At 29.3% G+C, this 72,089-nt stretch overlaps 4 protein-coding genes and 1 non-coding gene across 5 annotated transcripts; 1 reads left to right on the top strand and 4 right to left on the bottom strand.

Moving 5' to 3' along the window:
- Window positions 1–11,912: 11,912 nt before the first annotated feature.
- Window positions 11,913–13,193, bottom strand: LOC113847523 (protein EXORDIUM-like). Its single transcript, XM_027476687.1, has one exon. The coding sequence runs from the start codon at window positions 13,157–13,159 to the stop codon at window positions 12,212–12,214; it is 948 nt and encodes a 315-aa protein (XP_027332488.1). The 5' UTR covers window positions 13,160–13,193; the 3' UTR covers window positions 11,913–12,211.
- Window positions 13,194–20,645: 7,452 nt separating this feature from the next.
- On the bottom strand, window positions 20,646–21,834 carry LOC113847673 (protein EXORDIUM-like). The gene has a single exon (XM_027476912.1). It carries the CDS (start codon window positions 21,789–21,791, stop codon window positions 20,835–20,837), a length of 957 nt encoding a protein of 318 aa, XP_027332713.1. The 5' UTR covers window positions 21,792–21,834; the 3' UTR covers window positions 20,646–20,834.
- A 17,837-nt stretch (window positions 21,835–39,671) lies between these two features.
- LOC113847580 (7-deoxyloganetin glucosyltransferase-like) lies at window positions 39,672–42,093 on the top strand. The gene is made up of 2 exons (XM_027476773.1): window positions 39,672–40,292; window positions 40,884–42,093. The coding sequence occupies exons 1-2, from the start codon at window positions 39,779–39,781 to the stop codon at window positions 41,804–41,806; spliced, it is 1,437 nt and encodes a 478-aa protein (XP_027332574.1). The 5' UTR covers window positions 39,672–39,778; the 3' UTR covers window positions 41,807–42,093.
- A 9,389-nt stretch (window positions 42,094–51,482) lies between these two features.
- LOC113874363 lies at window positions 51,483–57,857 on the bottom strand. Its single transcript, XM_027512587.1, has 6 exons — window positions 57,608–57,857; window positions 57,341–57,553; window positions 53,102–53,954; window positions 52,497–53,031; window positions 51,866–52,205; window positions 51,483–51,673 (listed from the first exon to the last, which is right to left on the bottom strand). Exons 1-6 carry the CDS (start codon window positions 57,855–57,857, stop codon window positions 51,483–51,485), a joined length of 2,382 nt encoding a protein of 793 aa, XP_027368388.1.
- A 3,631-nt stretch (window positions 57,858–61,488) lies between these two features.
- On the bottom strand, window positions 61,489–61,595 carry LOC113848605. Its single transcript, XR_003501869.1, has one exon. It is a non-coding gene; the product is annotated as a small nucleolar RNA R71 (small nucleolar RNA).
- Between the last annotated feature and the right edge of the window lie 10,494 nt (window positions 61,596–72,089).

The raw sequence follows: 72,089 nt of genomic DNA, 5'->3' as shown, positions 1-72,089 counted from the left end.
TTGGACAAATTTATTATAATATTGTAAATTAAAAAATAATTTATTATTTTATAGTAAATCTGAAATAATTTTTTAATTTAGAGTTTTTTTACCACGTAGATTAATTTTTCGTCATAACAGCTGGCGAAAGTAATTAATTTTTGAATTTTTTAATATTTATTTTGCTACAAAAAGTATTAGTAGTAATTTTAGAGAGCGGTTCTGGCAGGACCGCTCTCTAATATGTACTTCTAAGAGCGGTTCATAAGGAACCACTCTCTAAAATAGAGTTATGAGAGCGGTTTTAAAATAATCGCTCTAAGAAGTCATATTTCGTATTTTTTGTAGCGAAATAGATATTAAAAAATTCAAAAATTAATTACTTTCGCCAGTCATTATAGCAAAAAATTGATCCACGTAAAAAAAACTATATTAAAAAATTATTTCAAATTTACTATAAAATAATAAATTATTTTTTAATTTACAATATTATAATAAATTTGCCGTCATATTTGGTGTTGTACTCCAAATCCACCGTTCAAGTACTCCGCTCCACACATCCATCTATCGCCCTTGCCTTTGCGTCAGGGAATGCGGGCTCCATGCACAACCCACCCCGTTTAATTTTTATCGCGAACATTTGTATCTATCTTTTTTCACCCAAAATAACCTACCAACTCCTTATCTTTCTATCTGTCTGTTAATTATTCATCTAAGAATAAAAATAAATAAAGTTTTTATTCAAAATATAATTAATTTTTTTCGTAATTTTCTATATAGTTGAATATATTCTCTTAAAAGATTTTACTTTTAAATAGTTAACTAATAATGTTAACAAAATTGGTGTTTATAAAGGAAGAAAAAAGGAAATGATGTAAAAATATTGGGTAGGGTTGACCTATTATATTCTTACCGAAGATATTTGTAACAATATAAAAGGGGTCAAAGATAAAATTTGTTTCCAAATTTTAAATTATCTTATTATACCTTTATTTCTATACATTTATGAGATCTATTATAAATATTGTTTGTTTAAATAAAATTTTGCTCTTCTACAAATTTTTAATTTTTTAATTTGATTTTTTTTAAATCCTCTAAAATTCATTTTTCTTTTCTATATTATTTTTTATATTATCTAATATTCAATTTGATACTTTATGATAAATATAAAGTTATATACTTTTATTTTTTATTTTTTATTTTAAACATTAATTCATAAATTATAATTTTATAAATGAAAATTTCATTTAAAAATATAAATTTATGATGTTATTAAGTATATATATTTTATTTATGTTAAGTTTCAATGAAATTATATGAGTCTATTCGAATGTTATTGAACAAATAATAAATTAATTTAAAAAATAATAATAGAGATATAAAATGAAAATAAAATACTAATACCAGAGGCCAAATAAAAAAAATTCATAATTTTTAAAATACCAAACTTTTATTTAAACTATGAAGTTTGTACAAATATAATGCCATTTTAATACGATAAAATATTATACACATACATAATATTTTCTTCATTCTAGAATATGTATTATCTTAAACCATTAAAATTAAATAAAATTTTAAATAAAAAAGTAAATTAAATTACTCTTCTTAAAGCATATATTATTATTTATTAATAATATCTTTAATATTGGATTAATAATTAAATTGGTGAAGATATTGGTTTAATTTTTCAATTAACAATGGTTCAACTAATATTAGATCGATGATAATTAAATAATATTTTAAATATTATATAATAAATCAAATAAAAAACTAATTAAAATTGTAAAAATTAGTAAATATTTGAATTAATAAAACCGAACCATATTACATGTTTTATAAAATAATTTGTTTATAAGTAGTTAAATGATAAGAATTCATATATAATATCATATGTTTGGTTTTATTTATTTAAAAAATATTTTAGCATTAAAATTTTAAGAAATATAAATCTTAAAAAATGTTTAGACTAGTTTTATTAGTTACTATTTATATTTAATTTTGATAAATTCTTGACTAATCTAACTGTTTTTTAAATGTTATATATAGATAGAGATGACAATGAGTAAAGTACCCGATGAGCACCCGTAAGATTTACCCACAATGAGTAGGGTATTTACCCACTATTGAGTACGGGTATGAGTTTGGGTAAAAATCTACAAATTTTAATGGGAATGAGTACGGGTATGGGTATCTAAGTACCCACTCCACCCCATACTCGCATATATATATATATGTTTGAACTTTATTCTACAACTATGTATTAAATTTTTATATTATTATATTACTTATGTGAAGTTATATAAGATTAATATAAAAATATATTTAATAACAAAGTAAACCAAAAAATTATTTTTATTTATATTTTTAATAGAAAATTTTATTTACTATTTTATATTATTTAATTAGGCTAATACAATTTAATTATTACATAGTTGATATAAGATTGACTTTTTTTTAAATATTATTTATATACGACACACATAAAATATTTTTCACACAAATATTTTTGTTAATAAAATTATATTGATATTTAAATTATAAAGTGAATGATAAATAATAAACATATTGCAAATATTTTATAAATTTTACAATCATTTATCACTATCGTAAACTTATTATTTATTGATATATTTAAATTTTATTTTTTATTTTTTAATTTAAAATAATATTTTTCTATGCAACATATATATTACAAGCACAACTATAATCTATTGAATATAAATAATATTATTCTTACTATTTATTTATATTCAAATAAGTTTTTAAAAAGATATAAAATATAAAAATTATTGTTAATTTTTATTTGTTAATTTTCTCTTCAGATAAAAATATAATTTTTTTATATACACATATATTTCTTTATTATAAAATTTTATTGTGACCATTTATGTTCTATTCAAATTCTTTCTTTTAAAATTGATATATATTATAAATATTTAATTTATTAAAATAATTTTTTTTAATTTTATATTTTTGACAAAATATTTTCGTATAGTATATGAGTTAAAAATATTAGTATTAATATATATATATATATATATATATATTAATTATATTATATTATTTTAATTAAATCTATTATTTTTCTTACAATTTCAAATTCAAAAGTTTAAAAAAATATTTTATGTATCCACTTTTTGTTGTTAGTACTTGAACTTCTCTATCCTAATTCTATTCTCATTCTCAATGTCTGACTCATTAAAAATTAACACTTATGAAAGGTTATTCATTAGAGTTAGTTGTCAATGCCACCACAAGAGGTCACCAAGTGATCCCACACGAAGGGCTCCCATGTGCAGATCTATTTCGTTGTCGCTCTGACATTGTCGATTGATCGAATCTCACACAAGATAGAGTTATTACCGACAAATAATTTGTGTGTTTAGTTTTGCTTATTATTTCTAAGAATTTTAGTTTAGACAATTATTATATTAAGATACATTTAACACTTGTGATATTTGAATATTTATTTATTTTTATCTATGTTTGTACCTTATTCGGCAACTACATATTGAATTTTTGTATTATTATGCTACTTATGTGAAATTATATAAACATATATTTTTTTTATAAATAATTTTTTTCTCAAACAAGCACAGGTAATGGGTACAAGATAGGTATGCGGGTACCACTACTAAAAAGTTTGTATATACAGACGGATTTACGAACGGATTTTTAAACTATTATAGACAGTTTTTGAAATTACAGACCGATTTAGAGACAGACATAAACCGTCTGTGATATTGTCGTTGGTAAGAAATTACAAATGGATTTCACAATTCGTCTATAAATTACAGATGAAAATCTGTCTGTAAGTTATTTTACTATTATTAGTATTTTTTGTTTATATAGATAGTTATTTCTGACTGTTCTTGATTATCACAATTTATAAACATAATAACAACTATAAATTGGGCATCTAAACATTTAAAAATGATTTATAAAATTAAAAATTTAAATGTTATTACAAAGGAAGACAAAAGTATCCAAATAAATACATTTAAAAATAAAATATAAGTCTTCATCATGAATAATCTGTATGATCATCATTCGAAGGAGCATCACCATCAATAGACGAGGAGTCGGAGGATGAATGACGCATGGAGGTGAAAATCAGTGGTGCTGGAGCTGGTGGAGAAGGAGGAAGAGGTGTGGAGCTACTTGGTCTCATGAGCTCAAAATAAGCATGCATCTGCTGCATCTGCATATGTTGTTGCTTCATCTGCTACTGGACCTCATTTTGTATTCTCGAGGCCACCTTCTTCTTTATCTTCTTCTCCATTTTCTTTGCCCACTTCTTCTTCCATGCACTTTCTTTGCTCTTCCAAATCTCCTCATTCTACTTCTAGAGTTCTTCATTGAGGGCATAGACTTGAGTGCGGACCATGTCCTCAACTTCCTCAGGTGCAAAAGAAGGGGCATCTCCAGTGAAAAATGTAGGGGATATGGAGTCTGCAAAGCGGCCCCCATGCCATAAATGCGACCTTTATAAAGGCCACCCACTATCTGTTACCACATAGCATCCTCATCTACTGACTCTGGATCCTGAGAAGATGTCTCTTTAAGCCTTTGAACATAATCATCCTACAATTCAGTTCAGATAATTAGATATTAGTTTTGAGAACTATTTAATAAATCACTAATAATAACATATAATATCAATATATTAATGACTTACATATGTGGCCTGAGATCGTGTATCAACCCATAGGTTTTTGTCCTGCCTGCGAGTGTGTGTCTCCTTAAACAACTCTCCAGTCGTAGGTGGCCTCTTCAACGAATTCTCCTGCAATTCAAAATAAATCACAATCTCAAATATGAAATTATAGATAGAGTAAACTGAATTTTAAAATCACATACCAAGTTCGCCTTAGTGTCAGCCAAAGTCGTAGACCCACCAGTATGTAGTGACCCCCCTTATTAGATGCACTGTTTGTCTTGTTCTTTACGGAGAGATTTTTGAACTCATCCGTACCCCAATACTCCTGCAAGGCATGAAGAAAGTTGGGTGTTATCCAATCAGCAGTAGAAGGGTCCTGACGAGCCTTAGTGTACATCTCTTAGTCGCTTTGCAGTGCGACTCTTCCAGGCCTTGAAAATTATTTTCTCGTCCTGGGAGGAATGGAGAAGTTGCTCTACAAAAACACAATTTCATTAGAGAATGTACAGACAGTCATATGTAATTACACTTAGTTAAATTTAATACACTATTATTACCTTCCAATCTTTGAACCAGTCCATCTTTGTATCCTTCGGTACCTTTGCAAAACTTGTGTAAGGCGAATCAAACATCTTCTTAATCGTATCTGTGACCTGGTGGAGACCTTTCTGTGGTGGTATCCAACTGATAACACAATAAAATAAAACATCAGGACTAACATTCACATAAAATAACCAATGTTTGGCATATTTTGAAGGAAACTTACCAAGTGGGCCCATCCCATATCAAAGTTTGTAACGATCTCGATGATGTCTGGGTCTGTGATGACTACTGTCCACTTCCAGCTGGGACAACAGTGGATCCCTCTCCTGTCCCCTGTGTAGTAAGTGACTGTGTGGTCTGTGCAGTCGATGGTGCAAAGTGTGAAACTCGCTGTACTGGAGGGGGAGGAGTAATATACCCTGGATTGGGCACCATGATAATTTCCCCATGTCCCCTAACCTGGAAAGTCTGCACTATAGCTGGTGTGGAGGTCGAAGTGGGAGCCTTGGGTGAAGAAGTGTTGCAAAGATCAGGACGATGAGTAACACCCTTCTTACCTTTACCTACCATATCTGAATCAAATACAATATATGTTTAGTGACAAATACTATAATCGCTAGAAAATATAATTAATTTTCGTGATGACTCAATATAAATAATCATGGAAACATAGTAAATTGACAAACCTACTTAATTTACCTCAGTCACTCTGATAGTTCAAGACTACCTTCATCATCAGTCGATGAATTTTCATCCATAAATCATTCCTCCTTATCTTCGGTCATGTCATCCAATTCATTATTTCTCAAAACTTGGGTAGGAGGGTCATATTTCAATTTTATTCAAATAAGAAGATAAATTTGGAGGGACAACAGTGTCTATTACTACACGTGAAGAAATTGAGTCATTAATTTGATATGCATCTTCATTATCTACTTCATCACTTTTAATTTGACCCCTTGGTTTAGTTTTTATTACAATCTTCCAACTTTTATTACATTTTCCAGGGTAAGATAAGAAATATACTTGTCTTGCATTTTGTGCAATGATGAAGGGGTCAAAGCCTCTAAATCTTTTGGTATGATTGATCTCAATTATATTGTAATGGTTATGTTTACGTGTACCTGTTGGGCGTGTTGGATCAAACCATTTATACTTAAATAAGACAATCTTTTTTATGGTTTCACCAGCATATTCAAGTTTAACTATTTCATAAAGTTTTCCATACCAATCATAGTCACCATCACTTGAATTTTCTCTCACACTAACTCTACTATTATCTGTTTTTCTCCCTTTACATGATTCAATAGTTTGAAATTTATACTCATTAACAAAGTAAATTGGCCAATAATATGCTTTGTTTTTTGGACCTCTGGACAAGTTATATAGGTCAAGATCTGTGATACCATTACTAGGATCACGCACCTACACATACCATTAAATATGTCAATTGATTGAATACAGAATAATATTCAAAAGTCGATAAACTAAAATGTTAGGAAAATTTCATGACGTACATAACTTTTGAACCATGATGGAAATTGATTAAGGGATTCGTGACCATATAATTGTTCAAAATATCTGTAAACATTGCCACATCATTAATTAGATTTGAATCACCATGATCGAAAAAAGTCATTAAAGCAATCATAACTCACTTACGTTCTGAATGGTTGAACTTCATCATAATTTAATAGGATGTGCAAGTGTGCGGCTTCTAATTTATCACCTAAGATCCATCGTTCTTCGCATTTCCCAGATACACGACCTGCTTGGTTGAATATAGATAGAGTTGGCTCATTACTACTTTCATTTATCGTCCACATCAGTGCTGCCTTCATGATAAAATTTTGCTTCCTTGATAGGTCATAAGTTATTACACCCTCACACCATAACTCTTTCAACTCATCAATCAAAGGTTGAAGGTATACATCAATTTTAGCCTTTGGATTTTTTGTACCAAGAATTATACAAGTCAAGAATAAATATGGATTTTTCATCCTCATTTCAGGAAAAAGATTAAAAGGTATAACCACAATAGGCCAACAAAAATATGGTTTATTAAATTGATTGTTTGGAGCGAACCCATCAACACATAACCCTAACCTTACATTTCTAGGATTGGATGCAAACTTAGGATACACTTGATCAAAATGTTGCTAAGTCTCACCATGAGATGGATGAGTCATTATCCCATCACTCCTTTTATTTTCAGCATGCCACGTTATGTAAGGAGCTGAACTCATAGACGCATACAACCTTTTTAGCCTAAGAATCAAAGGCAAATAATGCATTCTAGTTTGCGGTATATCTTTATGTTTACCACTTCTACCACCTCTTCTTGGTTTAAACCTAGACTCTCCACAGAATTTGCAATTGGTCAAAACAATATCATATTTGTAATACAGCATGTAGCCTTTCAAACAACAATCAATTTTGACTTCTTTTAATCCAAGTTTAGAAACTAATTTTTTTGCTTGGTAAAAGTCCTTTGGGATGGAGTCAGGTTGGGGACTAAGCTCACTAATTAATGTAGCTCATTGATCAAATGAACTTTGACTTTGATTGCCTTCTGACTTTATGCTTAACATTCTTACTGCTAAAGATAACTCTGAATGCACACACCTATCCCATAAAGGCTTGTTTGCTGCTTCTAAAATATTATAAAACTTTGCAGCCTCTCCATTAGGTTCTTGTTCAGCTTCAAAATCATGAAATATTCCAAATTGAAGACCAACAATATCATAAACCATTTCTTGATAACGACTATTGCTTTCTTCTGAACTTACATTACCTACATCCTCACCTGATTGCAATATATTTGAATTACCTACTTGATTTTCCAAATTAACTACTTCCCCATGCTCAGTCCATATCCAATAATCATGTTTAAATCCAAACTTATACAAATCATATCTAATTGAATCAATATCCAAAAATTTTCTACATTTGCACTTAGAACATGAACAACTAACTTTTTGGTTGGTGATTAATTGCTGCGAATTACAACAGACATGTATGAATTCTTGTACACCCTCAAAGAATTCAGGTTTTATTCTCCCCTAACTTGGGTGCAACCTATCATACATCCACTGACGATTTCTGAGAAATATCTTCCTCAAGAACTATATAAACTTAATACAAATATACAATATGGTATCAACTTTCTATTATACATTACACAAATTTTTAATATAAATTTTGGCAGAATCTCCCCTAATACATGTCAATTTCCTTACATTTGTTTACCACTTTTTACAAAAATTAAAATTTCACCACACATAACTAATATATTATATAACAATATATTAATCGATACATCAAACACAAACACATCACAATCCTAAACCGTTCTAGAGCACATCCCCTTGTAACTCCACAATATGCATATTCTACAAACTCCACAAACACAAACAATCCCACAACACACAATAATCAGGTTCAGAGAAGGACCTCTACGCCCTTCCCCCCAGTCATACAATCTTCAATCCTACAACTCTATCTTAGAAATTTGAAGTATCTAGAAAACATAAAAAATTAAAAAACTAAACCGATTAAAAGTTAGAGTATCATACCAGGAATACAATGATGTAAAATATCTTTCAAATGGATACTCCAATCACTAGCAAAGGCCAAAACACTGAGCTCCTAGAGAGAGTGAAAGAGAGAGGGGCGAGAGAGAGGGTTATGAAAAAATGAGGAAGGGGGAGGGCGAGGCGGTGTTTTATGGGTTTCTATCATTACAGCGAAAAAATTCATCTGTAAGGGTTTAATAAAATGATGCGCTTCAGATTGCAAATTACAGACAAATTTTTCTATCTGTAAATTTGTTAAGTCCATTTACAGACAGAAAAATCTGTCTGTAATTTGCCACCTGAAAGGTCGGTTAAAAACGGCCATATTTACAGACGGATAAATCTGTCTGTAACTTCCGCTATAAAATTTCCTCCTATTTTCAAATTACAGATGGAAAAATTCGTCTGTAATTCTTGTCTATATGATTTCACGCCAAATGGCAGACAAACTATAAACATATTTTATAGACGGATTTTTCAAAAAAAAAATTAAAAAAAATTCACAAATCCGTTTATAATACAGACGGATTTTGATCCATCTGAAAAATCTGTCTGTATATACCGCTTTTCTAGTAGTGTACCCAAAGAGTACAGATACGGGGATTAATGTTCATACCCACGCGGTATAGGGATAGGTACTATAGTACCCTACTCATACCCTACCTATTGTCATTCCTACATATAGATGACATGACAGTTTTTCGGTTCAACTAATGAAATCGGCTAGTCCAATTTTAAAACCTTCATTATTAACATTAATTTCTTAGAAAAGAGTAACTACTAAACATTAGTTTACAAACATATGGAGAAAGTTAGTAAAATTAATTATAATTTTGTTAAAATGACACATATTTAAAAATAAGAGTAAATTATAAAATTGTTAAAACTTTAATATCATTATTTTTTTTTATAAAAATTATAAGTCCATACTTTTTCATATTTTAAATTAATCAAACTCAATTTTAAGCCTTATTTGAAGTCTTTTTTTTTTTTGGGGGGGGGGGTTGTTTTAGCTTAGAATCTAATTTCATTAAGGACCAATGCCTTAGAAATTTAGTAAAGAAATTAAAAATATTATTAATGCACTTTTAATATGATTTTTAATGTCTTTTTTTTAGTAAAAAATTTAGAAAGCAATTGAGTGATAAAAATAATGATATTATTTTGAAAATATTCGTCGAACGATTGGAAAGGGATTTTCTTTGTGTCTTTGGTATAATTCTGGGATGTATGCATATATAAAATAAATAAATAAAAGCAATTGAGTGATAAAAATAATTATATAGGTATCGCATATGGTGTTAACATTTTGTATTTCAAATAAATAAACTATTTTGAATAAATCTTTACTAGTTTACATGACGTTGTTTGGTTCAAATAAAGTGGAAAGGGATAGAGGGCATAAACGTTAGGCAAAATTTAATATAGATTATTTTGATTTAAATTAAGTGAAAAGAGATAGAAAAGATGAAAGTTAGGCAAAATTTTACATAGTTTATTTTTTATTTAAATAAAGTGAAAATAGATAGAAAGGATAAAAGTTAAGGAAAAAAAACACATAACTCCACTTCTTTGACACATGAAAAATGAGAAGGGAGAAGAGATTCTCCTATACAATGTAGGTCCCTAGAAAATTTTCATCATTTATTTTCTTAAAAACCCTAATTTTATCATAGAAATATATTAATTAGTGTTCTTAGGGTATTATTAAGGAATTAAATATATAAAAAATTAATTAAAAAAATGTAATAACACACACTCTTGTGATTTTAATTTGACTATTGATTCTTTAACCCATGTTTTGGGAGAATTTCGCTAGCAAGACTCATTAATAATGTGCTGCCATATGTTCTCCTTTTTTATTGGCTCTTCTACTTTTTAAATAAATATATAACTTTTTTTTCCTATTTTTTATCTAACTAAATAATATGTTATCACTACTTTTTTTTCCCCAATTCTATTTATTTGTTTTTTAATCTATTTTGCTTTCTCTTTGTTCCTTTTATTGGCTACACAATAAATTAGATTACATGTTTTATTAAAGATAAAACATGCTAATTCAAATATTTTATTTTTAAAAAATATTAATTTCAACTCTTGATACTAAGGCTAAGAAACTAAAAAAAATTAGAAAAAAATATTTATTATATTAGAAATATGAAAATGTAAACAATACCTTTTCTTTCAATAAAAATTTACTATTATTAATTACTTACATGCAAACTCATAAATTTTTAATTTTTTTAACTAGAAATTAATATTATTAATTCCTTACGTTTAAAGTCATCCATGAAGACTGTAAATAGTAAAATTGTTTATTTTAAACTCTTAGGATATGTTTGTTTCCAATTTTTAAGAGTTTTCTTCTTTTAAAAACTAAAAATACATGTATATATATACTTATGTATCCATATAGAAGTTTAAAACGATGTTAATTTTTTTTCCTACTAATAAATATTCTTTTATCCATATACTATTTAAAAAATCTAAAAGTCAAAAGAGATCCATTAATAAGGGTTAAATTAAAAATTTAGACATCAACTTTAATAAAATGAAGAGGAAAGAGAACCATAATTTTGTTATAAAATTTCGTATAATTTTTAATCTAATAAAAATTTTATAATTTATCATGTTAATTCAAATTTAAATTTAAAGACAAAATTAATTATATTATAAAGTTATTGACTATATAGCATTTATATAATCCAAACATAATACTTAATGGGAAGGAGATAGGTACCTAATAGGCAAAATAGGTTGAATGGAAATACATATGAAGAATTTGAAAGACTTCACCAAAAATAAAGTTAAATTGTATGCCAAAAAATAAAGAAAAGCATTAACGTCACACTATTTTAGATAAAATGTTTTAAACATTTATGTGATTGATCCATTCTATTAAATGTTAAAATATTTTTAGAATATGATAAATTTACAAAATATGTGTTTAGTTCTTTTAAATAATGAATTAATTACAGAGATTGTATTAAAGATATTTAAAAAAATGTGTTGATAATAATTCTAAAAAACGAATCTTTTTGTGGAGAATATTTCGATAGGTGGAGTGTGTACAATGTACTACAGGTTTCTAAACTTTAAGGTAATTTTACAGCATGAAATCACCAATATTATCTGACTCTTTTGTGACCAAACTCGAACATTTTATTGATAAATTCGTTGACATATGTAGCTGGCAACAACAAATAAATTCGTTCATCAACGTCATTCTGGTATGTGATGTGCGTGGATGGATGAGGCGAAGTGGTTAAGATATATATTTTTAAAGTGAGAAAGGAAAAAGAACATGAACTCAAATTTAATATTATAATAATTTTATTGAAGGTCTAACAAAACAAATGAACAAATTAAAGAATTTATCGTATTGCCTAGCAGCTAAACATATAGTAATTGTAAACTATGTCTTGTGGATGCACGAACGCGTGATCGACGTTTATAGGAGCGTAGAACAAGATGAAGTTTTAGGGTCAAAGAGAGCTGGCACCAAATATTTCCTGCCATTGACGCCGTTAGCGTTGTAGCTTGAACCAGTTGTGGGGTCGACTAAAAGATCCCCAGCATAACCAGGGTAAGCCCCTTTACCATAGACCCCAGTGCAAGCCGAAGCAGCTTCTAGAGGAGCCTCTTTGGGTCCTTGGTAATACCCATTCCCAAAAGGGTTGGTTACGGTGCCAGCCAAGAGACTAGCCACGTTGATGACCATGCCGTCAAGACCCACATCACTGTTGGGTGCAACCAGTGGTGGGTTCTGAGGACCGTAAATGGGTTGGTGGAAAGGCCACGCGCATTGACCAGGACACTGGGTCTCAGAGTTACCCACCCATATGTACGCGAACTTGTACCTCTTTCCGTTCACGCGCGCCCCCAGGGAGGAGCCGTGAGTCCCACACCTACTGGAACAGAAACCCTCGACTGCCACGTCAGCAGATGTGAGAACCACGTTGATGGCGTTTCTCTGGGGACCCTTGGATGCGAGTCTTAGGATTTGGTTTGTTGTGAGTGATTTGCCTAATGAGTAGTTTTCATCCAGGATTTGGGACCCTAGGGAGAGGGCGAGTTTGGGTGATGATGTCTTTTTGTTGACAAGGTTGTAGTATTTTTCTGTTGCCTTCCACCACGTGGCAACAGATGGTTGGGCAGTTGTGGGTCTGGGAGAGGAGAGGGAGGTGACGAAATCTGCGATTATGGCTCTTTGTGATGGCTTGAATTTTCCGTACCAAATGAGGTTAACGGAGATTTTGCCTGTGAGGAGAGGGCCTTTGTGGTATTGGAATTGCAACGGTTGCTCTGACTCAGCTAGTTTTCTGGCTGAGCTAAAATGAAGAAGGGAGAGAGTAATAAAAAGGCTTAGGAGAACACTTGAGGATGTAAAAGAGGCCATATTTGTGTTTTGGATGCTGGAATTTGTAAAGAGAGGTGATGGGAAAGAGAAATGGGGGTGGTGGGTATATATAGTAAGAGGTTATTGGGGATAGATGGTAGGAAGGTGGAGGGAGAGTGCGTGGTGGTGAAGTCAAATTATGGGGGATGGTGAATTGAGTGAGGTGCCAGCTTGATAACGCGTTGTTGTTTTGCTATTCCATTAGCCAAATTCAATAAGATTGTGCGGCAAGCTTTTTAGTTTGGAGTGTATTGGTAATTAATTTAGTGTGGTCATAGGCTCATAACTCGTGAGGGTGTGCGGGGACAGGGCATGGCCAGCTAAGGTGAATATAATAACAGCACTGAAACTTTACAAGAAGACAAAGCCGTGTAGCGTTTGTAGAAGGGCAGGATCCAATTTCTTTGGTACATGGGGAGGCATGGCTTTTATTCCTCTAGGAATATGTGCTGGATCCTTCTTGCCCATTTTCCACTTTCCATTTTCTATAATTCCACAACAATTTTATTTCACCATATTCATTGTTTTAATGCTTATTGAGGAAACAAAATCTGTTAATTTGGATGTGCTTTCCTTAATTAAAATATAATAATTCTGTGTGCAAATACTTTTGTTATACTTGTTGAATAATTTGGATAGTATTTTTTTTTTAAATATTGAAGCAATAAAAAGCATACACTGCTCTAAAATATTTTAACCAAATTAAAATAATATTTTCGTTTAAAATTCGTAAAAAAAAGGTCGTAATTTTATATTTAAGTATTTTGATTATGTTCATTTTAAAGGTAAAAGGTAATTTCATTCTAATCTATTGATTATATTCATAAAAATAAAAATTCAGAGTTATTCATTTTTAAATTATGAATTCGAACTCTCGTTTCATAACGAGGGTGTTTTTAAAAACTATTTTTCTGTGACTTTTTTTTTAGCATTAAAATTTTAATTTATATTTTTGTTATAAATTTTATTTTTTTAAAATTTTATTTTTGAAATTTAGCTTAGTTTAAATTTTAATAATAGTCTAATATTAATCAATTTTTATTTTAAATTTTGATACACCATTGAAGAAATTATGTATATTAATTTTTACTTAATTTTTAGATGTTTTATTTTTTTTAAAATTTTAAAATTATCTATGTACTACACAATAACATACTAGTTGTGTCATTTATCTATTGAAATTTTCATAATCTTATTACTGTTTTGGTCATTATCTTAACTCAGTGTATTTTTTATTTATTTATTATTTGGTAATTTTAGAGGAATAATATGTTCTGTTATAAAAGAGAAATGGCATATCATATTTTGATTTTTATTAATTAATATAAGAAATATTATTATTTTTATTTTAATTAAATTAATTCTCAAACTCACATCCTTTCAAGAGATATTATAAAATTTATTATCTTTTAAATATTATTAAAATTAAGTTAATTCTCAAACTCATTATATATAAAAGAGAGTACATGTTACAAGTTATAGTACAATGATTTTGGAAAAGTAATGAATTTTATTATAAAAAATAAAAATTGATTTCTCTGGACAAAATATTTATTATCATATGTAAAATTTATCTCATATTTTACATGTCATGTAAATTTTAGTTTTAAATAATTTACATATTTTATAATTTGTTTTTTAATTTTTATTAAAAAATAAATTTCTAGTAAATTTAAATTTTAAAAGAAATGCTTTCCGAAAGGGATTATCAGATTTGTGTTTTAAAAGAATGTAAAAAAATTACAATAACGAAAATTTTGGAGTCACACTTTCGGGCATACAACTTGGGTCCCAAGAAATAATTAACATGATTTTTCCCATCGAAAGTACTGTAGTAATTAATTTTGAAACAGAAAGGAAGGACTAAAACAAGAGCCGACTCTAATTAGGGCGGGCCCCAACCCAAAGCCAGGAGGTGACAGCTTGCATGATACCTTGTTTTTAAATCCATTTGTTCCGGACAGATTCCTTTCAACTCTTTCGCCAACTTAAATATAACATATGACTCTTTATTAATTACATTTAAATTACTTACGATAATATTAAGTATAAATATTTTATTAAAGTCAAATTTTTATTTCAATTGATAAACAACACATTATTTATATAATAGTATTTATTTTAATATTATAATTGATCAAAGAGCCAAATTACTATTTCAAAAATCAAATAAACACTCTAGATGAGGAAAGGAAAAAAAAAAAAAACTATCTATAATAAACTATGTTTCAAGCTTACTAAGCTACAATTGACAAGTATGAGCAAATCCAAGTGATTTGTTTTATAAAAAAATTACGCATACTTCGTTGAATTTTGACATTTATGAATAGGAGTGATTTTCTTTTTCAGCATGGAGAAACAATTTGAAGGGTAAAATGAACCATTTAACGAAAATGATCTGATAAATAAATTGTAATATCATCACTTAAATGTACAAAATAAAGTTTTATTATAGGCTTAATGATTTTTTAATTTTTTTATTTAAAAATTATTAGAATAAAATTAAAAAAAAAACTAATTCCCTGTTTTGGATAAATTTTTGCCACGTAAGCCCCTATTTTGTATTTTTATCAGATAAAATAATTTTTTTTTATTTTAATTTAATCTTTTTGTCTAAAATAAGGACAAAATATGTACGATCTTGACACCTGTCCACAATTTTGTATACAAATGAGATGAAAACATAAAAAAAAATTGAAATAAACTTTTTCGCTCCGCCAATACATGGCCCAATGAGCGTATTTTGTCACTGAGTAAGATAAAAAGGCTATTCGTCTTACTTAGAGGCGAAACATGTTGAATGGGCCACGTGTCAACGGAGTAATAGTAACCGCGTCTCCCTCTTCTCTCTTCCCTCCCTCGTTCTAGTCCAATTAAACTTTTGCTATTTTCACCGTTCACTCACATGTGTATGATTTTTTTATTTTTTTTGTGTCGTTAGCGTAGTTTTTTAGTAGATTCATCATCCATTACAAAAGTGTGTCTAGATCCGCTTGCATTGCAATCAGTGACGCTTGTTATTCGACTGGAAGGTCGAGGATGTTGGGAGAACGTTACAGTGTCATCGACAACGCAAAAGAGGAATAGGAGGTGCTCATTGTAGAGACGCCATCGTCTAGACAGGAGAGCCGTCAATGCTGGTACTATCGATCGCCGAAAATCGATCCCTCCTCCCAAAAAGCCACCAACCAGGTATTTCCATAATTAATGGAAGTATTTTTAAATTTATTATAATTAGAAAAAAATTGAGGTATGATAATTAGATGAAAAAATGAAAATTGATGAATAAATTTATAAAATTTTATTGATTACAAAATTTTTTATAGTAATATTTAGATTTAAAATGGAAATTTAATAACTAAATTTATAAAATTTAATCGATTAGAAAAATTTGTTATAATAGTATTTAGCTTAAAAAATAAATTATTTAAATTATAAATGTTTTGTTAATGTTATAGAAATATAAAAAAACCAAAAATTGTAAAATTAAATTTTTCATTTAGAATTATTATAGTAATCTGAGGTGTAAATTTTAAAGCAACTAAAAAGTAATTTAAATAATTAAATATAATAATAAATTGTTAAATAATATTCATAATATAATAATAAAAAATAATTGTATTAAAATAGACTATATACCAATTTATATTAAAATTGTAGAGGTAAATATTTGAGTTTATAAATAATTAGAAGTAAATTTTTTTAATTAATATTGGTTAATTATGATGAAATAAAACAAAAACTTATGTAATTTAAATTATTAGAGTGATATTAATTATATAATTTAATTTATGATGAAAGAATAAATTTATTATTGAAAAAAAAACCTTGTTAATTAGTGATGTTATTGTATGATAAAAATTATTAAATTGGAAGTATTGCAAATATTTTAATGTCATGGAATAAAAATATATTATTGTATTATAGTTGATTTGTGTTATAATTTTTTTGTGTAATTAGTAATAAAAATTAAAATCCTAACCATGTTATTTTTTTTATAGATAATTAATATTTTTGTATTTGAGTTAATAACATATTATTTGTAAGTCCTAAATAAAAATGGTTGAAAATTTTAGTAATAATGAAATTAACACATATATAATTTTTTTTAGATGGTTTCATCTTCAGGACATAATAGGATCATTTATCCTGGATCAGATAATCCTTCATTATTGTACTTACAGAATATTCACGTGTTTGAACATATTTGGGATGGTCGAGATCATCCTATTTTGAAGGTTATGAAGAGTCAATTTATTCTAGCTGGTTTGGATGATGTCCACAAGAGATGCTTTCACATTTAGAGCTTGCGGGATTTGCTCAATTCCCACTAGGCCTCCCATTGATCACTACATTAGTAGAGAGATGGAGGTTAGAGACATACACTTTTTACTTGCCTCCAAGCGAGTGTACGATTACTTTGCAGGATATATCTGTGTTGTTAGGGTTATAGATTGATGGAAGAACTATGATTGCACATATTGGAGGTAATTATGCTGACATTGTTGAGAAAAGCCTAGAGATTCGACTATCACGTGATGCTTTTGTTGGTAGCTTCTTGAAGACGAGTTGACTAAACTAACATTTTACCCATGTTGCGATCCATGCATAGAATCATTTCCATATCACCCGATTTGTTATGGCTTACATGTTGCGGTTGATTGGAGGTTTTATGCTGAGCGATCACTCCAGCAGTAGAGTCTCAATCAGGTACTTACCTTTAGTAGAGGATTTTGCTATCACTGGTGAATATAGTTGGGGCTCTGCATTATTGAAATTTTTGTATAGAGAGCTTTGCATGACCACCAACATTGATTGACATGGTTTAGGTGGTTTAACTGCATTACTTGTCATGTGGGCATGAGATAGGTTTCTATTTCTAGCCTCTGTTAACCCCCCCTCCCCACACAACTCCATCTTCCATTTGCTACCAGGTAATATTACAACGTTTATTTGTTTAATTTTGATTAACATACCTTCTGTATAAACATTACCACACTTTTTTTGCAAGTGATTAGCAAACCAAAGGAATAGAAAAGGGAGAAAGGATATATCTTATTATAAATATAAATTTGACATGCTTAATCATGAAGAGGTAAACATTAATAGGCTAAATAGATATGAAAGTATAGTCATATTTCAATTTTGTTATCATTTATGAAAACTATTGTTAATATTTGTATATTAGTTGTAGATAATTTAGCAACCATATTCTGTTGATTTGATTAATTCGTTACCACCTATATATTGTGAACGGATGGATTTGTGGAAGGCAGTAGTGTCTTTGATATGTTTTTAGGTGTGCGAGTAGCACTAACCAGATCGAGTCATGCGGCAATTTGGTATGGTTCAACATATACCTCGTGACCCATACCAGCCATATGCACTACATGACTTGACACTACGAGGGTAGACGTCAGAGAATTGGGAAGAGAAGCTTAAAGATGTGTTAAACATTTGGGAGCGAAGGAGAGATTGAGTCATGACTAATGACCCCAAGATTGGTCAGTAAGTTCCAACTCTAGGTATATGTGGTGGTATAGAGCTTACACTAGATGTTGGATGACAAGAGACGCAACTGTCTCATCATTACTTGTAAGTGTAATGAAACGTACATAAATGAACCATATTCTGTTTTGTGTTGTTGATTTGTAATGCTATTGTTAAACATACATGGCATTTGTATTGTAGAGTGATGGTCTTGAGAGAGCGCACTACTTGATGATTGATCGTCATGATTTTTTCACCTTTGATGAGATACGAGACTTGTGTCAGTCTATGCTTATTTTGAAGGATTATCTAAATCGCATTATGGAGCCTATTTGTTCATCTGAGCCTCCTATACATAGTGGCAATACCTAGGATCCAATTATAAATGTTGGTCAACCTAGGGACTATAAGGAAGGCAGGGGATTACAGTGTAGACGCACCGAGGTACAAGCGACATAATGGTTTCTTCCCTCCATACCTGACTGTTTTGATGAAGTCTTCTATGTTCCTTTGCAGTTTCCTTTTCCACACACAACATGTCATTCCATTTACATATTTTCACTTATCTTAGGCCACCCAACATCTACCACAAACCCCTCCATCACTATTCATCACCACAAAGTGTTGTATCCCATGTTCATCACCATTTATCACCCCGGCTCCATACCATGCATCAATTCTAACACCACCACCAGCAGTAGGTTTTGGTATTGGGACCTCATACGATACCTCATATAGTCATGAAATATATTTAAATGTTGACTTCAAAGTAGCTTTAGATGTTCCACCTCCATAGGTTCATCATAATCCACATTGTGGAGCCAAAAATCGGCCTAGAGAATGCATATTGACCTCACATCAGCTCGACCAGTCAGACGAGGATAGAGCTTGATTTTTTTGAAGTAGTACTTATACATATTTCGTATATAATACATGAAATTTTTTATAAGAAGAAGTTAGGTCATACATTATATCCTCTATGCTAGTACTTTATTGTTGATACATTATATCCTATAAAACTGAATTTGATTATAATCGACTTTCTTGTATAATTGAAGTTGATTATAATCGACTTGTTTATTGTGCTGCCAAAAAATCAATTTAAATTAAGATTTTTTTTAACTAAAGTCGATTATAATCAATTTTTTTGTATAACTAAAGTTAATTATAATTGATTTCTTTATTACACTACAAAAAATGATTTAAATCGATTTGTGTGCTAATATTAAAGTTAATTTTAATTAACTTTCATGTAATTTAAATTAGAACATTTATGTAAAAAAATTTTAGTGTATATACGTAATATTAATTTTTTTTATTTATATAAATTTTTTTTTCTAAATAATTTTATTGGACTACAAGTTTATTATAAAAAATATTATATAAAATAAATATTTTTACTTAATATTTTAATAATTATCACAATTTATATCAAATTTTTTTCAATCTAATTTTTAAAAAAAATATAAATTTTTTTGACCTACAAAACTCTTGGTCTTGTGGATTTTTTGACCTATGGGTTTATAAATTAATAGATTTTTGGCTCACATAGCTTTTTAGCCCTAACACATATGGATTAGAGCTACGATTAGATCAAATGAACTTTTTGATGACTCTAAAGATAATTAAATAAACTGAAATGAAATAAAATCACTACTTAATAAAATAAGAGTGATGCATTATTATCAACCAATAAAATTCGGATTTCTCACATAATAAAAAACTATTGAGGATCGTCTTCCAAGTAAATAGAATACCTCAGAAAAGGGAGGATGAAAATCCCAATCTGACTTTGGTTCGAAGTAAAACATTAACATTAGCATGTATAAAAGAGTTTACTTTCCAAAATAATTTATAAAGTTTTTTTCTATATATATTTTCTCGTATAACACTATTTATGTTAAAAAATTTTATAATTATGTTTGGTGAGTTTTTTTTTTTCTGAGTAAATTTGATAATCAAATTTAAAGTATTAATCTCTATGTAACATAAAATGTATCAAATAAAGGTTAAATTAAGTGGAACGAACCTTTAACAAAATCAAGCAAACCAATATAAATTTGCTTCTACACTATTAGTCCACAAAATAAAAAAATATAAACAAATGAATGAATCGATCCCTACACAAAGCTTACGCAGGCTAAACTATCAATATTAACCCGTCTTTCAGATATAGTACTAGTCCTCACACAAGCGTGGAACACGATGACGTAGAAGGATCATACAAAGCGGGAAGCAAGTACTTTCTCCCATTTGCCCCGTGCGCATTGTAGCTAGCACCAGTGGAAGAGTCCACAAGCAAGTTCCCAGCATAACCAGGGTAAGCCCCTTTACCATAAACCCCAGGGCACGCCGAAGCAGCTTCCAGTGGCGCTTCAGTGGAACCCTGAAAGAACCCATTTCCAAATGGGTTCGTGACAGTCCCAGCCAAGAGACTAGCCAGGTTAATCACCATTCCATCAACACCCACGTCGTTGTTTGGGGCAATCAACGGTGGGCTTTGAGGCCCATAAGTTGGCTGATGAAAGGGCCACGCGCATAGGCCCGGGCATTGGGTCTCGGAGTTGCCGACCCAAACATAAGCGAACTTGTAGTTCTTGCCTTTGACGTGGCCCGTTGAAGAAGAACCGTGGGTCCCACATCGGCTCATACAGAACCCTTCCACTGCCACGTCGGCGGAAGTTAGGACAACGTTGATGGCATTTTTGTGATTACCCTCGGAAGCCAGTTGAACAAGTTGCTTGCTTGTGAGTGATTTCCCAAGGGAGTAGTTTTCGACGAGAATCTGTTTTCCCAATGAAATGGAAAGAGGAGGGGAAGTTCTCTTGCTTTTGCCGAGGTGGTAGTATTTTTGAGGGGTTTTCCACCACGTGGCGACGGAGGGTTGGGTGCTATGAGCGGGTGAGGATGCCAGCGAGGTGATGAAATCGGAGACTATTGCCTTCTGGGAAGGCTTAAAGTGACCATACCAAATGAGGTTAATGGAGATTTTGCCAGAGAGAAGAGGGCCATTGTGGTAATGAAGAAGCTGGGTATTGTCTTGAACCAGCTCATTCAACCTCCTAGTGGCCAAAGAGAGATTAAAGACAGAGAAATAGAAGAGAAGAAAGATTTTCAAAAGGAAAGCAGTAGACACAGACATTTTTTGAAATCAAACAAGCTGAGATAGCTTGTATATTTTGTTTATGGATTGAGGGTAGTAAGGGAGAGGTATGTATATATAGGTAAGAGATGGTGCTAATAAATGGGTACGATGGTTAAATTGATTCTTTTTCTAGAGTGGAGTACTTGGAGCCACGACTTGGGCAATGAAAGAGGTGAGAGGGGACCCCAGAGAGAGGTACTGCTTGGCGCGTTTCTTTGTTCAAAAGTATAGTTCTATTTCTAATCCACGTTGCTACTAGTTGGGGTGTAGCCCACGCGGCAAAGAAAAGCATGTGTTGGAGGAGCGTGGGGAGAGAGGGTTGGGAAGAGCGTTTAAAAAGAAAAGTGGTGTTATTGGGAGAGGGAAAGAGAGACGTTAAGATGACAGTCTGGATGGGGGTAAGTGGCAAAGCATCTAACTGGCACTCGCGCAATGGCAGCTTGCCAATGCTTGTGGCTGTGGGTATCCGAGGAAACACGTGAGCTTGCAATTTCCATACTCTATTTTATCATCTATTTTATATTTGGCAAAAATAGATGATAAAATAGAATAAAAACGTTAAATTAGTTTATTGAATTAAAAATATTTAATAACCTTAATTTTTTTTAAAATGTAGTTAATAATAAAAAATAAATCATCAATATTTCTTGGGGAAAAAAAAAGAGCATGGTTATTGTCCACTTTCAATGGCCTAAGTTCCCGATAGTCGTAAAAGATAACCCCAGCGATTCTTATGGTGCATGCATCTCTGGATTGTGCGTGCTCTGTTTCAAACTTGCACGGACATGTCAAACATATATATCAGTTAAAACGAGGTCCCATGAATCTGAGTCTGACCCTCAATTAATTCAATTTTTTTTTAGGCTTTTTTACCCTTTTATGATTAATTTGAAAAGAAAATGCCAGAATAAGCATGTAAAGATATTCCCTCTCTAGGGTTGTGTGGGTACGTGGCAGTGAAGTCGTCCATGAGACGGACGACACCAAAAAATAGAAACGTCCAATAACCAGATGACACTAATTTGAATGGACGGCTGAGGATGAACTAAGCCACGTGTACAAATCCTAAAGTGTCGTCTTGGTCAGGGACGACACTAATTTAATTGGTCCACGTGGCAGAGAATTTTGACCGTTTGGGCGCGGGCCTCTCCCTTCTCCTCCATCTTCTCCGTTTTGCTTGCAGAATATGGTTGTCAGAAAAAGAAAATAACACAGCGTTTCTTGCGTTTCTGAACCATTTTGTTAGATTCTGATATTAAGGTTTTATAGCAAAAAATTATTAAAAAGGTATTGAGATTAATATTTTGAATAGATTTTGTTTTTTAACAATAAAATTGCAAATGTATGTAATATTGAATCTGTGATGCAGGTGAAGGTGGATACTCGTGAGTGAAGGGTGCTGGTGAAGAAGAAGGTTCCTTCAAACTTGTTTACAAAGCTACGGAGGTGCACAAGTTTTTTATTTTAATATTTAAAGAATTTATTAATTAATTTTTTTATTCTGTCACAAATAATATATTAGATAAATTATATTAGAAAATATAAAATATATATGTTATTATTTATTATAATTAGTAGTTCAGAAATGTAAAAAAAAATTATAGTAATCCATAAAATATATTAATTATAAAATTTGAAATAAAATAATATTTTAGTAACTTGATAAATTAAGAGGAAAGAATAATATATATAAATAAATTGTTTAGAAAAAAAATAAAAAACATGAACATAAAAAAATATATACAGAATGCAATGAAAAGATTAAGTAAATAATGTAGAAGAAATAATAATTGTAAATTATTTGATAGTAGATTGATATATAAAGAAATTAGTGAAATAAAAATTATTAGATATAGTAAATTTAATATAATTATTAAGAAATAAGATAATGATTGAATAATTATAATAAATAAAGATAATAATAATTTGATGAAAATGAACATAACAGAAGTTTTATTATTAGTAAGAATGTAGTATTTAATTTGGTAAAAAATAATACATTATTATCTTTTACAAATTTTATAATTTATGTGATTTACTTGAAAAGATTTTATAAATAAGGTATAAAAATGGTTTTAAAATGCATTTTATTCTTAAACAAAGAATATTTTAGATAGGAATGAAATTAAAAATTATATAATGTATGTGTTATTATTTATAATCATTTGTTAAAAAATGTAATAAATAAAAATTATAGCCATCCATAATATGTATTAATTATTAAATTAAAAAAATTCTGCAGATAATAACTTGATAAATACATAATATGTATTAATTATTAAATTAAAAAAATTCTGCACATAATAACTTGATAAATTAAGAAGAAAGAATATTATATATTAATATATAGTTTTGTAAAAAATAAAAAACATGAACATGAAAAAATATATATAGAATGCACTGAAAATATTAAATAATTAATGTAGAAGAAATAATATATTTTAATTATTTGATAGTAGATTGATATATAAAAAAATTAGTGAAATTAAAAATAGTAGATATAGTAAATACAATGTAATTATTGAATAATTATAATAAATGAAGATAATTATAATTTTATGAAAATTAACATAACAGAAGTTTTATTATTACAAATTACATAATATATGTGTTATTATTTATAATTAGTTGTTTAAAAATGTAATCAATAATATGTATTAATTATGATATTAAATAATTTCTATTTTAATTAATTGATAAATTAAGAGAGAAAAATACTATATATTACTTGATAACTTGTGAGAACTATTGTCAAAACTAATATTCCTTATAATCCAAAAAAATAAAACATCTTTAAATTTTGTTTTTGCCAACCCTTAACATAAAAAATTGTACAAAATTTTAGAAACAATGTTTTTTTTTTATTTCTTGTCCAGCATAATTATTGAATCGTTTAAAATTAGGAAAAATTAATATAAAAATGAAATTAAACTTTAAATAGGAATAAACTTTAAGTATTGTGAGGGAACACTTTAATGAAATTAAGAAAATAATAATTTTGTGGTTGAATTATAGAAAGAAAAAAGTATATTAAAAATTATATATAATATTTAAAATAATGTATTTGTTTATTTGTTGTAATTGTAAATTTTGATATTTAAAAGAGTGCATGTAATTATATTTATTGCTATATATTATAATTGTAAAATAAAATGTAAAAGTTTTTAAAATGTTAATAAAATTTAACAATATAATAATTAAATGAAATAAATTTTAGAGTTATTTTTAAATTTTGAAATTGTAATAAAACCCATGTACTAATTGAATAGAGTTTTTGATATTCATCTGTACATTGTAAACTTATATTATTAATAGCATTTGCAGCATCAATTTTTCAAATTTAAAAATTATTAAATTCATATTACCTTCTCTTTGTGCATAATCATCATCATCACTTTCATGAAATTGTGGACTGATAAATTCACTTCTAATGGACGTGCCACAACAGAAGATGTTTCACCTACCGCAACATCCACATATATCTCAACTACATTCCTATGATGTGGTTGTTGACATGCACTTATCATGCAATCTATGTCTTCATCATCACATACATCTAAAGTTGTATGATATCGACCATTTGTCCCAACTAAAATTCGAGAAATTAATCTAGAAATTACGTGACAACTTGACAATTTCAGCTTTGTGTGGATCTTCTGTTTAAATATCTCAAATGTGATCCCACGTTCTATCTTAATCATCTTTTTTTACCTTTCAAAAATTATACCCTCATCTCCTTCATATATTCTACCATTTGAATATAATATAACAACAATTTCATTCATCCTGCATTTAAAATAAACCAAGCTTATTTATAAATTAATTTATAATATAACAAAATATATTTTTAAATTTATTTACAATTACAAATATTTAAATATTTAATTTTTTACATTATATGTTATCTGCCTTATTTATTTTCAAACATAACAACAAAAAATAAATTACAACATTAATATTTAAAAGCCATTAAAAATATAAATTAAATATTATTATTCAAATTAAAATTTCTACATAACTATTAAAAATAAATTATATATTTATAATACTTAAAATCTAACCTGATTGCTCAATAGTTATTATTTCTTGTCCAGCTTCACACTGTTATATTTGCCCAGCTGCTCACTGTTATTCCTGCCCAGCTCCACACTTTCTTCTCGCTACTTGCATTTTATTTTGAGCTTCATCCTACTATATATATACACATTTTAACTTGGACAAAGACGAAATTTTTTACCCGAGGTAGCATTAAAATCGTCTCTGCTGTGGACGACATTAAAATCGTCCAATATATAACGACACAAGCTGTGTCGGCTCAACCAGGGACGACACTATCATAGGTCACCACGTCAGACGTATGTCGTCCCTCTTTAGGACGATTTCACCTGTGTCGTCTAATAAGTGGACGGTTTTAATTTGAGTATCGCCCTTACGCTTGACGACTTTAGTGCCACCTGCCACTCCAATCCCAGACAGGGAATATCTTTGAATGCAGCCTTATTTTGACATTTTCTTTTCAAATTAACCGTACAAGGGCAAAAAAGCCTTTTTTTTACAGCTTAAGGAAGCTAGCAAAAGTACATATGCCTGAAATTTTATTTAGTAACACGAGCCCTTTGTTACAAATAGGTTTTGCTAACACACGTGTTATGTTAAAAAATTAATAATATTATTGTTCATTTTAGAGAAACACTAATCTTCAAGTTTTTGATCTGTAGTCTCTCTTACCGTTACTAACGTAGGAGGTACCTACAAAAGGCGTTCCGATGCTGAAGTCAAAATTCGGTTCTAAGCAATAAGTGCTATTTTATAATGAAAGTCAACTATTTACTTGTACTTCCTACCTTACTTTTATAGGCTTTATTATGGGTTAATGGGCCTGATGAGTCAGCCTTGATTTTGACCTTTTACTTAAAGTAGATAATGCTATGATTATTACTTTTAACTGAGTTAATTACCTTTTAATCCTGATAATAAGATATTCGGCCAAACTGGATCGAATAAGTACTCGATTTTCTTTTTTTATATGTAAGACCGAGCAGTTCCATGTTTATTTTTTACTAATTTATTATATAACTTTTTAACACCCAATATTTTAAATATACTATCTCCTTATATAATAAATCTATTGAAAGATTGGATACGTATTAGCATTGTGATAATTTTTCCTCCTGCCTTTCACTCTATTGTGTTCTGTTGTTGCATTCTGCATTTTTATTGTTGTCATTAAATTGGGTTGCTTTTTAACATGTCCACTGACCAAGCATAGCATGATGGACTGTTCTAGTTCTTGTCCTTTACGTGCTATTCAAGAGAGTTTTTATATATTTATTTATTATTAAATTTATTTAATGAAATTTTCACGTGTTACCAATAAATGTATTTATTTATTTAATATATAAGTCACTAATTTTATCATTTAATATTATAAATATTTTTTGCAATACGATATAAATTATTGACATAAATATTTTTCTATTAATTTTAATAAATTATTTATTTCTTATTAAAAATATAAAGTAATAACCTTTAAAGTGTAGGTTAATGAATTTTTGAAATAAAATATATTTTTAAAATAAGTTAATAACTATAAAAAAAAATATTAACATCTTGCAAGCTCCCTAATGCATTCTTATCCCTAACAATCAACCACCCTAACATTTTCATATGTGAATTTGGGAGCTGCTCTAGTAATGATATAAACTTAGCAGTTGAAGTCGATTGTTCCCGGCTTGTGCGGGCCAAGCATCTATGCTCGAGCCCAACAAATTAAAATATGGGTACCAAATTTGCTCCATCCATTTGAACCAAAAAACAAAAAAAAAAGCTAGCCATCATCCATATATTCATAGAAGTATTTTGCACTACTCGTTTTTGTTATTTATAGTTACAACTCCCGTTTAATTGTGCTTTTTTAAAATTTAATTTCTGAAAGCCCAAAAATTAAAAATTAAAAAAAAATTACAAATAACTTTTGAAATTTAGTTTCTAGAGTGTAAAACTACTTTCAAATATTAAGTTTTATAAAAATCACTTCAAAAAATTAAAATTTAAAAGTCATCTACAATTTTCTATTGAAATTTAATTTCTAATTTTGAAAATTAAACTTTAAAATTGACAATAAAATAAGTGATGTAAATAGCACAAAATATGGGGCAAAAAGTAATTTCCTGAGACAAATGGGATAGGGATGGAATGTTATTGATTGTATGGTTTAGATTTTCTTATTAGTCAATGCACTTTTTTCTTTTTTGTGTAACGATCATTGTTTAAAAAGTCAAATAGCACTTACAAACTGAATGGTATTAAATTAAAGGAGCATTACAAAGTGTTTTGAAGGATTTTGTTATCAAAGAAAATATGACAGAAAAAAAAAAGACGACATTATGAAAGCAATAGAAAAAATTATATAGATAAAAGGATAAAAAAATTTATCGCAATAGAATAAAAAATCTCACCTAATACAAATAAAAATATTATAAAAATAATAGAAGATTGTTATTAAAAAAAATAAAAGGCTAACAGAGCCCTCACAAAATAGGAAGGCAACCACTTAGGTTAGATTTATTAATTTTATTGTCCATAAATTCTTTCTGCTAATAAATTGTTAACATTATTTTATGAGCAATATATGCATTTATGAAAATATAAAGTTTTATGCAATTGAATTTGTCAAGTGTTGTTTTATATTTTAAGGTTAAATTATAATTTAGTACTTTTAGTTGATACTTATTTACAAATTAATTTTTATGATACAGACTCTAACTTTTTCATAAACTATTAATTTTAGATTGACGTTATTCATTAAGATACTAACAAGCTTTAGCTTTTGATTAGAACACATTAGCTAAATGAACTTAAAGTAATAGTTTGTGAAAAATAGGAACTATATCTTAATAAAATATTTTACAAAAATTAAGTTCAAATTATACAATTTATGTAATAACAAGACATTTAATTGAGTCTATATATTTTTCTATAATATATTAATTTTTATAATTTTTTTAATTTTTATATAAATAAAAAGTAAAATATTTATCATATTTGAGATGTAAAGTTATACTAATACTTAAAATTTAAAGAACGAAGTTTATTATATGAATGAATTTGTAACTTTTTTTTTATGATAAGAAATAATTTTTATCATATCGACTCAATATATCATTAGTTAATTTTTATACTACTTTCTCTATCAATTATATATTTTATTTATGAAAAAAAATATAGGTGTGTGTAGGTTTTTTAATACAAAGAGATTTGTTTTATCAAAATTTAATTGGTATAAGTAAAAATGAGTTGGACAGTTTCTGCTTAAATTAGAAAAGATTTAAATTCAATAAAAAGAGAACAAAAATATATATGAGAGAAAAATTAAAATAAAGTTAGGTAATTTCTATCATGCTTTATATTGAAAGGGTATAAAATGTTCTCTTATACGTAAAATAACTATCACTGTTTTAATGGTTTAGTTGAAAAAATTTAAATATTTGTTAACTTTTAAGATATTAAAAGAATTACAATCATACATTTAGATATGGTATAAAATGTCCTTTTAAGTTGACGAGTACTTTTAAATTACTTAAAATTTTTATGAAATAATTTTAGCATAACTTTTTTTTTTTCTCTTTTTACATATAATTGTGTTTTGGATTAGTTGAATGCAATAATCAGTTATGTCTATAATAAATTATAAAATAAAACATATCATGAAAGATAAAATGAGAAAATAAAATTTAAATAGAAATTATAACTTTTAATCATAAATTCTCAAAAATTGCTTATCTTAAATAAGCTACTTTCTTTATATAAAAAAATCAATTAAAAGTTATAAGCTAATTTTTAAAACAACTAAACAAACTCAACAATTATTTTTGTATAATTAAGAAAAAAAAAATGCTAACAACATACTTTGTAACACACTCTTTTTAATATATTCCTAACTAATAGTAAAAACTTATTAAAAACTAAAAAAAAAAAATGTGAGTCTTACTCTTTTTCAGTACTAAATTAATGTTTTTTTTTCGTACTTTTGTAATTTTCTGTAAATTTTAATTAACACTTAAGAGTTGTTTAAAATGTTGTGTTAAAAAGTGTGTCGTTAGCATTTATTTTAATAAAAAAATAAAATAAAATAATCTGAACATATTAGATGATAGAACTAATTTTATTATTTAATTCCAAACCTTTTTGTATATAACATATATGAACAACAATCCAGTAAACACGAGAAAATAGTCTTATTTTTTAATCGTCTTCCTTCTTTCTCATCTTGCAATATTTCTTATTATAATATTTAATATCTTCCAATGAAAGCTCTGTCCTGCCTTCATGATGTCCTACATCTATTCCACTATAGCTGAATGACAAACATCCCCGATCACGTGACAACTTCGACTTAGTCATTGCTTCACCTAAATTGAAGGATAACATTCAACATTCTTGGAGCCAAAAAACCCTAATTAAATTCATGAATACTTTTTTTCACTGATAAACTCTATTAAAAAGATGTTCTACATTCCTAATTTCTTCTTTAATATTATTTATATCAAAAAGGTAATTGAAAGTTGAATTGTGTTTTTCTATTTGAAAAAATTTCTTGTACTAAAAAAAATAACTCACATTAAAAATGATTGGGCTTGTTAGGCTTTAAAGTAGTCTTTCTATTCTCCAAGATCCAAATAAACCATAAACTACTATTGATTGTATTGTTAATCAATTTTTTTCTTTTACAAGTTGTACTACTAACTCTTTTGATCTATGACAATTTAAACAAGTTCATTCATCCAATATTGTTTTGCATACTATCATAAACATTTTTCCTATGTCAAATTCAATTTTAAAAACATTTGTAATTACCGTCAAATAGATAAATTGAGCAAATTATCTTTTGCTTCTAGTCATATTGTTTGTGGTACTTATTTTGATTTCATTCACTTAAATATTTAGGGGTTTTTGAACATCACTTTTGTTCATGGACATATATTTTTTAACTATTGTTAATGATTATTCTAAACACACTGAACTCTTTCTTATAAAGTTTAAAGCTGTAATCAGATTCTTAATTCTTAATTATATTTCTTTTAATAACCTCAATTTAATAAAAAAATAAAATCATTCAAAGTAATAATAGCGTTGAATTTAATATGGCTATTTTATATTGTTAAACATGAAGTTGAATTTCATAATCCTTTATAATTTATATTAAAATATTTTTATTTTAGATTTGAAATAAAAAATAAAAAGTAATGATAAAAAATTAACTTAAATTTAATATAACATATATTTATTTAAATTTATATAAATATTATATATAAGATTGGGGTAAATAAATATAAGTACTATAACACATTCTTGTACTATAGTTTACTGTTGTTTATCTTAACCCTTTTAATAAATAATTACCCTGCTTATTATAGATATTTTTTTACGAGTATTTACAAAATAAAATGCATATCTTTATTTAAAAAAATAACTAAAATATACATTTCATTAATTAGAAATAATTTTACAATTTTAATAATCACTGAAATTTCAATAGGTTGAGTTTGTATTTTGGTCATACCATATTTTGAAAAGTAATAATGTTTATCTAATGTCTTATAAAGAAGTGTGAGAATGAGTAGAATATATAAAATAAAAAAGAAAATAATAACTATAATAGATAATATAACTAAAAAAGAAAAAGAAAAGAGCTGGGGGATGAAAAAATATATAAAAAGTAAAATTATAAAATCATATCTAACACAATAAAAAGAAGACAAATCTGTTCCTTTGAAAAGTCGACGATTGGAAAAATGCTTTGAACACTGTTTGACGAGACACTAAGAACGGGTGGAGCCTAAGCCTTGACGTAGCAATGAACAATGTCGGCCGTTCAACATTATACCTTTAATGAATGATAAAATTAAATATTATATTTTTTAATAAATTTATTATTTATTAATTTTTTATCATAAATAATTAGACATACTCACATACGTTTAAAAATAATAAATAAAAGACATTTATACAATTTTAAAACTTTATAAAAATCACACCAGTGATATTTTTTTATTGTAATATGTAACTTTATTAAGTTTAACAAGTTTTATAAGCACTATTAGATTCCAATTTTCAATTAAATATTTTTATAAAATATCTTAATGTAGCATAATTAGCTAGCTAATACAAATATTTAAATTGATTTAGACTTTTTTCATTATTAAGACAATATTAAACATGAGATGTTATTTATATTATGCTTAAATTACTTGATGACTCTTATCTAATTGTCGACCCTTTTATTCTGATATTAATTATTTTTACTAATTAAATTATATTTTTATTTATTAATTATATTTTTTAAATTAATATATAATTGTAAAAATTTCAATAAATAAATTTAATATCTAAATATAAAATATTAGAATAAAAAATAAGAAAGTTTCCACACACTAATTATAAATATTTGTTTGTGGGAGACTCAGATCCTTTCCAACGGTCCAAGCTCGCAATATAAACCCTGCTGCCCTTGAATTTAATCCAATAGTTATAAAACATTATAATATTTTATAGTAAGTCAATCACATATTTAATAATAGAGAAATTTTTGGCCGGAGAAAGCAGCTTGGTTGTAGACTATCAATTTAGTATGTGTGCTACATAAAATATTTGAAAGAAATTTTTAATATATAAATTTCCGAAAGAATATTTTTTTACATTTTTCATAAATTGATAATTAAAAAATTTATTTTTCATAAAAAAATTAAGATAAATCTGAGTAAAAAGTAAAATTATTACAAAAAGAGATAACATAATTCATAAATTATTTTAATTTTAAGAAAAGTAGTTTCATGAATATGAAACTTTTTAAATAGTAGACTCTAATTTATAATATAGAGGTGATAAATTGATTATTTATTTTTATATTTATAGAAATTTTTAATTCAATTTATATATATAATTAGTTTTTATTTAATAATATTTATTTGCTAAAATTATAACAAAATCAAGTGTAAAAAATAAATTAAAGTGTGTTTAAAGTAAATGTATTTTAAAAATAAAAAATTATAATTCATTCCACCCTATTTACTATCCAAACAATAGACTAAAAATATTATTTTATCTTATCATAATACATTCAAATCATAAAATAAAATATTTACTTTATGTTTCATTCCGCTTGATTCCATCCCACTTCATCTCCTTTTACCAGTTTAAACATAGCACTCTGTTACGTTTCATTTCATCGTAAGAATATTCTAAAATTATTCCTATTTTACTTTTCATTATTTAGAGCCTCTTTAAGGTTACTGCAAGTTTTCAATTGTTGTTTTTAAAATGCAAATTTGAAAACAATTTTATTATAGTTTCTGAAACCGAAAAAGTGATTTTGATTAGTTCTTAATTATTAAAAAGCATTTGGCAGTAGTTAGGGATAAAAATAGGTTAGATTAGGTTAAACTTTACATAAATAAACCTACTATATCTAATAATTTTGAATCCTAAATCTGATTAGGCTTTTTATTAAGTATAATCTATCTTTTTTAAAAGCTTAATTTAGTCTATTAGTCTTTTTAATAACTTACGGTATTAATACATTTAATTGGTCATTAAACTTATTTAAAATTAGACTATTAAATTATTTAAATTGATATATTTTTAAAAGTTATAAGGTTTATATCTAAATATACTATTAAAAAAATAATATAATATAAACAAGTGTATAAAATTGTAAGAAGATATAAGATGAACTAGTGATAGATATAATTAAGACAACGTAATATAAATCAGTGTTATATGTATATGATATGCAAAAAACTATAACAAGTAAAACTCTCTCTTATAGAATACGTAGTATAGACATTCTTCAACTTTAATAAAAAAAATTAAGATTTTTAATTTAAAATTTTATTATTTTAAAATTTAATTGATTTAATATATTATTATATTATAATTTTTATATACAATTGTTTAATGTATTATTATAAATTTTAAATAAGTCATTCTAATAGGCTTAATAAACTTTTTTTTTACTAATTAAATAGATTAGACCGGACTAAACTTTAAATAGGTTAAGTCGTAAGTTCCTATTAGACGGTCTAACCTATTTTCATTTTTAACTATTGTAAAATATATACAATAATTGTCGTATCATTTAAAAAATTTTAAGTGATTATTATAACTTTTTGATAAAAATAAATTTGGCACCCCACACTTTCCATCATTATCAGTTTAAGAGAAAATTATTATTATTTTTCCTTCTTTAACTTATTTCTCTATGTTAGAATTAATAAAATAAATCAATTTAATTTATTTTAATTAATTAGTTCACATCAATTTAAATTATAATGTGTTAAAATAACTCGTTTCACAGTTTGTATAATTAAAAAAAAATTATCAATAAAGGTTGGTCCAAGTGACAGACAGTTCGGTATTACTTAAGCAATGTCTTAGATTTGAGTTCTTGTGTATGCAAAAATTTTGACTGGTAGACTAACCCACCATATCCAAGTGTCCAATTTGGGTTGGATCTAAATTAAATAAGAAGAAAAACAAAAAAGAGAGAGGTTAATTTAGCTTAATTTACCAATTTAAAAAATTGGTTCATTAGTTGACTAATTAAATAAAAATAAAAAATAAAAAATTATTATTATTATATATAAGAAAATTAAATAAATAACATGAAAATCTCTTACAATTTTATCACCACCATTTAGTATTTAGTATTATTGATTGACAAGTAATTAAATAATTATCATCAGGTAACAAATTTAACCATAAAATGGTTTTTTTTTTTTTAAATTGGCAGATTGACTCGATATTAAGTGTAGTTTTAGACTGAAATTAAAAGTGTTTTTTCATGAAGGGTCGAAATCACTTCATTCCAATTGAACTTTGCAGTCACTGTCTACTTTGCAAATACACCTCAATGTACTTAAATTTCTGGTATTAGTTTTGTATATAAATATGATATCAAGTGAATTGAATGAAATGATTAAATTTGGAAAAAATCAATATTTAGTCTTTTAAATTATTCTATTTTATATTTTTATTTTTAGTTTGGTTTTATAATTTTTTAAGTTAATCCTTAAATTTTTATTATTTTAGTTTCATCCTTTAAATCTTTGTTTGATCATGGTCCAAAGACAATTGCTGATGCTGATGAAGGATCGCCGAAAAGGTTGAGTAGGCACCCTACAGATTGAGATGAATTTATTCATTAAGTCATATTTTTATTTTCTCATTTTTCTTTTATTATGTAAGGGTGAGCTGTGATATATTTTTTGTGTTATTAATTTTATGGTCAAAAACCATTATTGAATGTATGCATGATTTGTTATACAAGATAATTGAAAGGAAAAGACAAAAACGAACCATTCTAAAGATTTTGATTTTTCTCTCTCAATTTTTGGAGGTTCTTTGTGACCTTAAATTCAAGATATATTCATTTTATTTCACACCCCTATCAAAGTAGCATACTAAAAATAAATAAATAATTAGATGACTAAATTAAAAAATAAATTAAATTAAAGGATTACTAAAAAAATTGACAAAAAAAGACTATTATAAAATAAAAAAAGTTAAAATCTAAATAAAAATAAATAAAGTTAAATGATAAAAAAAACAAAGAGCTACTTAGTTTTTTCTAAGTTATTTATTATTATTATTTATTTATTTTTACTAAACATCAACATTTTATTAATGACAAATTTAAAATACAAAGGTATTCTAACCCGTTACATTTCTAAAGAAAATTAACAATATATGTCAAGAGATCATTAATCTAATTAATACATACAATCGATTTTTCCAAAGGCTTTGCTTCAAGTCACTTCCAAAAATAATATTTAATAGAATTAAACATTTCACTAGCATTTAACACGTTATTGAAGATAATATTATTTTATTAAAGTCAAATTGTTCATATTATTGCAAACTATACTATTACAACTCTTCTCCATTTCTTTTTTCTACATTGGATTTCATATATACTTAGTAATGTCTGATATAAATTTTTAAGTAAGTATAAACTGACACCAAATCATTCAAACACCATGTACCATAGTTAGAGATATCGCAATGCAAAAAAAGATGCAATATATTCTCATCTTTAGTGTCACATAACTCACAAGCTCGACGCATTGATCTTTCAAATCTTGTGTAAGACCTATATTAGAGTTAACTCCAAACCATTATTTGCAGTGAATAAATGATTAATGCAATGATAAACAAATTGTATATTATATTTCTTGTTACTATCACACTTTTACAACAACATATCATTTACATATTTTATGATTAATATAGTGATAAACAAATTGTATATTATATTTCTTATTACTATCACACCTTTACAGTAATATGTCATTCACATTATTTATTAGTATCTTATCCTTCATAGTTTTCTATAACTGCTATTGTAAATTCTTTTGTTATAAAAATAATTGTATTCTTTAAAGAATTTCTTACATCTATTGACCTATCTCAAATTATTCGTTAATCACCACTCGTATCTATTTATTAGTCATTGTTAAAAAAAATCTTAGATATAAATTTTTCAATATAATAATTTTTTTCTGATTTATCCTTTCAAAAACCGAAAGAATAAACATGAGTAGTTTTGTAACATTAAAATTTATCTATCTATCAATTTGCTTATCGATGCACATCACTGTCTTCCAATGGTCTAAAACATTGTGGTCTACAATCATTTAATTCTTTGATCTTCCCACCCTCAAACAAAGATCTAGCTTCATCTCTGATGGTGATGTTGTTATAATTATAACATTTGTTATTATTATTGTAATATATTATTATCGTTGTAAACTTTAAAAATCATCGACCCTTATACTATTATTATTGTACTGTTACTTTTATTAATATTATTGTCAACTCATCGCCACAGTTATTAACATTTTTTTTTATAGGCAAAACAAATCTTATTAAAAAGAGTTCAAGGGGAACTCAAAACCCATATACATAAAAAATTACTTACTCATAGAAATAAAAAGCAAAAATATACTTATGCAAAATTAAGACAGATGCAATTTCGTGGGTTCAAATACCAATCAGCTAACATAATAGTTTCTCCCTTACTAACAAGTGATAACCATTTCCAGGATCTCAGAATAATAGAATCTAGGACTTCCCTCTTATTCAAAACACCATTGGAAAATATAATTTTATTTCTATGCAACTACAAAGACCACACTGTACTTACCCAAATAATTAATAAGCATATTCCTTCTCTTTTACTACAGCCAACACCAACCTAAGAAAGCAAGTGAGTCGATAAATCTGAAGGCAAAACCAATGAGAATCCAAGCCAATGCGCAGTAAAGTACCAGATTTGAGATGAAACTGAGCACGCTAAAAATAAATGAGTTGGAAGTTCTTCCAAATCATGACAGAAACAACAAGTTATATCATCAATTTAAACACTACGACAAGGAAGTGCATTCAACAACAATTAATATCATCAATTTAAACACCACAACCACATTTATTAACATTATTGTTAGCCTTACAAAATAGCCTAAATTTCTGTTGCTCTTTATATTGTTTGACAGCTAGCGAATTAGCCTTATATATAACTTTTGTCTTGTTATCTATGTCGACAAAAACAAAATCATTCGAAGTTTCTTTTCAAGCCATCCATTTAAATTATTTTATAACGATCGAGAATAACGTGGATCATATGCATATCTTTAATTCAAAAAGAGATATATCAGTAATTTTTTTAAATAAAATTAAACAAAGTAAAATTCAATAATAAATAGTGAAAATCATATAAAAGGTTATACATAGTTAATTTAAAATATTTCTGGTCATTCTTTTAAAAAATACACAAGAAATTTACATTTATTTTTATGTAAGAATAAGAAAAAACAAGACAAAAAAAAAAGGAAAAGATTATCCATTCGAAAAGAGAGAATTAAAAAGAAATGAAGCAGTAATATAACCTAACACCCATTAAAAGTAAAATATCTATACATGAGGAGTTATTTTGGATCAATTGATCATTTTTTAAATACTGAATTTAAAAAGTGCTATACTTTTTAGGAAAAAATATTTATGATACATCTTATTTTTAAATTATATCAAGTAAAAAGAATATATATATATATATATATATATATATTTAAAAATATGATAAATAATGTGATGTGATATAAAAAATAAAAGAAAAATGATGTGAAAATACTCTATAAATATATGAATACAATTTTTAATTTTTTTTCTAACAAATATTAAATTAAAAGTTGAACATAAGAAAAATATTTATTATATCATTAAGATACGAATATAGTTATATAAGTATTTAAAGCGTATGACAATGAAAATTAAAGTTATTACTTACACAGGTATAAGACTAAATATAAATATTTAATTATATTTATTGAAATATGCATATGAAAATGAGTATTATAGTATTCAATATTTATATTTTATTCATTTTCATTCTTAACTATAATTTATATATTTTTTCTTATTTATTATATTTTTTAATATGCGCAACATTACATGGAATAAAAGTTAATAAATAATCAATTTTTATAAAAAATTATAGAATTTAATAATTTATTTCTAACAATAAAAAATGACATATATTATACACGAGTTTATTTGTTTATTATAAGATCTCAACACATGTGGTCGTGATCACTTTCCTTACCAATAATTCAACTTCAAACCCATAAATATGTACGGACGATCCCTATAATCGCTGCGGGGAACTGCTTTGCCAAAAAAACTCGCAATTAATGGTGAACGTGTTTGCCAACCTACGTTCCAGGATACCATTAAACAGATTAATTTCTTTTATCTGTATTTTAAAACACTTCTATATTTTATTTACATATATAATTAATGAGTTGTAAAACAAAAATATATTTAATAATTATATTAAAAGAATATATTTTTAAACATTATTTTTACTGTTACATAATTTTAAATTTAAATATAAAATTATTTTAGTTTTTTAAAATTTATTTTTATTTAATATAAAAATATATATTGTTATAATGTATTTTTTAAAATTTATAAATTTTTTTATACTTAAACAAAGTTATAAATATTTTTAAAATTTTAAAAAATTAATAATATTCATGAATAGTACAAAAGAATTACAACTATCTTAATAATTAATAATTCAAAAGGAGAACAATAAATTACCCTGAATTTCAATGGTAAAATATAAAGAATGATTACTTGAATTAAATAAATATTTAATTATCAATATACTTTTATGATTTTGAAATATTTTTATTTTTAACTAATATACTGATTAATAAAATTTTTAAAATATTCATATATTATTTTATAATATTTTTATCTCTTTATTTTATTATAACACATTGTTTACTACATGTGGCAAATTTCTATTTAAGTCAAAACTGCAAAGTTCATTATTTTATTATTTATTAAGTGCACATGGCGTGTCAATGTATTATGAATCGAGTAAAATGCAGGGTAAATTTACTATTTTCTAAAAATGAATATATTATTTGACATATGTTAATATACTAGTCATTATTAAATAAATTATATATATATATATATATATATATATATACTTTCTGATAATAAATTACATATATATATATATATTTTATTCAATAAAAATAATTTTATTAAATACTTTTAGCAAAGGATATTGTCGTTAAAAAATCAATATAAAATTTTTAATTTTTAAATAAAATATTAATTTACATTTTCATTAAGAAAAATTACAAATCACAAAAAATCTGAACACTTCGCGTAATTCGGAGGTCTCACAGCCCAGAAGCATTCAATTGTGAACCCTATTTTATTGGAATTATTAAAAAATATATTGTATGATTGTTAATTTTTTTTAGAGCAAATATATTAACTTGAAACTAAACGGCATCTTTGGTCCCCTCTATAAAATCTAGCGTTTGAGAGGCAAGAGATGTGCAAGAAGCATTTGCTTATTCTTTCAAAAGCCCTTTGAAAAGTGCGATCGAAACCAACTTTACAAAATGGGTTCTTTAGGCACAACGAAGAAACCCCATGCCGTGTGCATCCCATACCCAGCACAAGGGCACATAAACCCAATGATGAAACTAGCAAAGCTGCTTCATTTCAAAGGCTTTCACATAACCTTTGTTAACACTGAGTACAATCACAAACGCCTTCTAAAAGCAAGAGGCCCAAATTCTGTGAAAGGCCTTCCCTCGTTTCGTTTTGAAACAATCCCTGATGGCCTTCCAGAGCCTGATATTGATGCTACACAGCACGTGCCATCCCTGTCTGAATCAACTAGTAGAACATGCTTGCCTCACTTCACAAACCTCCTTTCCAAACTCAATCATTCCTCATGCAGTGTCCCTCCTGTGTCTTGTATTATTTCTGATGGTATCATGAGCTTCACTTTGGACGCTGCCCAAGAATTCGCCATACCTGTGGTCTTTTTCTGGACCACTAGTGCATGTGGCTTCATGTGTTATTTGCAATATCAGCGTCTTCTCCAAGCGGGCTTAACACCTCTCAAAGGTTTCTGATTTCTTTTAGCAAAATTCTAGCTCTTTCACCAAAACTGCTCAATACCATCGTCATGTCATTTCCGTCAAAATTTACCAATTCATCTAATTCAAAATTTACTTAACTAATAATATTTAAGGAAATTGTTTCCTTCAAATTTCTTATAATTTTTTTATAACTTCTAAAGAAGTCTTTGTAAAAAAATTATTATAAAAATAATGTTTTTATGTTAAAATAACTTATTTTCTTAAATTTTAAAGAAGTTAAATGAAATAATTTTTAAAAAATAGAAAAAATCTGAATTATAGCATAGTATAGTTTATTTTATAGTCCTTTCTAAGGAATATTTCTATTTAAAATTATGCTTTGATCTTCATTAGAAAATATTTTCCAAATTATATTCTGTACAATTGTGTTAATTTTTTTTCTATACAGAATAAATAAATAAATATTATATATTAGTTTTAAACTCTCTCTTTTTCAGGAGGAGAATAGAATGCTATTAACAAATTTAATGCTATTAGTAAGTGAAATTTCTTAATTCATATGAAATGATTCAAAGAATCTTTATATATGTGTTTAACCAAGTTAATTTTGGTGCAGATTCAAGTTACGTATCAAATGGATACCTGGAGACAACAATTGATTGGGTGCCAGGCATCAAAGAAATTCGACTGAGGGATCTCCCCACCTTCATAAGAACCACAGATGCAAATGATATTATGCTTAATTTCGCACTCCGCGAGTGCAAGAGAATTCAAAAAGCTACTGCAATCGTTTTAAACACGTTTGATGCCTTAGAGCATGACGTGTTGGAAGCGTTCTCTTCCATGTTCCCTCCTGTTTATTCGATTGGTCCCTTGAATTTGCTATTGAATGACGTCACTGATAAGGACTTGAAAGCAATTGGGTCCAACCTTTGGAAGGAGGAGCCAGAGTGTCTAGCATGGCTAGACACCAAAGAACCCAACTCTGTGGTTTATGTGAATTTCGGAAGCGTAACGGTAATGACAAATGAACAATTGATTGAGTTTGCATGGGGACTCGCTAACAGCAAAAAAACATTTTTGTGGGTTATAAGACCCGATCTTGTAGGAGGGGAAAACGCTGTTGTGCCGAAAGAGTTTGTGACAGAGACAAAAAACAGAGGACTTTTGTCAAGTTGGTGTCCACAAGAGGAGGTGTTAACACATCCTTCAATTGGAGGGTTTTTGACTCATAGTGGTTGGAATTCAACGTTGGAAAGTGTGTGTGGAGGTGTTCCAATGATATGTTGGCCTTTCTTTGCGGAGCAACAAACTAATTGCCGTTTCTGTTGTAAGGAATGGGGAATTGGGTTGGAGATTGAAGATGTTAAGAGGGACAGTGTTGAGAGGCTTGTGAGGGAGTTGATGGATGGTGAAAACGGTAAGAAGATGAAAGAGAAGGCGTTGGAATGGAAGAAGTTGGCCGCAGATGCTGCTGCTTCTCCAAATGGATCTTCGTTTGTTAATTTGGAGAACATGATTCGTGAAGTTCTTATTTAGTGTGTTGAAAAGGCTGGAATTTGCTTATGAATTCATCATTGAAGCTACATTTAAGTTCTTTTGGTTTGTTCGCCCAGTGTCCCAACTTAATACTTGTTTCTAAAGTTTGCTAGTATGAATAAATAGGTTTAGCTTGTTGTTCTCTTTTTATCTTGATTAAGGGTTTATTTGTTTATGATTAAAATAAAAGTGAATATAAGATTATGTAAACTTTTATTTATTAGAAGGTTCATGCGTGTAAAAATTAACTTATATCTGGTTATAATTATAAAAAGTTTTTTTTTTACTCGAAATGACTATTTTGAAAATATAATAATTATAAGAATTTATTCAAACCTCATGTAATAAAGTAAAGGTAAATTCTATTATACTTCTATATTTGAATGAGTATCAATACTCATGTGACATGGATCAATTAGAGGATATTTGAATTTGTATTATCTTTTTTTTTTTAAAAGAGAAAAATGTTTTTAAAAAAAGAAAACAAAACATATATTTTTTATTAATTTATATCATCAATTTTATTTTAATTTTAAAATACACCTTAAAAAATATTTTTTACATAGTTTATTTTTTAGAAATTCATATTTAATCAATTCTCTACTTTAGGAATGACAATGGGTAGGGTATGGATAAGGTAATATAGTACTAATCTCCATACCTCCGTTTAAAATAAATATCTATACCCAACCTCATACTTGCGTAGGTATAAATATTAAGCTTTATACTCGTACCTTCTGGGTATTTACATACCCATGCTCGTACTTATTACCCACACTTGTTTGAAAAATATATTTATAAAGAAAAATATTCTTATATAATTTCACATAAGTATTATAATAATATAAAATTTAATACGTAATTGTCAAACAAAGTACAAACATAGATTACAAGTGTTAAATGTATCTTAATACAACAATTTTCTAAACTAAAATTTTTAGAAATCATAAGTGAAATTAAACACTCAAGTTATTTGTCAGTGATGACGCTGTATTGTGTGAGATCTGACAGAATGACAACAACAAAGCGATGAGATAGATCTAGACGATGGATGGTCTCTCGTGTAAGATCACCTGGTGACCTTTTGTGGCAACATTAACAACTAGCTCTAATGAATAACGTTTCATGGTTGTTGTAATAGCTTTGAATGAGGCAAACATTAAAAATGAGAGTAAAGTTAGGACAGAAAAATTCAAGTACTAAACGATAAGAAGTTGACACATAATACATTATTTTTAAACTTTTAAATATGAACTTGTAAAAAAAGTAACAAATTTAATTAAAATAATATAATATAATTAATAATATATATATATATATATATATATATATATTAATACTAGTATTTTAACTCATGTACTATAAAAAAGTATTTTGTTAAAACTACAAATTTTTAAAAAATTATTTTATTGAATTAAATATTTATAATGTATATAAATTTTTAAAAAAAGAAGTTGAATAAAAGATAAATGGTCATAATAAAATTTTATAATTAAAAAAATTATACTTTTATATTTAAAAAAAATAATATATTATATAATTTTTTGGTTGACTTTATTATTAAATATGTTTTTATATTAATTTTATATAACTTCATATAAATAATATAATAATATAAAAATTTAATAAATAGTTATAAAACAAAGTTTAAGCATAAATTAAAATTTATATAAATAAAATAATATATATATACTTGTGTAGTAGATAAATACTTTATTTATTTAACTTCATTATCCCTACTTTAGTCTTACGCTCTTCTTACTTTTTTTTTCTTGCCATATACTACTGCAAGATTCTCAGAAAACCCACAACACAAACTAGAAGGAACTCTTTTCTAATTGTATAATATTGTGTTAGGTTAGGTTTCAAGCTGCCGATGATTTTGGATAGATAGATGAAGAAACACCGCCACAATGTACCAACCAATCAACTTCTCTTGAATTTTGAAGCGTCAAATTAAAATTGACAATTTCTTGTTTTCTTTTTTGTAATAATTATATTTATCTAATTTTTTAGGTAATAATCATAATATTAACTATCAAATATAAAAGTTACTTTCTAAATATCATTTTAGCTTGCTTTTCTAGATTATTTAACGTGAGTGGCAATTTTAAAATCTATAAATTGATGATATTTACAACTTAAAAAAATAAAATAAAAATAGAATTGATAAGTTTTTAAAGAAGTCTTTATTATAGAAAAAAAAATTAGCATAGAAAAGTTCTCTTATTTAACTTTTTGAAAATTTGAAAAAACAAGTTATTTCTAACTTCTTTATTTATTTTTTATATTTTGTTATTATAAAAAGTTTTTTAAGGAGTTTGCCTAGACTGGAGCTTAATGATATATGTTTTAACATATATAAACTTAAAGCCTAAAAAATCATCTAAGAATAAGTATATATGTGTTAAGATAGAGTATTTTAAGATTTTTACATGCCATGTATTTAGATAGTAAAACAATATATTTTAAAATATTATAAAATTTTAATTAAATAATTTTCATATCAAATAAAAATTTTAAAAAATTATTTTTTGAAATTTAAATTTTTTACCACGTTTAATTTTTTGTATTTATTATCCATACCTCTTTTTATACTTAAGTCTTATTCTTATTACTTTTTTTAAATCTTAAAATTCTTCGTCTAAACACAAAATTGTAGGTGTTTAAAAATAGATTAGATTATTGATAAAAAAAGATTAGATTAAAAAGACATTTATTCAATAATTTATTATTATATATAAATTTATGGTATAAAATTTTTATTATAATAAAATATATTAAATAATTATCAAAGTAAACTAAAAAAAAAAAGTATAAGCATAAGCATTATCTAGGGTTTCTCTTTTTTTTTTTTTTATTAAAATTTAAAAATAATTTGGATCTACACTCTGAGTGTAAAAGACGTTACGGGTTTAGAAAATACACTTTACGGTGCGTAATAGCAGGTCGATCGGGATTTTACTGGGTTTATAATACTAATTCGATACCGAGATAAACTGGTTAGACATTTTTTTTTTGTTAGATTAGAGGGGTGCGGAGGAACTTTGTTTTTTTCTCACAAAGCCCAAATAAAATAAAAAGCGGTGTTGGGTATTGATTGAGGTTCGGCCGTCAACACTTCATTTTAGTAGAAGAAAATTTGAATTCCTCTCTTATCGCTTCAGCACGTCAGGTCGGTATACAACAGGCCATCCGATCTAATTTTTCATAATATAAAATTATTTTATTTTTTATAATTATTTTGTTTAGACTACCGATATTTTTCATACGTAACTATATTTAAACTAGTTAAGATTATTATGAGTAACAAAGTGAACTCAAAACCATAAGTTAAAATGAATTAATTTTTTACCAGTTGACTAATAAATAATTTATATATTTCTTTAAAAAATCAAATTTGAATTATTTTAAGTAATTAAATTATGCAAAAACCATATTTTGAAAAAATATGTCAATATTTTTATTTAAAATAGTTTTTATTTAATTTAATTTTTTAATTTTAGAGTTTACGATAAAACTTATTTTTCCTTTCAAATTTATTATTAAGATACTTATTATCTCAAAATTTCTTTTTTATCTTCTCCTTCTTCATTTATTACATAAACAAATTTTGCAATGAATATAATAAAAAATTTATAATATATCTCAATATTTATTTTTAATTTAAAATAACTGTTACTTAAAAATATATTCAGTTTAAGAAAAGCAATGGAGCTTTTAGACTACTCCATTCTAAGTTTATAACAGTTTAAACTTAAACGAGTTACGTTAAAAAAAAAAGTCAAATTTATTTAAATTTTAATAATTAAACTCTATTTTTAAAAAAAATTAAGCTGATTCATAGGAGCCAGTTTTGTCGACTATACATCGATAATTATAATTTAGATGTCTATTTTAGTGACATTTTTTATGTGATTATATACATTTTAATTAAAAAAAAATGTAAATGTTAAAGTTTACACAACAAAAATATGTCAACATTGATATTTATGAAGATAGATGAAAATAATGTTTCGAATCAATTTTTATCATACACATAAATATAAACATTTGTAAATTTAGTTTTAAATATCTTTTTATTAATTTATAAAAATCAAATTTAAAGGTAATTTATACTTCAAATTTTTTTCTCATTAATAAATTTATAATAAGTTTAATAAATATTAGTTGTTTAAAAATATATATTTGTATTTTTTTATTTTATCGTATATACTTCAAGAATAAATTTATTCTAAATACTTTAATAACCTCCAAATCACACTTGTATTGATGTCCAAATCAAACGTCCTTTTCGGCGTTTTAACTTTGAGATCCTATGACATGATTAATTTTATTTTTAAATAATGAGATAAAAAATAAATTTGGTATTAAATTAAAAAATATATATATGAAATTTTACAATAAATTTAATTTTAAATATTAATATTTAATTTTAAATAAATTTATTTTTGTATAATTAAATATTTAAATTTAAGAATAGAAACATTGAAAAACCAAAAGACATGTAACGTGGCAATGCTTAGGCAAAATGTCAAATAGGGACCAACTTGCAGTAATGGCTTGTCGTACCTCACATCCCAGTTTGAGTTTACGCAGGTCTTCCATTAAGATGAGCCTCACCCCACCAGTGCGTAACGTGTTCTTATCGCAAGTTACGTATAAAAGCTATTATCTCTCAATTATAAGATATTATTATTCTATTATTTTAGTTAACATTAAAAAGTGACTATATCTTAATCACGAAGAATGTAATTTCAAGGAGAAAACCGTAAGCTCAATCGTTAATGCAAAAAAGATTTGATAAAATCATTATCTAGCGATGAACTAGTACAAACTGAATACAAACACTTCAATACAAGTCTATGATGAAAGGATGTTTTTTAGGCGTCTTAAACACTATATTTATATTCATTTTTGTTTGTTAGTGCTTTCTATCTTTCCTGGACGAAATATATATATATTACCCACAAGTTGCATCTAATTCAAATAAAATGGCTGTTGTTGATCCTTTTCACCTGACAATGCTTGTTGCGTCATGGGTGCGCTTTTCAATGAACGTCTTAATGGTCTTGTTTCACTGTTGAACTCTTAGTCCATCTTGAAAACATTTGAGAGATTACGCCAAATAAATAAATAAATAAAACTAAAATATCACGTCAAGATTAAAGAATAAATCAAAATTTTAAATATAAGTCAAATATAAAAGGAAAACATTAAAAAAGAAAGTATATGTCAATTTGATTTTTAGAAGCCCTTCAAAACTTAAATTTATAACCAAAGATTGTGTTTGAATTGAAATTTTAAAGAATATGATATTAAGAATGAGATAGCCTTACAATAAGAGTTAAATACAAGATAAATAATAAATAATAAATATAAATAATAAGTACAATCAATATATTTTTAAATTCTTACTAATTTATTTAAATTTTTTTATCATCTATGTGATAATTTTAAATTATTCTATTTAAAAGCAACAGAAAAATATTTATTTTGATATTTTAATTAGTTTTTTTTTTTTACTACAAGTATCCTTTATTTTTTTAAAAAAAACTAATCTTACTTTACCAAGATTGAACAAAACAACCTCACATAAGTCGATTTATGCATTTGATGGTATCGAATTCTAACTTTTAAGTTGAAGTGAAATACATTATTAATAAAAAAAATAAATTATTATTATAAAATTTTTTACAACACTAAATAAAAAAATTACATAAATAAAATAAATTTTTTGAAGTTGAGATATCTAAATATGCTTTTTGTAAGTATTATAGGGAGTAACTATTTAAAACAATAAGCGGACATGCATGATTAGAATGCAAAAATTGTTTTTAGTAGAAGTTGAAATGACAAGTCTCAAATGTTAAATCAAATACACGTTTTGAAAAATATTTGTATATAAAATAAAAATTAAATATAAATTCATAAATCTCACATTGAAGTATAATAATAGAATTTTAAAAACAAAAAAAATATAAATTGAATAACTAAATTATTTTTATACTAGATGGCTAAGTAAATACTATAACATCATAAATTTCTATCATGTTTTAAGTATAAAGATAAATTATTTATTCTTAAAACTCTTTTAAATCATCATATTAGTCATTCTACTTTTAAGGGTTGATCATTTCATTCATTTGTTTATATCTTAAACATATGAAACTAAAAAACTGTTAAAACATGAATAATGAGAGGAGAATAGGTCATTGGATATTGAACATTTGGAAGAATAAATGTTACATATTTTTTATAATTATACAAATTAGAAGTATATATACAATGAAACTAACAGAAATAACAACTAACACAGCAGAACTAACGACTTACTAATTAAATATATTATTTTCTAACTAACTCTAATGTATACACTATTTCTAACACTCCCCCTTAAGATGAGTGGTAAATGTCAATAAATCTCATCTTGGATATTAAATTTTGAAACTGAGTAGTAGTTACTGATTTTGTTAAAATGTTAACTAATTGGTGTTGAGTTTTAACATGAACCAACTGTATCAAACCTGAATTGACCTTATCTCAAATGAAATGAAAGTTTATCTCTACATGTTTGGATCTTTCACGAAATGTAGGATTTGTACAGAGATGTATGGTAGATTGATTATCCCAGAACACCAATGATGAGTCTATAAAAAAACTCAAAGTCTTTAAGTAAGACTACCATCTAAGTTATTTCACTCGCAACTGCAAATAAGGACCTGTATTCAGCTTCTGTTGAGGATCTAGATATTGTTGTCTGCCTTTTAGATTTCTAAGATATTAGGGAAGTGCCAAGGTGATAACATACACCCAGTCCACCGGTTAGCATGATATTGTCTACTTTGGGGGTTAACCCTCACGGTTTTGTTTCTCCCAGATATGACACACTAGGAAAAAGCCTCATGCTAGAAGGAAGGACGCCACAACTATTTAAAGACTGATAAGTCACTCCCCCCCACCGATGTGGGACTCATCATCCCCTCCCTCTTCAAGAGAGTCCGCCACGGACGCACCGATAAGGCATTTAAGCCGCCACGGATATGCCGATAAGGTCCATCGGCTCCGGCCCAGGCTCTGATACCAAATGATAACATACACCCAGTCCACCGGTTAGCATGATATTGTCTACTTTGGGGGTTAACCCTCACGGTTTTGTTTCTCCCAGATATGACACACTAGGAAAAAGCCTCATGCTAGAAGGAAGGACGCCACAACTATTTAAAGACTGATAAGTCACTCCCCCCCACCGATGTGGGACTCATCATCCCCTCCCTCTTCAAGAGAGTCCGCCACGGACGCACCGATAAGGCATTTAAGCCGCCACGGATATGCCGATAAGGTCCATCGGCTCCGGCCCAGGCTCTGATACCAAATGATAACATACACCCAGTCCACCGGTTAGCATGATATTGTCCGCTTTGGGGGTTAACTCTTCACGATTTTGTTTCTCCCAGATATGACACACTAGGAAAAGGCCTCATGCTAGAAGGAAGGACGCCACAGCTATTTAAAGACTGATAAGTCACTCCCCCAAACTGATGTGGGACTCATCATCCCCTCCCTCTTCAAGAGAGTCTGCCACGGACGAACCGATAAGGCACTCAAGCCGCCACGGATACGCCGATAAGGTCCATCGGCTCCGGCCTAGGCTCTGATACCAAATGATAACATACACCCAGTCCACTGGTTAGCATGATATTGTCCGCTTTGGGGGTTAACCCTCACGGTTTTGTTTCTCCCAGATATGACACACTAGGAAAAGGCCTCATGCTAGAAGGAAGGACGCCACAGCTATTTAAAGACTGATAAGTCACTCCCCCCAACCGATGTGGGACTCATCATCCCCTTCCTCTTCAAGAGAGTCCGCCACGGACGCACCGATAAGGCATTTAAGCCGCCACGGATATGCCGATAAGGTCCATCGGCTCCGGCCCAGACTCTGATACCAAATGATATGAACCCTATTTGCACAAGGGCTGACTTAGGATCTTTAGGGTTAGAACCTTGTAGAAAAATTTGAAAATTTAGTGATGAATTTTTGGGCAAATTAGGTGTTGGTCCATGGTGTTAAAATAAGTGAAAAAGGAAGCAAAAACGCTGGTTTGGTGGTGGCTGGACAGAATTTTAGAAATGACGGTATCTCGAGTTATAGAACTCCAATTGAGGTGATTCCAAAACGAGGTGAAAGCTCTCGTTCTGAAATTCAATTTAGGCTCAAGAATCACTCAATTTGGTTGAGTATAACGAGAGTTATGATAACGAGATAATTCTGGGCAGATTTGAGTTTTTTGGAACTTTGGTGAAGAATTGAATGGGGGAAGGAAAGAATCACTCTTTCCAAGGAAGGCAACACACAAAGGGATGTGAAAGTCCTTTGATACAGCCAAGGTGTTCTTGAATCACTCAAGAACTTAGGAGAATCACTCTCACTAAGATAAAAGAGATAAACTCTAATATTTCTGAATGAAACTTAACTTGTCTTATTGATAAGAATGGTTCAGCTTATATAGAAGCTTTACCATCAAAATTACAAAGGTTCCGTAACGGAAAATGAAACTACTTGATGGCTGATTGTAACTGAAATTGTGGCAACCAAAAAGTCACCCAACAGCTACTATGCGCCTCTTGGTCTTCCAAAGGCTGATTGTAACTGAAATTGTGGCAACCAAAAAGTCACCCAACAGCCACTAGCTATGCGCCTCTTGGTCTTCCAAAGGCTGATGCCTAAGTTGCCAATTGGGCCCTTATTACAACTTGAAATAAAAACCAAACCAAAGCCCATTAGTTGATTAACCACAAAACATAATTTGGTCAGTCAACTTTACAAAGGATTGGGCCATTATTTAAAACAAACTAAAAACTTAAAAACTGAAGCAAAGTGGCGCCTTAGTTCTCCTCCATTTGGGCCATGATGCAATTCACAACCTTGGTCTTTTCTCCTTGAAACTTGGGCTTGTATTCAATTAATATGGACAACACTTGTTGAAGAGCTTCTTTTGCTCTCCTTGCTCTAACCCTTGTCATAGGTCCTCCAAGTCCTTCAAGAGGATCCTTGCCCTTGCTCATGGTCATGTCCTCATCAATCAGCTACAATGTTACCTTTTCCTCTTTTATGTTTGATAACATAAGGGAATTGCTCTAGAAATTCCACCCACTTGGCATGCCTTTTGTTAAGCTTGCCTTGTCCCTTGATATATTTGAGGGACTCATGGTCACTATGAATGACAAATTCCTTGGGATAAAGGTAGTGTTGCCATGTTTTCAAAGCTCTCACTAAGGCATACAACTCTTTATAATAAGTTGAATAATTAAGGGTAGGACCACTTAGCTTTTCACTAAAATAAGCAATTGGATGGCCTTCTTGCAACAACACAGCCCCAATCCCAACATTTGAAGCATCACACTCAATTTCAAAAGATTTTTGAAAGTTTGGCAAAGCAAGTATGGGAGCATTAGTTAGCTTTTGCTTAAGAGCTTTGAAAGCTTCTTCTTGTTTCTCTCCCCATTTGAAACCAACATTTTTCTTAAGCACTTCATTGAGAGGTGCTGCCAATGTGCTAAAATCCTTCACAAATCTCCTATAGAAACTTGCTAAACCATGGAAACTTCTCACTTCAGTCACGGACTTAGGTGTAGGCCATTCTTGAATAGCCCTAACCTTTTCCTCATCCATTTATACTCCTTTTGAACTTACAACAAAACCAAGAAACACAACATGGTTAGTACAAAAGATGCATTTTTCAAGATTGACATACAATTGTTCTTCTCTAAGCACACACAAGACAGATTTTAAATGATCAACATGCAATTCAAGTGAAGTGCTATAGATAAGAATATCATCAAAGTACACCACAACAAATTTTCCTATGAATTTTCTCAAAACATGGTTCATTAATCTCATGAAAGTGCTAGGAGCATTAGTTAAGCCAAAAGGCATAACCAACCATTCATACAAACCATATTTTGTTTTGAAAGCAGTTTTCCATTCATCCCCTTCTCTAACCCTAATTTGATTGTATCCACTTTTTAAATCAATTTTAGAGAAGTAACATGCACCATGCAATTCATCAAGCAAATCATCAAGCCTAGGTATAGGATGCCTATATTTAATGGTGATGTTATTAAGGGCTCTACAATTAGAACACATGCGCCATGTCCCATCCTTTTTAGGAACCAAAATTACCGGGACAGCACAAGGACTCATGCTATCTCTTACCCATCCCTTACCAATGAGTTCATCCACTTGTCTTTGGATCTCCTTGGTCTCTTGAGGGTTGCTTCTATAGGCTGGCCTATTAGGCAAAGAAGCTCCTGGAATGAGATCAATTTGATGCTCAATACCTCTTAATGGTGGCAACCCACTTGGTACACTTGTTGGAAACACATCTCCAAATTTCTATAAAAGAGACTTCACTCTAGAAGGCAAATCAAGGTTATCAAAAGTGTTAGTGGTCAAAACATAGTTTTTGCAAATTAACAAAAATAGGGGCTGTTTAGATAGAAACAACCTCTTGACCTCATTTTTTGTAGCTAAAAAGCTCTCCTTCACCTCAAGTGTTTTACTCTTTTTCCTCTCATGTATTTCTCTCTTTTTGTCCTCACTTTTTGAGCTCTCAAGTGTTTGGCTTTCTTTTTCTTTCTTTTCTTGGACAATCTTTTCTCTCATTTTTCTTTGATCCTCACACACCTCTTGCGGACTCAAAGGTTTGAGCACTATCTTCTTGTCTTGGTGCATGAATGAGATTTTGTTGGTGAAACCATCATGATTGGCTTTTTTATCAAATTGCCATGGTCTCCCCAAGAGTAAGTGGCTGGCCTCCATAGGAACAACATCACAAAGCACCTTATCATTGTATCTTTCAATGGAAATATCCAACTCTACTTGCTTCCTTACTTGCACCTCTCCATCCTCACTAAGCCATTGAAGCCTATATGGCCTAGGATGTGGCTTTGTAACTAAATTCAATTTAGACACAAGTCTTGCACTCGCCACATTGGTGCAACTCCTTCCATCAATGATCACCATGCAAAGTTTACCATTGATCAAACATCTAGTATGGAAGATGTTTTCTCTTTGGCTCTCCTCCAAAGGCTTCAATTGGCTACCAAGTAACTGCCTTATCATCAACAAGTCTCCCTCTGGTGTTTTCTCCACCTCCTCCTCCACGTCCTCATTCTCCTCTCCCTCTTCAATTTCAGACTCACTTATATACTCTCCATCTCTAAGAATCATGGTTTTTTTTGTTAGGGCACTCATATGCATAGTGTCCTAAGCCTTGGCACTTAAAGCACTTCACATCCCGACTCCTTTTAGAGGGTTGCTCTTGAGTTTTTAGAGGAGTTTTTGTTGGTGTAGGCGCTGCACTAGAAGTGGCAGCCCCTTTTCCCTTATCCTTCCAACTAGAAAAACCAAAATTAGTGGAGCTCTTTTTGGCCACACCTTTCCTTTTTAATTGTTGCTCCACTTGGATTGCTTTGTGAAGCAAGTCCTCCATTTCAACAAATTCCTGCAGTTCAACAATATCACGAATATCATTATTCAAACCACTAAGAAATCTAGCCATAGTTACCTCCTCATCCTCTTCTATCTTGGCTTGAATCATGAGCACCTCCATTTCCTTGTAGTACTCCTCAACGCCTTTGCTACCTTGGGACAATTTTTGAAGTTTGAATTTTAAGTCCCTAGAATAGCTTGCCGGCACATATCTCTTCCTCATGATCCTTTTCATTTCAACCCATGTATCCACCAATGGCTCCTCATTCCTAGCTCTCTCTTTTTGCAATTTGTTCCACCACACAAGAGCATAATCGGAAAACTCCATAGCTGCAAGCTTTACTTTTTGGGCCTCTTCATAGGTATTACAAGTGAAAATATGCTCTATTTTGATCTCCCACTCCAAATAAGCTCCCGGGTCACTTCTTCCTTTGAATGGAGGAATAGAAATTTTGACTCCATCAATTCGGTTTTGTCTAGGAGCACCGTCATTACCTCTTCTCCTCTTTTCTTCTTCATCATGACCTCTATTCTCCAATTGGTCCAATCTTTCATGGAGCTCATCATTTTGTTGCCTCATCAATCTCTCCAAATGTTGTGTCAAGGCTTGCATTTGGAAAGGAGAAAGTCCTCCTCCTTGATTAGGATTTCCTTCAGCCATCACAAACAAACAAATTCAAACATAACAAGCAAATAGAAAGTAGAATTGAAACCTCACCACACTCAAGTGTATCACACAATTATGGCTTTTTCTCTAATGAAAAGACTCTTGCCTTTTACCACTCAAATTTTCCTTGGGTTCTTAGGCAATTCAAGATATTATGGCCACAACAAAGAACAATCCACCAATATGTGCAAGGTAAGGCTAGGTAGACAAAGAAAAGGCTAACAAATCACAAAAACAAAGGGGTAAAGAAAAATTGGTAAACAAGAGAATTAGCAACAATCCTTTAAGAACACCAATATATTACCTTATAACAAATTATTGAAAAGCATGAATCATTCAGCCCAAAATTTTCTTCTTTTTTTTTTGTTTTTTAATAAATTTTTTTTTTCACAAGGGCCTAACTTTTGCAATGATTCAGTACAATCACAAATAAAATGAACAATAAGGTAATCAATTGGCAAAAAGAGAATGAAGGAAGGATGTTACCAATTTGATGTTCAAACCCTTAAACCGGAGCTCTGATAACCAAATGATATCATACACCCAGTCCACCAGTTAGCATGATATTGTCCGCTTTGGGGGTTAACCCCTCACGATTTTGTTTCTCCCAGATATGACACACTAGGAAAAGCCCTCATGCTAGAAGGAAGGACGCCACAGCTATTTAAAGACTAATAAGTCACTCCCCCCAACCAATGTGGGACTCATCACAAGGAAAACACAAAAACTTGTGGTTGATCATCTCGTGTCGACACAATTACCCCAATCTGCATCAATATATCCTTTAAGGATAAAAAATGTTGTTGCTGAGAAAAATAAATCTTGACCCTGACTCGTCTTAAGATTACGCAACAGATGATGTAGAGCATTCAGATGAAGGACACATGGAAAGACATGTATTGGTTTAGCTTATGCATTGTATAAGAAATATCAGGATGAAATATGGTGAGATATATAAGCCTTCTTATTAATCTTTGATAAATTGAGCTATCTTCAATCATATCTCCTTCTGTAGTAGATAGTTTCAAGTTTGGATCCATTGGCAAGGCAGCAAGCTTGAACCCTATGAAATTAGTATCCTTAAGAAGGGTTAAGGTGTATTTTCATTGAGACAAATGTATACTTTGTGCAGATTGAGCTATTTCCCAATAAATACTTCAAATCGCCTATAACTCTTAGTTTGAACAATTTTTGCAGTTTGTCCTTAACTTGTTCAACTAGTGTGCAATTAGGACTAGATATTATGATATCGTCAACATAAACTAGTAGTAAGATCAAGGAATTACTCGAACTAATGTGAAAAAAAGAGTAATCACTCTTGGATTGCACAAAATCGTGATTTGTTAAAGTATGAGAAAACTTATGGAACCATTGTCAAGAGACTTGTTTTAAGCCATAAATGGATTTGTGAAGTTTGCATACCAATTTCTCCCCCCTGAATTGGATACTATGGTGGTAAGTCCATATAAACTTCTTCAAAGAGATCTCCATTAAGAAAGGCATTGTTAATGTCTAATTGAAGCAATGACCAATTTTTAACAGCAATTATCCTTAATAAAATTCTCATTGTGGTGAATTTTGCAACATGAGAAAAAGTGTCCAAAATATTAATTCTCACTTATTGTGTATATCTCTTAGCCACTAATCTTGCCTTATATATATCCACTTGTCAATTTGACTTATATTTTACCTTATAAATCAAACGACACCCAACACTATGTTTTCTTTTAGGCAATGGAACCACAGGTCAAGTGTTATTATCTTCTATTGCTTTGAGTTTCATAGTCATGGCTTGTTGTCAATGAGGGTATTTAGCTGCTTGATGCTTGATGGTAAAAGATGGGTTCATATTCATGGGAGACTTGAGAAATAAATTCTTTATATGTAGGTTGAAGCTTGGCATAAGAAACAAAAATTATAATAGGATACAAGTCAGAGGTTATTGAGCATCGATAATCACTGAAATATGATGGAGGTCTAGAAATTCTTGAGGAATGTCTATTGTTTAAAGAACCAATGTTAGGTTGCTCAAATATTGAAGTTGCAGTATGAGGTAAGGAAGTTCGTTGGCTAAAGAAATTATAAAGAGGAATAGGAATAACAGTATCTGCAAACAACTCAGGTAGGAGCTGATCTCCTTATGGAAAGAAAATATAGATTCACAAAACTTAACATCCTTACTAATAAAAAAATTTTGTTTCCAAATTATAAAGTTTATAACCCCTATAACAAACTGGATAACCAACGAATACAACAGCCACAACTTTGGGGTTGAATTTAGTTGTGGGGGTTTCTGAAAAAGTAACGTATACGGAGTAGAAAACTTCAATAAGGGACTAGGAACCTTGTTGACCAAGAAGGTAGTAGTAGTAATACATTCCCCCCAAAAAATATGGGAACTTTGGATTGAAAATATAGAGTACGAGCTATGTTGAGAAGGTGCTAATGTTTTCTTTCAACTATTGCATTCTGTTAAGGACATTAAACACAAGAAAATTGATGGATAACACCTTTCTCTTGCAAAAATAAGGTTAGAGCCAATTTCTTGGCATTGTCAGATTGTAACTATTTAATTGTCTTTACAAATTAAGTTTGAATTAGTGTAAAAAATCTAATAAGTAGTGTAGTAGCTTAGGATTTATATTGCAACAAATATGTCCAAATGAATCTGCTGTAATTATCTACTATGATTAAGAAAAACTTGCCATTATAAGTGGAAATATGAAGACCCTAAATATTGCAATGAAGTAAATCGAAAGGAGCAGTACAATGTTGTTATTAGAAGGAAATGAAAGGCATCTAAGTTTAGCCAAAGGACAAATATCATAAACATAAGAAATATTTTGCAGTAAAGACAAAGTATCAACAAGTTTATTTAACACTTTATTTGATATATGACCTAATCTAGTATGCCAAATATCAAAAGAAACATTATTCACAGAAGTAATTTTAGTGTTAGAACAATGTTGTGTAGGAAAAATTTGTTGTAAGACATAAAGCTCTTCAAGCAAATCACCCTTGCCAATCACCTACGAAGAGAGGTTGTTTTGAAAGAAACAAGCTTTATCAATAAAAATGACAACATTGGAAGATTGTGTTAATAAAGCATGTATTGAGAGTAAATTGACTCTAAAGTTAGGGACATAATGCACATTATGTAAAATGAGATTAGGATTAATATAAACTGAACTGGTAGATAATAGTACAAGAATTCTAGTATGATTTGGTAAAGTGACAAAAAAATTATAGACAGATATATGAGAATGAAAAATTGAAAGAGTTGATGTAATATGAGATGCTGCTTCACTATCAATAATCCAAGTGTATAACTCAAAACTAGATCTAATGTGATTAGCTGAAACAATGATACCTCTCGAAACCATATTAGAAGTATGTGTCTCTATCTGTGTCTCTATCATTGGCTTGATCAGTTGAGCACTTAGCAGAGAAACAAAATGTTGGTATTGAGCCTCAGATATGGGAGCCTTGGCATCATCTAAAGGAACAATAGGAGCGATAACATCCTCCTGAGGATCATTAAAGACATGATACACAATTGTTTTCCCTTTACCTTTGCCATAACCTAGTGGAAAACCATGGAGTTTATAGCATTTATTCACTGTATGGCCTTATATACCACAATGTGAGCACAATGGTCCATCCTTCTTCCTACTCTTAACCTTGGCAATAAGGACAGGTTGTAATGAGTTTTTGACAGCAAATGTAGCTTGAGTAGTATCAAGAATAAGTTGAGATCCAGCCACCTCTCTTTGTTTTTCTTTTTGAACAAGAGAACAAAGCTTATTGATTTTAAGAATTGGCTCCATAGCTAATAGTTGTCCACAAATAGCAGAAAAAGATTCATCTAAATCAATGAGGAAACACATGACATATTCACGTTGAAAAAATTCCTGCATTGGACCATAGCGGCCACAATTATACACAAAATTTGGCTTATAACAACTAAGTTCAGCCCATAGTGTTTTGATATTGGAAAAGTAGTGTATAACAATCAAATTTCCTTGACAAAAATTGACAATTTCACGTTTTAATGTTCATTACCATAGAAAAAATGAGGTTTCAGATTTGACCGCATAGTAGCAACACTATCGCAATATATAATGCTCTCAGTAAGATCCTTTGAAATAGAATTGAGTAACCAAAAACTTATAGTGTCATTTGTACATTGCCAAGCCTCAATGAGTGCAGGATCAATAACGTCACAGGGTCTTAGAATAAATCCATTCACAAATCCCAGTTTTTATTTGCAGTTGAGCACCATACGCATTGCTATTCTCCATCAATAATAAATTTTCTCAATTAAAAGTTGCGAGACCAAAACAAATCCTGAATGGTTGGAAGAAGAAATAGTATATGGATCTAAAACTATTGCATGATGCGTCATGAAGATGTAGGAACAAGAAAGTTAAATGAACAAGGAGTATTGTGCCAAACTAATCAAGAAAGGAAAAGAAAAATGCATAAGCAAAAGAAAACAAAAAATTATTATTATAAAATTTTTGACAACGCTAAATAAATAAATTACATGAATAAAATGAATTTTTTTGAAGTTGGAACATCCACTTAAGCTTTTTATAAGTATTACAGTAAATGACTGTTTAAAGCTACAAGCTCGTGAAGGACATACACGATTAGAATGCAGAAATTTCTTTTGGTAGCAGTTAAAGTGATGTGTCTCGAATGCTAAATCAAACACACATTTTGAAAACAATTTGTCAATAAAATAAAGAATTAAATATAAATCCACAAACCTTACAATGAAGTATAATAATAGAATTTTAAAAATAAAAAAATATAAATTGAATAACTAAATTATTTTTATACTAGATGGTGAAATAAATACTATAACTCATAAATTTCTGTCATATTTTAAGTATAAAGATAAACTATTTATCCTTAAATCTCTCTTAAACCAACTGATTAGTCATTTTTTTTCCTTTAAGGGTTGATAATTTGTTTATATGTTAAGCATATGGAACTCGAAAACCAAAATAAATATAACAGTCATCAATATATATGCACGAAATATGATAAATATATATTAAATGATAATAGAGTTTTTTGGCCTTTTTATTTTAATAATACTATTTTAAAAAATAATTTCTAAAATAGGTATAATTTAAAACTAATTCTCCGTTTGGTGCTTTTTTAGCCAACTCATCACTAGTCTCGTACCTATATAGACGATAGCATAATTTTATTATTATTTTAATATACTATCATCGCAAACAATTTGATACATAGCCCGGTTAACACGTGTCATCACCAGATATGTATTAGAGAAAAGAAGTCGATAGTACTGTTGGTAATCCAAGTGTGTTAACACTATCGTTTAAGATTGGACGATATTGTTAGAGATATTTTTTTTTTGCTAAAACAACAAATTTAATTAGCAAACAACCAAACTTTTCGATACGTATGTACCAAACTTTCCACTGAACTAACATGCTCTTTTTGTTGTTTACACTGATCATTGGAATCGTGGTTCGGTTGAATTGAGCTTTTTGCATCATTTGAAAGTCTTCCATTTTGAATGTTTTGATACACAAAAATTGCACGATGATTAGAGGGACTCTTTGTGGCTAGATTATGTTCCATTTTCAGTGTAGGAACAGTCTCAATGGAGCTATCTTTTGGAACCTTTGATTCATGGTTTTGAGGCCTCTTGAATTCATTTTTAGGCTATGTTAAGAGTATAGTAGAGTGTAGTTTTTAGTTGATTTTAATCTTCTTTTCTTCTTCTTTAACTTTTTATTTTTTATTTTTCTTCCAAATTTATTGGATATTAATTGCAAGTTATTCAGCGCCAAAGCATAGACCTATGTGTGTCAAGGTCATCCTGTACCAAGGCGCAAGCTTGTGTGCGCTATGGTGCTTATCATAATTAGGTAATGAAGTTGGAGGACTTTCAGCGCCAAAGTGCAGACGTTTGTGCACTAAGGCACAAACTTACTAACGTGGATAAGAATACATATTGTGTAAGATAAAAGGAATTGTGAGACACATTGTAAGGAGGCAGAGTTTTTTGCAAGAGAGAACCAAGTTGCAACTCATTTAGGCCAAGAAGACTAGAGCCATACTTTGGGTCTTTGGAGAGAAAGATTGGAGAAGATTTCCAGACTCATTTTTTTTTTCAATAACATGGCTAAGAGAGCCTCTCATTCTTTTCTTGTGTTTTTGATTTTTGTGATGGATTGTTAAATATTTGTAGTTAGGGTTGATGAATCCCTTTAGGATTGTGATATAATTAGATTCTTAACTCTAATTTAAACTTCTTTTAATGTTAGCTTGTAAATATGCTATTAATGCTTGGTATGAACTAGCTAATCATGTTTTGTTTTGATGAACCTTCTTGACATTGAAAAATGGAATAAGTGGTTGTGCTTCTTAATTTACTTGCCTCATCATTTAATTTTTTAGGAATAGAAATTATTGGGTGTGTGATCTTTTAGTTTCCTTATGCTCTAAAACCTTAGACTCATACATTTGTATACCAAGGAATTTGATATAAATTAATTTAGTAGAAACTTTTCTTAACATCTGTAGAGCTTGAACTAGTAGGGCAGTTTAGTTTATCACATGAATAATGGATGAAGTCTAATCCTAACTATCTTGTCATTGAATTTTCTCATCTTATTTTAGATTTTATTATTTATTTACTTGCAAAGTGAATTAAATCAATTTATATTTTAGAGTTCTCTTCAATCCTAATCGCATTCAATTAATTCAGTTTAGTGAATTAATACGTGTTTACATCAATCTTCGTGTGAACGATACTTTACTTTCAATATATTACTTATACGATTCAGTGCACTTGCTAAAAGTGTTGTCAAGTTTTTGACGCTGTTACTGGCGATTAAGAGTTAAACACTTTTGAAAGTAGCTAATAGAACCACTATGGATGCACTTTTATCTTACGATTATTCTTTTTTTATTTTGTTTGATATTTATCTAATTTTGTTTTACTTTGTGTTGTATGCGAGGTACAATTGATCCAAATTCACTTCTCTTTGATCCAGAAATTGAAAAAAATAATTAAGAGAAATAGAAAAATAGTTAGAGCAAGGAAGAAGAATCAAGCAGAAGCTTTATCAAGACATATTATGGCTGATAACAACAACAATCTACCTTGGAGGACTTTAGGGCAATATGCCATTCCCAGTGCTGAGGGGTGTGCCTTTAGTATTGTGAGTCCACCAATTCAAGCTCACAATTTTGAGATAAAGCTTTCACTACTACAATTGGTGCAGTAGAACCAATATGGAGGAGATCCACTAAAAGATCCTAATTTGCATATTTTCAATTTCTTACAATTATACAACACCATCAGAATGCAAGATGCAAGTGATGATGCAGTTAGGCTGTGCTTATTTCTTTTTTCCTTGAGGGATAGGGCTAAGCTTTGGCTTCAATCTCAACCTTAAGGGAATATTTCAACATGGGATGAGTTAGTGACTAAGTTTTTATCTCTCAATACTTCTCACCTTCCAAGTCTTCAAGATGAGAAATGAAATCATTTCCTTCACTCAACAAGACTCAGAGTCATTGTATGAAGCTTGAGAGAGGTTCAAAGATCTATTGAGGCGATGTCTACATCATGCTATTCCTAATTGGTTACAAATTCATACCTTATGTGATAGATTAACCCCAGCTACAAGAACTATGATAGATGCAAGAACTTGTGAATCTTTGCATAATAAGACAATTGAAGAGATGAAGGAATTGCTTAAGACTATAGCATCAAATATTTATCATACTTACAAGGAGAGGAGTTTGCCTAAAAGAGGAATGCTAGAGTTGGATGCTATGCAAACTTTGTTGGCTCAAAACTCAACTATGTCTAATCAATTAGCCCAACTCAAAAAGCAGCTCAATATAAATTAGAGTGGTTACAAATATTCAACAGTTAACATGTGATTTTTGTGGAGGTAATTATCCTAATGGACAATGTGAAGTTCCCTTAGATAGTCAAGAGGGACATGAGCAAGTGAACTACATGAACAACAACCAAAGATATCCAACCAACTCTTACTCTAATAATTATAATCAAGGAGTTAGGAATCATCTTAATTTTTCTCATGGGAATCAAGGAGCTCAACGGGGATCTTCATCATTTAATCCCTCATATGGCCAATCTACTCAAGGCCAACCATATCCATTGGAGCTTGCATTAGAGAAGTTGACTAGGCACACTTTGTCTTTTGTGCAACAAACTTTTGATTTCAACTGAAATAAGAATAAATCAAGATGCAAGCATCAGAAATCTCGAAGCTCAAATTGGCCAGCTTTCCAAACAAATAGTAGAAACTTCTACGTGGTCATTTTTAGGCAATACAATAGTGAACCCAAAGGAAGACTACAAGGTAATAACTTTAAGGATTGGTAAAGATGTAGATCCTGGGCTTAAAGTGAGATAATATAAAGATGAGTTGAAAAGAAAAAAAGAGAAGATAGGTGAAGAAGAGGACAATGATGAAGTTGTTAGAGAAGAAGTTAAAGATTCCCAAACACTTGAAAAAGAAAAATATGATGAAGCGGTGATGAAAGAAGGCAGGCAACAGAAAGGGAGACTTATAGTTGATAAGTCACATTGGAAAAAGACCAAGAAATAACTCTTGGAGGAGTATGAAAAGTCATAAGAGATTCCATCATTTGTGAAGCTCCTTTACCCACCTCATGAAAAGAAAAAAGAGAAGAACATACAATTTGCTAAGTTTCTTGATATATTCAACAAGTTGTAGATTGACATTTCTTTTGTAGAAACTTTAGAGAAAATACCTTCCTATGCTAAATTTATGAAGGAACTTATATAAAAAAAGAGAAGGTTGCAAGAACATGAAACTGTGGCATTAATAGAAGAATGTAGTGCTATTTTAAAAAGGAAACTTCCATCTAAACTTAAAAATCTTGAAAGCTTTAGGATCCTATGTACTATTAGAAGTATGACTATTGTTAAAGCTTTATGTTATTTAGGAGCTAGTATCAATCTAATGCCACTATCTATTATGAAGAAGATTGATATTGGTAAAGTTAAGTCAATTACATTTTTTCTCCAGTTGGCAGACCGATCAATTAAACGTCCTTATAAAGTGGTGGAGGACGTATTGGTCAAAGTGAATAAATCATTTTTCCAGTGAATTTCATTGTGTTGGACATAGATGAGGATGCAGAAGTACCTCTCATTCTTGGGAGAACATTTTTGACAACTGGAAGAGCTCTCATTGATGTTGAACAAGGAAAGTTAATGTTGAGAGTGTAAGATGAAAATGTCACCTTCAATATTTTTGAAGCTATGAAGCATTTGGATGATAAGGAGCATTGTTGGCGCATTGATGTAGTTGGTAATTCAGTTGTGAGAAATTTAAGACTAACTGCTTATGACAATTCTCTTGAGAAAGTTCTAGTGAATTCAGCCACTATGAAAGATGCAAATGACCTTGACATAGAAGAGTGTTTGCTTAATTTGGAAGCTTTGCCTATTGACACCTCCTCAAATCGGTAAAGTGAGGACTTGAAAAATGATATAGATGCACTGTTTGAGAAGCCAAAAATTGAGCTGAAAGAACTTCCCTTAAACTTGAAGTATGCCTTTATGGATGAAAATTACACTAATCTTGTTATAATTAGTGACCACTTTCCACATTTGGAAGAAGAAAAATTGCTATGTGTGCTTAGAGAGCATAAAAAGCCATTGGTTGGACAATCTCTGACTTGAAAGGGATAAGTCTAGCATTTTGTATGCATAAAATCATGTTGGAAGACAACTACAAATTAGTGGTATAGTTTTAGAGGAGACTGAATCCTACAATGAAGGAGGTTGAAAAAAAGAGAAGTTTTAACGTTGCTTGAAGCTGGTATGATCTAACTAATTTCTGATAGTGTTTGGGTGAGTCCAGTACAAGTTGCACCTAAGAAAGGTGGTATGGCTGTGGTGCGTAATGATAATAATGAGCTTATTCCCACTCGCATAGTGACTAGTTAGAAGATGTGTATCAATTACCGAAGGCTAAATCAAGTTACAAGAAAAGATCATTTTTCACTTCCTTTCATGGATCGGATGCTTGAGAGACTAGCTGGCCATGTTTACTATTGCTTTCTTGACGAGTATTTTGGGTGTAATCAGATCACAGTGGATCCTGAAGACCAAGAGAAAACAACATTCATATGTCCTTTTAGAGTTTTTGCATACCGAAGGATGCCATTTGGGCTATATAATGCACCAACAACATTTCAAAGATGTATGCTTTCTGTGTTCTCTGATATGATTGAAAAATTTATAGAGGTCTTTATGGACGACTTTTAAGTTTTTAGTTTAGTTTTTAGTTCATCTTTTGATACTTGCTTAACTAATCTCTCTTTGATTTTGAAGAAATGTATTGAGATTAATTTGGTCCTTAATTATTAGAAATGCCATTTCATGGTCCAGGAAGACATTGTGCTTGGTCATAAGATTTCTAGCAAGGGCTTTGAAGTGGACAATGTCAAAGTAGATGTCATTGAAAAATTATCTCCACCCATGAATGTTAAGACAATTAAAAGTTTTTTTAGGACATGCAGGGTTTTATAGGCAGTTTATTAAAAATTTCTCTAAGATTGCTAAACCTTTGTGTGTGCTATTAAATAAAGATGTGAATTTTGATTCCAATGAAGAGTGTTTCCATGCATTTAATACTTTAAAGAAGAAATTGATTTCTATTCCCATTATTTCTGCACCTGATTGGAACTTAAAATTTGAACTTATGTGTGATGCAAGCGACTATGCAGTAGGGGCTGTTTTGGGACAAAGGAAAAGAAATTTTTTCATGTCATTTACTATGCTAGTAAAGTTTTGAATGTAGCTCAACTAAATTATGCTACTACTGAAAAAGAGTTGCTTGCAGTTATTTTTGCTTTTGACAAATTTAGATCATATCTTATTGGTTCTAAAGTTGTGGTATATACTGATCATACTGCATTAAAATATTTATTCAAAAGGCTGATGTAAAATCAAGACTAATAAGATGGATTCTCTTGTTGTAGGAATTTAACTTAGAAATAAAAGACTAAAATGGCACAGAGAATGTGGTGGCTGATCATTTGTCAAGGATAGGAGACAGAAGTGTCATTGTGAAGGAAAAGGAGATAATGAAGGAATTTCCAAATGAAAAACTTTGATGATCAAAGAAAGGCCATGGTTTATAGATATGGCAAATTTTAAGGCAGCAAATGTCATGTCCCAAGACCTTATATGACAACAAAGAAATAAATTTTTGCATGATGCTAACCATTTTTTGTGGGATGATCCCTTTTTGTTCAAGATTTGCCCAGATGGATTACGTAGAAGATGTGTGCCTATAGAAGAAGTTCATAGAATTCTATGGCATTGCCATAACTCACCATATAGAGGTCATTGTAATGGGGAAAGAACAACTACTAAGATGCTTCAAAGTGAATTTTATTGGCCTACACTATTTAAGAATGCTCACTCATTTACAAAGGCTTGTGACAGTTGTCAAAGAGTGAGGAATATCTCAAAAAGAAATGAAATACCCCTAACTAATATCTTAGAAGTTGAATTGTTTGATGCTTGGGGAATCGACTTCATGGACCCATTTCATTCTTCCTTCTCCTATGTGTATATCCTAATGGCAATAGATTATGTCTCTTGTTGGGTGGAAGCCATTCCAACATCAACCAATGACTCAGGAGTGGTAGTGTCATTCATCAAAAGGAATCTTTTTTCAAGGTTTGAAATTCCTCGAGCTTTGATTAGTGATGGAGGAAGTCATTTTTGTAATTTAAAGTTGGAAAATGTCCTATAAAAGTACAATGTTTATCATAAAATTGCAACTCCATACCACCCTCAAACAAGTGGTCAAGTTCAAGTGTCCAATAGAGAAATCAAGCGCATATTTGAAAAGACAGTGAATAATTCAAGGAAAGATTAGTTTAAGAAGTTAGAAGACACCTTATGGGCTTATAGAACTGCTTTCAAGACCTCATTGGACTGTCATTATATGAGCTTGTGTGTAGGAAAGCATGTACTTGCCATTAGAGATGGAACACAAGGCTTTTTGGACACTGAAATTCCTTAATTTTGATTATCAAGCTGTTGGTGAGAAAAGACTCATTCAAGTTAATAAACTTGATGAAATGAGGCTCAATGCTTATGAGAATGTAAGAATATACAAGGAAAGGACCAAAACTTATCATGATAAAAACATTGTACATAGGAGTTTTGAGCCAAGTCAATTAGTCTTACTCTTTAACTCAAGACTTCACTTATTTCCTGAAAAGCTAAAGTCCAAGTGGTTTGGACCTTTTATGGTAAAGGAAGTTTCCCCATTTGGTGCTATTGAATTGCAAGATCCTAAATTAGGAAGAAATTTCAAGGTTAATGGCAAAGGTTGAAACTATATCTTGGAAGAGGTGTAGATAGACAAAGATCTTCCATATCCCTTTCATCTCCACCATAAAAGCTAGTTTTGTCAAGCTAAGGACAGTAAACAAGCGCTTTATGGGAGACAACCCATAAATTTTCTATATCCTTTTCTTTTGTTTAGTGTAGTTCATTTAACTTGTTTCTAGTATTATGTATAATAAACACATTTCTGCATAATTGATGCATTTAGCATTACATTTGTACACATGACATGTTTAGCTCATCATTTTGGTTGTTTAAAGTTTATTTATGAAATGCATATTTTACTGTGTTAGATAGTATTTTAGTGTCTTAGCATTATGTTTTGCATGCATAGATAATTTTTAGTTACATCATGAATGATAAGTTTTAGAGTGAACAATTTTACTGCATAAATTGCATCTGTTGTTTATAGTTTTGATACTCTGTTCAACGCTAAAGCACATAAGTCTCAGCACTTTGGTGCAGCTAAAGAATGAAGAAGTAGCTCTCAGGACATTTTGCGCTTAAGCACCAACTTCCTTGCGCTTAGGCTCTCTTTTCTGTTGGAAGTAAAGTTCTCTGGATGTTTTGGACTCAATTACAATATAGTTTGCGCTTAGATGCAAACAAACAAAAAAAACTTGTTTCAAAACCACAACTTTTCAGTTTCACTTTATATTTTTCCAAACTTTTTTTTCTCCATCAATTCTCTTATTCTCTTTGTTTTGTTAGAACCCCAATGTGTTGCCAAAGTTTATGGGAATCTTCAATCACCATTGCATCTCTTATTCCCTCTTTTCCCTTTTTTCTTCTTCCATATTTCATCAACATCTCATAATGCCTCCAAGAAAAAAAATAGAAAGTTACAGATTCCATATCAAAAGAAAAAGGGAAAAACAATCATAACCATAAAAGGCCTAAAAATCTTAGACAAATCTACTTAGAGAATTCAATTCATACAAATTCATCTCATTTGTCCATGAGAATTAGTTCAACACCCATATAGTGACACGACAATTTGTCTAAGAAAGGAGATTTTTGTTGGGACCAGAGGAGTATCTTGAGATTAGGGAAAAGATAGAAAGAAGAGGTTGGCAACAATTAATAACTCCATCAGGTAATGCTTGTAAAGTTTTGACTAGAGAGTTTTACGCTAATGCATTTGTTCTAGAACTCTGACCTAAACTTATACAGTACAAATCTTTTGTAAGGGGCTGTGAGATTTAATATTCACCTTTTAGAATCAACCAAGAATACAAGTTAGATGACATAGACTCTGATGATGATGAATATAATGTTATGTGAGAATCAGATTAGGATAAGCAAAAAGTGTTGAGAGAAATTTGTTTACCAGGTGATCAACAAATGAAACATGTCTTTGGAAGGCTACTCTAAAGCCCATTTAGAGAATTTGGTGCACCTTTTTACAAGACAAATTGTTACTTGTATCCAACAAAAGCGCCGTCACTAGAACTAGAGCATTTCTGTTGTACTGCATAATGAAGAAGAAAATTGTTGATGTGGGAAAACTGATAGCTTCTAACATTCATCAGCTTGCTCAAGAAAAGAAAAGGAAAAACTTGGAGTATCCATAACTTCTCACTTCCATCATCAAAGCCGCAGGAGTGTTACAACCAATCGTTGAGGTTTTAAAGCCAGAAAACCCCCTTACTAGAAAGTCAATTGATAATACTTTAGAAGGTATGCTTGAAGAATTTGTCCAACTAGTTGAAAGGGGTAAAGCAATTCCAGAAGCTGCTCGTCAATATCTTTTAACTCAATTAAGGGATCATGTTCTACGCAACTTGTTAAGGAACCACCATACTACCCATAGTCTTATGGAACCAATAGCAAGGAACCTTAATATTCCAAATAGTCTTATTCCACATCTTCCTCCTTTGGATGAAATGTAACTTGCCTTTTTTATACTGGAAGAGAATCAAAATAATGATGAGAATATGACTGGTGAGGAATCTAACCTAGAAAGCACTCAAGAGTTAGGAAGTGAAGATATTGAAAATTTTAAAAATTCAGATGAAGAAGATTCCGATAAAGAGAATTTAGAGTAGTTGAGAGGGACATTTTTTTAATTAGAGCTTGTTTTATCATTTTGTTTTGTTTTGTTTCTTTATTTAAGACTGTTGTTCATGTTATGTCTTTTATGTTTTGATGTGTTTGGTTGATTGAGATTTTTAATTTTCCAAAATTACGTTATGACATATTTGTAAACTTAGCTCTAAGTCTGGCAAAGAATGAACAAAAGACACTACTGATGGTGACCTCAAGAGTTGCATAATGGATTTGATACACCATTACAAAGAGATAAGAGAGTATTTATTGCATTAAAATATATCTTAAGATTGTGTTAATGTGATTCTTTATGTCATTGGTTGTTTGTTTCTTTATTTGTTTTTCATTGCTCTTCTAGCTCAGCTCATAATATGTGAGATTATTGCATCTCTCTTCTAAATAGGACATTCTTGGAATATGTTGATGAAAAAGTATTTTGCTAAAGATGATTAATACATCTCTCTTCTAAATAGGAAATGTTTTGGAAGTAGCTCATATGCAAATTTTTATGTTTTCTTGAAATTGATGTGGTTAAAATTTACAAAATAATAAATAAATTATATGGATATAGTAAGGGCTCTGCTCCACTGCTTACAATGTCTCGATGAACTAGGAGGTGGGGTTGATCACCTGAATCACTTAAGTGAAAGAGAATTGCTAAGTTTGCTAAGTAAGAGTAAGCCATTGAAGCTTAATCAGTTGAATGTGGGATTAGGCAATGTTCTTTCACCATATCCTGGAACCCCTGTCCAAAAAACAAAAAAAAAAAGAAAAGAAAAGAAAGAAAAAAGAAAGTAAAAAAAAAAAAGAGAAAGTATTTACATTTTTAAGGATTGTATAAAGGTTTATATTTTTACTTACTTCTGGATTTAATTGATTTGCAAAAATGCACTGTTTGATTTGGCTTGATACTTATAATCTATTATTCCCCCTCTTTTTTTTAGCCACTGATCTCTTTTGAAATAATTGTTCTTTTATTAAGATTTTCTCACTATTTATTTAAGCTGCGTTTTAAAATTGTATGTTTGTTCGTTGTTGGTGTTTGCTTGGAGATAAGCAAACAACTAAATGTGGGAGAGTCTGTTAAGAGTCTAATAGTATGTAGTTTTTAGTTAATTTTCTTCTTCTTTAACTTCTTATTTTTCAATTTTTCTTCCAAATTTATTAGAATTCTAGTGTTTATAATCTTTTCTTACCTTACTACTGCTTTGGTAAAAATTGTTAAAGTTTGGATATTAATTGCAGGTTATTCAGTGTCAAGGCATAGACCTATGTATGTCAAGGCGCCACCTAAGTGTGACAATGTGCTCTCGAGTCATCCTGTGCCAAGGCACAAGCTTGTATGCACTAAGGCGCTTATCACGATTAGTTAATGAAGTTGCAGGACTTTTAGCGTCAAAGCGCAAATGTTTGTGTACCAAGGCACAAATTTACTGACATGGACAAAAATACATATTGTGTAAGATAAAAGGGATTGTGAGACATATTGTAAAGAGTCAGGGTTTTTTGTGAAAGAGAACCAAGGAGCAACTCTTTTAGGGTAGGAAGACTCATTTTCTTTTCAAGAACATGACTAAGGGAACCTCTCCTTCTTTTCTTGTGTTTTTCATTTATGTGATGATTGCTAAACATTTTGTAGTTAGGATTGATGGGTTCTTTTGGGATTGTGATGTAATTAGTTCTTGACTCTAGTTTAAGCTTCTTTTGATGTTAGCTTGTAAATCTGTTCTTATTGTTTGGTATGAACTAGCTAATCATGCTTTGTTTTGATGAACTTTCTTGACATTGGAAAATGGAATGAGTGGTTATGCTTCTTGATTTACTTGCCTCATTATTTAATTTTCTAAGAATAGAAATTATTAGGTGTGTGATCTTTTGGTTTCCTTGTGCTCTAAAACCATAGATTCATACATTTGGAATTAAAGAATTCATCTTTGTGTATAAGTTTAAAAGAATTTGTATACTAAGGAATTGAATATAAATTAATTCATTGGAGACTTTTCTTAACATCTTTAGAGCTTGAACTAGTAGGGCAGTTTAGTTTATCACATGAACAATGGGTGAAGTCTAATCCTAACTATCTTGTCATTGAATTTTCTTATCTTATTTTAGATTTTGTTGTTTATTTACTTGCAAAGTGAATTAAATCAATTTATATTTTGGAGTCTCTTTCAATCTTAATCGCATTCAAGTAGTTCAATTTAGTGAATCAATACGTGTTTGTATTAATCTATGTGAAAACAATACTTTACTTTCATTATATTACTTATACGATTCAGTGCACTTGTTAAGGCGTTGTTAGCCTGATCCTTATGTTATGCGGTGTTGCTGGGCTTCACAGGTAGTGAATGGACAAAGGATTTTCTTAGCCTACTACTTTTGAGTTGAAAAATTCTTCCCATCAAAATGCAACTCAAAATTCTCCCTATGAGTGTTTGAGAATGACCCTTCTACTCGAAAGAAAGTCGTAAAGTAAAGTTCCCTTCCTCTTCTTCAACAAGTTTTCCTATTTTTGAAAAAACAAAATAACAACATCTCAAGCATCACAGCCTTACCAAAAATGAACAAGAAGAAAATATTGCTAGAAAGATACTTCCCGAACAAGTTGAAGTGTAGTCAGATTGTAAAATGAGATGATAATAATAAATAAGTTCACAAAATAGAAATATAAACAAATAAGAGTAGAGGTAGATGATTGTGGGTGTTGATGAGATCTAGGAAGAAGTTTTAGCATCTTTGTAGAATGTTATTCCTCTTACTCATGCACTTATACTTTTTTCTCTATTGCTTCATATGAAAGTTTATGGAGAGTGAATCTGTTAAGTTTGCTTGTTTGCTAGCAAGAAAAAAAATATCTCCAGTAGTATCGCCCAATCTCAAACGATAGTGCTAATGCACTTTGACTATTGACAGTACTATCAACTTCTTTTATCTAATACATGTCTGGTGATGACATGTGTTAATCGACTTAAATCATCCTCCTATTATGAATAGGCCTAACTATTGGATAATTTGTTTATTTGATCGACATTTCTTACTTTTGTTTCTATATATCTTCTCCAAACATTGATACTACTGTATTTTACTTTCTAATAATTATATCTAACCATTTATCCATTATAACATTATCATTTTTATATCATGTATATTATTTTGTGTTAAGTCTTTATTACTCAACAATAAATCTTATGCAATTGTTTAAAAAAAATAAAAAATTTCTAAGTTAAAGGCGTTGGATTTGAATAAAGAAGTTCTTATATGGCTAAAGGATGCTTTATCTATTTACTAAGTTCGATACTTCTTTTTGACAAAATTGTCATTCGTATAATTGAAGTATACATTTCAATTAAAATATGTGCAATCACATGATTTTACTTTTTGACAATGGAATTAAGAACTTAAAAAACAATTGATTTTTGCTGAAAGGATGATTTTTTCAATTAATTTTCATAAGGATGTTTAAGAAAATCTGAATTTTGATTGAAAAGGTAATATTTTGAATAGAATTGATAAATTTTATAATGCAAAGACTCAAGTGCTAAAATTGGGTAAAAGGAAGTGTTTCGATGTGTTTCTTAGAAATTTGTCAAAAATTGATTCACTTTAAAGGAAGATAAAATATTTCTAAAATCAGTACAAGTGAATA

This window comes from Abrus precatorius, unplaced genomic scaffold (assembly GCF_003935025.1).
Source record: "Abrus precatorius isolate BTA unplaced genomic scaffold, Abrus_2018 Scaffold8, whole genome shotgun sequence".
Classification (NCBI taxonomy): domain Eukaryota; kingdom Viridiplantae; phylum Streptophyta; class Magnoliopsida; order Fabales; family Fabaceae; genus Abrus; species Abrus precatorius.
The sequence above is the reverse complement of the archived record's forward strand: the minus strand, read 5'-3'. Positions and strand labels throughout refer to the sequence as shown.

Excerpts from the sequence above, each read along its gene's own strand:
- LOC113847523 (XM_027476687.1), bottom strand. The coding sequence starts at position 13,159 with ATGGCCTCTTTTACATCCTCAAGTGTTCTCCTAAGCCTTTTTATTACT.
- LOC113847673 (XM_027476912.1), bottom strand. The coding sequence starts at position 21,791 with ATGTCTGTGTCTACTGCTTTCCTTTTGAAAATCTTTCTTCTCTTCTAT.
- LOC113874363 (XM_027512587.1), bottom strand. The coding sequence starts at position 57,857 with ATGTGTTTCCTCATTGATTTAGATGAATCTTTTTCTGCTATTTGTGGA. Across the intron at positions 53,955-57,340 it reads TTCTAATATGGTTTCGAGAG|GAAATCCTAATCAAGGAGGA; the intron begins GTATCATTGTTT and ends TGATGGCTGAAG. Across the intron at positions 52,206-52,496 it reads AACCTTTGAGTCCGCAAGAG|AAATTTGGAGATGTGTTTCC; the intron begins GTGTGTGAGGAT and ends TCTCTTTTATAG.
- LOC113847580 (XM_027476773.1), top strand. The coding sequence starts at position 39,779 with ATGGGTTCTTTAGGCACAACGAAGAAACCCCATGCCGTGTGCATCCCA. Across the intron at positions 40,293-40,883 it reads GGGCTTAACACCTCTCAAAG|ATTCAAGTTACGTATCAAAT; the intron begins GTTTCTGATTTC and ends ATTTTGGTGCAG.